The sequence below is a fragment of the Akebia trifoliata genome, chromosome 13, assembly GCF_017979445.1.
Source record: "Akebia trifoliata isolate Shusen 1 chromosome 13, ASM1797944v1, whole genome shotgun sequence".
NCBI classification, from domain to species: domain Eukaryota; kingdom Viridiplantae; phylum Streptophyta; class Magnoliopsida; order Ranunculales; family Lardizabalaceae; genus Akebia; species Akebia trifoliata.
The window spans coordinates 16,394,812-16,466,900 of NC_141387.1; the positions used below are offsets into that span (position 1 = coordinate 16,394,812).

The 72,089-nt window shown below is 36.1% G+C and overlaps 1 pseudogene; it reads right to left on the bottom strand.

Annotated features, from left to right (window-relative positions):
- Positions 1–12,206: 12,206 nt before the first annotated feature.
- LOC147388023 (protein CDI pseudogene) lies at positions 12,207–12,895 on the bottom strand (annotated as a pseudogene).
- Between the last annotated feature and the right edge of the window lie 59,194 nt (positions 12,896–72,089).

The following is a 72,089-nucleotide window of genomic DNA, read 5'->3' on the forward strand; positions in this document are numbered from 1 at the left end:
GCATGTTTATTGTCAAACTAGGGGCATTTTATTTTTGAGCAATGTTAATCCTAAAAGACAATGGGAACCCCAAACTTAAGGTTACCCTCTTGATAACAGTTTTTTGAAAAACCCTTGAGGTTCAAAAGAAATAAAAACTCAGGTTTTTAATTCATAAAACTTTTGGATAAAACCTTGAGGTTCAAACAAAAGCATTTCGGATCTCACATTTGACTGTCCCCAGAGATTAACTAATAACTCATTTACCTAGAGTAGGAGATATGGCATTCTTTCGTTCCCAGATTTTTTTTCAGATCCATTCATTCTTGGATTCGATCATTATCTTCCAGATTTATTCGTTCCCCGATTCATTTTAATCAGTTTTCTCCAAATTCATTCATTGATTCCCAAAATTCATTCATTCCTCTGCCAGTTTTGCTCAATTACCGCCAATGATTATCTTGGATTTTGCTCAGATGTCGTCAAGGGTTATCTTGGATTTTGCTCAGTTGCCGCTAAGGGTTAACTTGGATTTTGCTCAGATGCCGCCAAGGGTTATCTTGGATTTTGCTCAGATGCCGCCAAGGGTTATCTTAGATTTTGCTCAGTTGCTGTTAAGGGTTATCTTGAATTTTACTCAGTTGCCGCCAAGGGTTATCTTGAATTTTGCTCAGTTGTCGTCCAGGGTTATCTTGGATTTTGCTCAGTTGCCGTCGAGGGTTATCGTGGATTTTGCTCAGATACCGCCAAGGGTTAACTTGGATTTTGCTCAGTTGCCGTCAAGGGTTATATTGGATTTTGCTCAGTTACCGTCGAGGGTTTTCTTGGAATTATGCTCAGTCTATGCTCAGTTTATTCTCAGATTATGCTCAAATTATGCTCATTTTATGCTCAGATTTTACTCAGTTCCAACTTAAACTCTTTGAAATTTATCTCAGATTTTAAGTGCACACACTTGCACAGTTGTTACATCAGTCAAGGAGAATTTTCTAAAATTCAAGGATCTAACACTGTTAGTGAGTGCTCGCGCTCAAGGACCTAACAATTTTTTTTTAGTTCGGGGAGAGCTTTACCCTCAAGGATCTGAACACGCCGACGAATTGCTAAATCAGGTTGCAAAATGAACTGTCACTAGCTTTGGCATTCAGATATCATACTATCTACTAAAATAGATTTGCTATCTAATTTGCTTCAACCCGCTACCAAAGAGGGGCATCTGTAGACACCCCATTTTTGCATTCGCCTGATTAATCAACTCGTCAACCCGATTGCAATGGTTCCAAATGATGGATGATTATTCCAATACTTTATTTTGTCACTAGATATGTTTTAAAAATCTGGATGAGATATCTCGAATTGAAAAAATTGTAGAAACCACACTACACTAGGAAAATATAACCCCAAAAACATAGAAATCATCATTTTTCAAACTAAAAGAAGCTTCACGATAAAAATCACTAAAAATGACCTAATTACCAAAATACCCCTAACATCAAAATAACCTTAGAGCCTACATTACGCTTAGGAAAATCTTTCCAAATACATAAAACAACAAATCAAAATCAAATAAATCATTTCGTCAATTTTCACAAAATTTGACAAAATTATGAAAATGCCCCTCATAAAGTTCACAACCATTCCACACAAAAAATTTCATAAATGATACAAACCAATATTTCCATTGAATTCCTTACGAAAAATCGATTCTAAAACATCCTAGAACATAAAAAATCGACTTGAAACACAAAAAGTCCTTTGCGAGGGTAAAACGATAATTTTATAATTTTTATAATTAAAAATTTTGAAATTAATAAATAAAATATTAAATAGTTAAAGTGAAACATTAATAAAATTAATTTAAAAATTAAAAAAAAAATCAATCAATCAGGCTCTCAGGCAAAATTTATTGATGGTCGCCAAGATATTTATTCAAGGACCCCTCCATTTGGGGGTGCAAAGAATTAAAGATATAATAGAGAGGGGTTCTCCAAAAAATTAAAGTCAATCAAGTAAGACTAAAGTCAAAATATTAAAGACAATCAAGTAAGACTAAAGTCAAAATTAAAGTCAATCAAGTAAGACTAAAGTCAAGATATTAAAAGTCAACCAAGAAAGACTAAAGTCAAAATCTTAAAGTCAATCAAATAAGACCAAAAGTCAAAACCCTAATAGAGTTCTAATTAAATAATAATTCTATTTAACAATCCTAATTAAATAATGACTCTATTTAATAGAATTCTAACTAAAATATAACTATACCTAAAACAATTCTAATTAAAATATAACTCTAACTAAAAGAATTGTAATTAAACACTAATTCTATCTAAACAAACACTTAAAAAATCTATAAATAGGAGCCTCCACACCCTATTTTCGTATAAAATAATAAATCCTAAGAGAAGTAGGTCAAAAAGCTTCCCTAGTCTCCCATAAACCCTAATTTTGAAGTTCTAACTCCTTACCTAACACCCATACTTCGCTTTTAGCTTAAAAAATACCTAGAAGCCCTTAAAAAATACCCAGAAATCCGTAAACAAATTTGAAGAATCCAGATCTACGAAAGAGATACCTTGCCTCGGAGATCAAAAATCAGATCTGGAGACAGAACGAAGCGAGGCGTACTGTACAAGGTACGGTTTTATCAGATCTGAGTGAATAGAATCGTTGCGTTCGAAAGTAAAATTCTTTTCTTTTTTTTTATCTAGGTCTTTTTGTTAGCAATGTAGTTTTATTTGGGATAGGTAGAGACCGGCATTGGCCGGGTGGGGTTGGTGTCTAACACCTTCCAACCCCGTAACGTGATCCCCGGACCCATATTTTTTGTAGTAGATTAGTTGATTTATCCGTTTCGAGTCTCTATTAGGTTCCTAGACCGTAATAACTAGGTGGCGACTCCCAAACCTCAAAGGTCAAAAGTGAATCCGCGCACGCCGCGGATCGAGAGCGCTTTTAGTATTTTGACTTTTTGAACTCGAAAAATGGCAAATGAGTACTTCATTTTTTATAATTTTTTATTGCAGACCTAATGGTATGATCAGATTTTATAAATTCTTGCTTTAAATTTTTTTTTACCTTTTTATATCTCGCCTAACATGGAAATCGAGAATTTTGTAACTTTTCCGTTCTAACTCAAATTTGAGTGTGCTTACAGGCTAAAATATGTTTTTCAGTCATTTTGAATTCAATGTCAAAATTAGTTTTCATTAAAAGTAAACAGATCAAAATCAGAGAAATCTTACCCTAAGTTCCACTTTTAGAAGTTTATCAAAATTTCACTATTTAAAATTTCTTGAGATACGAATTAAAAACTCAGGATATTACATAAATAATTTAAAGCATGGCATTCATGCAAGGCATTCATATCATTCATGGCATTCAAGTGCAATTCAAAGTAAGAGCGTTAATCAAATAATTGAGACATAAAATTTATAGTAGTTTGACAAATTATCTACATACACTCCCAAGAGTACATACACTAGGTTCTTAGTGTTAACTATCCAAAAGAGGTTTTTGGTTCACCTCAAACCTTGAGTTTTTTCCTAGGCTAAACTCTAAAACCTTATACTCTCGAGATATGCTACACTTGACTGAATGAGTTGAGTTTTTTCCTTAGGTACTGATAACCTTGACACTTGACAAGAGCCTTAGACGCAAGCAAATGTTTTATTTTTGAAAAATGAAAATCAATAAACACTTTTGAAATTTTTTTTGAAAGTGCCCTTAATCGGCGGGGTGTGCGGATTCACTTTTGACTTTGAGGTTTGGGAGTTGGCACCTAGTTATTACGGTCTAAGAATCGAACATCGACTCAAAACGGATAAAAATAACTAATCTACTAAAAAAATCGAGTCCAAGGATCACGTTACGGGATTGGAAAGTGCTAGGCACCAACCCCGCCCGACAAACGTCGGTCTCTACTAATTCCCAAGAATATTACATTGCTAAAGACCTAAAATAAATAAAAAAGACAAAGAAATTATACTTGTGATGATACGACTTGTTTTCTCAGATATGGTAAAATAATTTCTCGTATAAATTCTTCTCACTTTGTTCTATCACTGGATCTGTATTAGATTTCTAAAACGAAGTATTTCCTCCTTAGATATGAGTTTTTCCTAGTATTGTGATGGGTTTCTAAGTGGCTTTTGGAAAGTTTTGAGAGTTTTTTTTATATAAAAGTTAGGGTTTGGATAATAGGTAAGGGGTTAGGACTTCAAAATCAGGATTTTTGGAAGGATAGGGTGGCTTTTTGATCTACTTTTTCTAGGATTTTCTTTGACTTACAAAATTCGATTGTAGGGACTCTCGATTTATAGAGTTTTTTGGGTAGAGTTAGTGTTTGATTATGTTTCTTTTAGGATTTTGACTTTAGTTTTATGAGATTGACTTGGTCTTTTTAGATTAGGGTTTTGACTTAAGTCTTATGAGATTGACTTGGTTCCTTTAGATTAGGGTTTTAATTAGGATTTCGACTTAGGTCTTATGAGATTGACGTGGTTCCTTTAGATTAGGGTTTTAATTAGGGTTTTCACTTAAGTCTTATGAATTGAATTGGTTTAGATTTTTAATTTTATTAAGATTTTACTTTACGTTAATTAATATTTTATTTATTAATTTCGAAATTAAAAATTTTAAAAATTGAAAAATTATCGTTTTGCCTTCGAAGATAATTTTTGCATTTCAAGTCGATTTTCGATATTCCGGGATGTTTTGAAATCAATTTTTCGTAAGGAATTCAATGGACTATTGGTTTGTGTCATTTATGAAATTTTTTTGACGTGAAATGATTGTCAACCCTTATGAAGGGCATTTTCGTAATTTTATTAAATTTGGTTAAAATTAACGAAATGGTTTATTTGATTTCATTTTGTTGTTTTATGTGTTCGAATGGGTTTTCTAAGCGTATGGGGGCCCTAAGGATGTTTTGATATTAGGGGTATTTTGATAATTTGATCATTTTTTAGTGATTTTTATCGTAAAACTTCTTTTTGTTTGCAAGATGATGATTTCTATGTTTTTGGGGTTATATTTTCCTAGCGTAGCGTGGTTTTTATAGTTTTGTTAGTTTGAGATACTTCATCTGAATTTCTGAAACATATCTAGTAACAAATAAAGCATTGAAACAATCATCCATCGTTGGGAATCGTCGCGATCAGGTTGACGAGTTAATTAATCTGGCGAGTACAAAAATGGGGTGTCTACAGATGCCCCTCTTTGGCAGAGGGTTGAAGCAAACTAGATAGCAAATCTATTTCGGTAGATAGTGCGATATCCGAATGTCAAAGCTAGTGACAGTTCATTTTACAGCCTGATTTAGCAATTCGTTGGGGCGTTCGGATCCTTGAGCATAAAACTCTCCTCGAACTAAAAGTTGTCAAGTCCTCGAGCGCGAGTTCTCACTGGCAGTGTCAGATATTTAAATTTTAAAAAATTGTTCTTGACTGAAAATATGCAAGTGTGTGTACTCGAAATCTGAGATAAATCTCAAAGATGGTCTGAGCTAGATCTTAATATAAATAAAGTAAAATCTGAGCATAAAATTGAGCATAATCTGGGCATAAACTGAGCATAATCTGAGCATAAACTAAGCATAATCGGAGTAAAAGTTGAATGTCTTACTCTACCTACCCTAGGTGAAAGAGTAATGAACAATTTTTTTTAAGGAGTCCTACTCTACCAACTCGGGGTGAAAGAGTAATGAACTAATTTTCTGGGAGTCCTACTCTACCTACTCAGGTGAAAGAGTAATGAACTAATTTTCTGGGAGTTCTACTCTACCTATTCGAGGTGAAAAAGTAGTAAACTAATTTTCTGGGAGTCTTATCTACCTATTCAGGGTAAAAGAGTAATGAACTAATTTTCTGGGGAGTCTTACTCTACCTACTCGGGGTGAAAGAGTAAGGAACTAATTTTCTGGGAGTCCTACTCTACCTACTCAGGGTGAAAGAGTAATGAACTAATTTTATAGGAGTTCTACTCTACCTACTCGGGTGAAAGAGTAATGAACTAATTTTCTGGAAGTCTTACTCTAACTACTCGGGGTGAAATAGTAATAAACTAATTTTCTGGAAGCTTTACTCTACTTACTCGGGGTGAAAGAGTAATGAACTATTTTTCTGGAAGTTCTACTCTACTTACTCGGGGTGAAAGAGTAATGAACTAATTTTCTGGAAGTTCTACTCTACCTACTCAGGGTGAAAGAGTAATGAACTAGTTTTCTAGAGTTCTATTCTTCCTACTCGGGGTGAAAGAGTAATGAACTATCTGAGTAAAATCTGAGCAAAATCCAAGAAAACCCTCGGCGGTATCTAACTGAGCATAATCTGAGAAAACCATCGGTGGTAATTGGCTGAGCATAATCTGAGAAAACCCTCGGTGGCAACTGAGAAAAATTCGAGATAACCCTCGACGGCATCTGAGCAAAATCCGAGATAGCCCTTTGCGGCAACATCTGAGCAAAATCTAAAAAAATCCTTGACGACAACTGAGCAAAATCTGAGATAACCTTCGGCTGCATCTAAGCAAAATCTGAGATTACCCTCGGCGGCAACTGAGCCAAATCTGAGATAACCTTCGACGGCATCTGAGCAACATCCGAGATAACCCTCGGTGGTAATTGAGTAAAATCCAAGATAATCCTTGGTGGCATCTGAGCATAATTCCGAGAAAACCCTCGGCGGCATATGACTTAGTAAAACTGGGATGAAATGAATGAATCTAGGAAAGAATGATTGAAAATGAATCTAGAAAAAAATGATTGAATCTGAGAATGAATAGATCTGGAAAAGAATGATTGAAAATAAATCTGAAAAAGAATAATTGAATCTGGGAATGAATAGATCTGGGAAAGAATGACTGAATATGAATCTGAAAAAAACTGATTGAATCTAAGAATGAATAGATCTGGGAAAAAATGATTGAATCTGGGAAAGAAAAAATACCCTATCTCCTATTCTAGGTGAAAAGATAATGAGTTAATCTCTAGGCAAAACCAAATATGATATCAGAAATTCTTTTGTTTGAACCTTAAAGTCTTTCAAAATTTTATGAATTTTTACTTCTTTTGAACCTCAAGGGTTTTCAAAAAAAATTACTATCAAGAGGGTAACCTTAAATTTAGGGTTCCCATTATTCTTTAAGATTAACATTTATCAAGTTTGATAATAAAATGCACCTAGTTTGACAGGAAACATTGTATTGAACACATCTCGTAAAAAATGCCCCTACTCTAAGGGGGAAACTACATATCAAAGAAGAAAGAAAGTGCCCCTTGTATGAAGGCCTGAAATATGTGATTATCACAAGCGCAATAAAGATTCAACTTTTAATTTTGACTTTTTATATTAAAGATTTTGAGTCAGGCTCAAGAAAAAAAAAAAATTTCCTTTCGAGATTCATTGTAGAATCCTCCATTTTCCCTCTTGGTTCACTTGGAGAAGTAAAAAATTTTCAGATCAATCGTAGACGATGCTCGTAACTTCTGAGTCTTTGCTTCGTTTAAGCTGGGTACTGAAACTTGGTTATTTTGGCTTCTGATGTTTTGGCTTGAACCATCTTTTAACTTTTCAAATCTATAGAGATTTTCTTCTATTTTTCTTTGTTGCTCTAACTTTTACCTAGATTGCCCTTTCAGATTTTCAAACTAGCAAGCATGCTCTAACTTTTGCCTAAATCACCTTTTTAGGTTTTTTATCTAACAAGCATTTTTTTTTTTTGCTCTGATTGTTATTAAGACCGTCCTTTCAGATTTTTAACCTTACGAGCTTGTCTTAATTTTTGCGTAAGTCACCCTTTCGGATTTTCAATCTAGTAGGTCCTATTTCTTTTTCTTCCCTTTTGAACTTCTAGAGTTACTACCTGATCATGATTTGCTACGTTCCATGACTTTTTCACACGGTACTTAGGAGGACTTTCATGGGTAAGTTTAGGACTGGACATATAAAAAAATGAATTTTGAGGCTCAAAAATCCGAATGCCCCTTGTGTGGTATTTTCTTAAAATTTTTTTTTTCCATTTTGATAATATTTCTTTTTTGAATTTTATTTGTGGGTGAATTTTTTTTTTTTTGACGTGATTGGGCAAAAAGTAACTTCTCAGGTTACCTACATACCCCAGAATTTTGGGATTAGACCAAAACGTAGTTCAAAATTTTCCCTCCCCTAGGTTAAGTAATCGGACTGAGAAAGAAAAAGGTATTATTTTTTTTAAAAAGGTTGCAAAGGGCTGAGAAATGAGATATTGAACTGGGTAACAAGAGAATTGATTCAGCCAAAGATGGCCTCTTTAAATATAGTACCATTTGATTTGGTTAAGGTTGGTTGGTTCTTGTAATTCAATTCCATCATGGTTTTGAAGTTTGATAGCTTTTCTCGATAATATTTCTTTGATGATGAACGGATCTCCCCAATTTGGTTTGAACTTCCTTCTAGGGTCAAAGATAGGTGCCCTATTCTCCTTGAGTACTAAATCCCCGACTTGTAAGTGACGGGCCTTGATCTTTTTGTCAAATGCACGGGTGACTCTTCTTTAATAAGCCTGCACGTGGTACAAAGCTCTTAGTCATTTTTATTCAATTAGATTTAATTCTTCATATCTTTGACGAACCCTATTTACTTTTGACAATTGAATTTCCAACAAGACCCTGAGAGACGAGATTTCCATTTCAACTGACAAGACTACTTCCATGCCATACATTAAGGAGTAGAGACTAGCTCCAGTAGAGGATCGAATTGAAGTTCGATATGCCCATAGTGAAATTGATAATTTTTCTGACTAATCTTGGTGCGATTGATACATTTTCACGATGATTATCTTGAGACTCTTACTAGCTGCTTCAACCGCTCCATTAATCTGTGGATGGTAGATGGATCATTTATGGTGTGAGATTTTTAACTTTGAACATAGAGTGATAACCTTGACTTTGAAGTAAGACCCACTATCATAGACTAATTCTAAAGGTACCCTATATCGACTTATGACATCTGCTTTGATGAACTTTGCAACTTGAGATGCAGTGAGGACGACATCGATACGTTTTGTAACCTCTTCTATTATCTCATTGGTATTTCCCTTCCATCGAGCGAGTATCTATTCAATGTATTGAACAACACCCAAGCTTACACCAAACATATCCTCATTAGAATACGCGAATAAGTCTTTCGAAATTTCTGAGTTAATTCATTATCCCCTCATGTTCTTCTAGGGATAGGATAGTTTCTATTTGAATCTTTTTAGGAATTATTTTCTGTCTCGAGGTCAATGACCTTTGCTTTTTCAATTAAAAGTTGAGCTCGACTTTTATCTTCCTATCCTCAGAGCTTGATTATTAGTTAATTTGTTAATGCGCTCGAGGTATTCAAAAATTTCCTTTATCCAATCAATTTCTGATGGGGTGACAGACACCTCTATAAACTCGATAAACTAACTTGACTCAATAAGAAAAGAGTAGACTCAATCTAAAGAAGACATGACCTTGCTGAGAAAAAAAGACTCGAGTTAATCTAAATAACTCATGAAAACTCAAGACAACTACCCACAACGAGCTTGATTAGGACAGAGGACTGAGACATTGCCTACAATCAACAGGATTGAGGCACGATGATCTTCAGGGAATAACTGGGTGATATTGAGAAATTCTGAGGCTATTTCTAACTGTTGACTTCGTACTGACGTTTTTTCTAACTGATTGGACTTACAACCCTAGCTAGACGATGGACGATTGAGCTTAGGTACAATGATAACCCTTAAACCTCATCGAAGGTGAATTTAACCAGTTTCAGTGTTACCCCATTGATAACATTTTAATGAATCCTGAGATTTTATTGAATTCTGTGCACCAATCCATTAAACAATTCATCCATTCAATGGTTATTCAGAAGGAAAATAATTTTATTGTACTCTTGAAAATTATTGAAAAATAACTTTTTTATTAAATAATAATTTTCACAAATCTGATTATTTTTTGCAATCATTTTCTTTTTAGAAAAACATATTTTGGTAATTTTCCAAGGTTCATGCAAAAAATAGATTTTTGATAAAAAATATATTTCAAAAATTTTCCATGCAAAAATAGATCTTTTGTAAATCATTTTTCCTTCATTTTCTTTTCTTTTGGAAAATATTTTTTCTGAAAAATATTTTTCTTCTTTTAAAATAGGTTGAAACCCGAATTAGAAAAGAATTTGAATTCCATTTTGATTTAAATGGTCTGGCTCATCATGATCGTTGGATTGAGATGGACTGGATCATTATGAACCATTGCCAAGTTTTATAAAATGGATTCTTTATTGGGTTGGTGCACCCAGTAATACAATAATTTCAAAAAAATTGATCCTTGAGGACAAAACCGTACATTCCCGATCTCATCATTTGTAAGGTCCATTTTCAACAAAAAACCTGAGAACACCCACGCTAAGTTCGAGTCGTGACTTGTAGGGAGGTTTATTAACTCTAGGTTTACTATGTGCAATGCAATTTATCTGGTCACGCTTGCCCAAGTGCACCTATATACTTTTCGATACGTAGTGATGACTTGGTTTGATATATTGTATAGGTGAGAATCTAAGACTCCAACTCAAATCTCTGAAATAAAAAAAAAACAGCTAGTTTAATCCCCAGTTGAGAGGTGGCGCACGATGCTGAGAAAGGGCCCACTTAAATACCTCTTGTCTAGAATAGACGTTTTCTATCCCCCTCATACAATAGGGTACAACATGGCAGGATCTCGCTTAGGCACTAATTTTGACCAAGAAGTGCAATTGGTGAACTTGGATTACCTTTGATATATCGTATAGGTACGAGTCTAGGGTTGTAGCTTTCATAAATGGTTTAGCATCTTATGAGGAGACCGACCACGTACTAGTACTACGTTGGCAATCGGGACATGTGATTGTGCGGTTTACAATAGGTCAAAGGCTCAGGCTGCTTTAGCCTGGGTCCATCGATATACCTTTCAGAGTCACCTGATCAAACAGTACTGATGCCTCAATTTTATATACCCTAAGGTACGTGACTGGAGTTGTGGTTCTTATAAATGATTCGCATCTTCAAAGAGACCGGGCCACGCACTAGTACCATATTGGCTATATGGGACATGCAAACATGCAAAGCGATAAACGTGCTAGTGGTGTGTGCAAAACAGGGTGGGGTGTGCTCGGGGCCCTTTTTCAAGCAAATGGGCCCGTGGGTCAGATCAAACCATCACAACATGAATATCATATGAATATTACCCACATAATTCATCACATCAAGATTAAGATCAAAGCATGCACATCAAAATATATCTATCAAGATCATGGTATGTTAGATAGACATTCAACAAGGATAGCACAACCATAGCTAATCATCGACCAATCACAAAAACAAATCTTTTTTTTTCTTTTGTTTATGGTCCAATCAATGATGCTTTGGGCGACCCTAAATAAATCGAGGTTCTCAAAGAATATTTAATTGATAATAGATTGATAGTTGTAGAGATAAGGAGCGATGAACAATTTTTTTTTTGTTGAAAGACATGCATATCAAATCTTTGGAGAACATTGGCTAACTTGAATAACTCATAAGGTTTCAAATTTTACTAAAAGTCATTAAGCCAACGTGGCCATCTCACCGATAATCCGATACCATAACCTTCTAGATTTGATAGAAAAATTTGGATCCAAAAGTGAAATTCATATTTTTTACTTTGGTCCAATGTTTTGAAAATAAGCGGCTATAAAATGAAATTGAAAACCAAAATTCGAAATGAAAATTAATTTTTAAAGATTTTTTTGAATTCTTTTTATAGAATTTCATCCGCCATATACACATGGCACTGGATCATTTTTCAGGTGCCACGTGGCAAGGTTAATGATTGTTAGTAAGAAAAGAACCTTACTAAGCTAGTAAGACTAGTCCATTCCCCTTTCTTGTTTTTTTTTTTTTTGTTTTTTTAAATTTATAAACGAAAAACAAAATTAAAAGAAAAAGAAAAAATAAAAAAAATCATATTGCTGCCAGCAACATTAACAACCCAAAACTCTACTTTTTTGTTTTTTAATGTGCTGCCACAAAAAAATTTAACATTGCTGACAACAAATACACTTCACCTCATCTTCGTTCACTTTTTTTTTTATTTTATCATCATGTTGCAGTCACAACATGCTGCCAAAACCTCAACCTTTTTTTTCCATATGTGTCGCTACTAGAAACACACAACTTGGAAACTTTTTTTGTATTTTTTTCCATTTTTATGTATGTTGCTGCAGCACACACAGCTCACAACACTCACAATTTTTATCTTTTTTTTTCTTTTGGTTCCCAAGCAAATTCCAAACAAATGGAATAGACCCAATTTCCACATCATCCAGCAAAATCAATCTATGAAGAAAAGCACTTGTTTCAGAATTTACAGCCTTATGTGTCAAAATCTTGTTCTTTGGATGACTACAATTATATAAAATCATCGAAGACCAATTCTTCTTTTGATATACAATCTGCACCACTCCACCCATCTTAGTACTTTCCTTTGGCGTGTAATCAGATGAACATGCATTAATGCAAATTTCTCATCAATTAGTTCTGTTAATTCCTTGATGTCTACAAGATAAAGAAAATCACAATCCACAAACATTTACCAGCCTTCATAATTAGCTAGATATGGAGTCAAGAATCAAGTAAACGAGAATTCTATACTCTCTGTTGCTCCCTTCTTTCTCCAATAGAAGTCATTGTTCCTCATATCAGATTGTTTGATTGGTATCACTTGGATTGGAATCGAGGAATGCTTCAAGATCAAATGACGACAACCTTCATAAGCAAGATCTTCTCAAGTACCGTATCCTACAAAGATCTTAAATGCCTTTGATTTAACTTTAGTTCCATTACTCAAATGCGTCTCTCTTCCGTTCAAATTCACATAATTTGGCAGGAAAGACATTTTAGATGCTTGTAGAATAGATTTGAATTGAGTTCATGACTCGATAGAAGAAGAGAGACAGAAAATAACAAAACCAGAAACAGAATGCTATTTCAAAATGAGTTTTAGGGGGGGAGAAGATATGGGTTTTGGAGAGGTCACGATCGAAGGGGCAAAGAGAGAACGGGGTGTAGTTCATGTAGCGATGGAGGAGGTCTGGGTGGTCTCTACAAGCTGAGGCTATTGGGGAGATGTGAGAGTAGAGAGATGGTGAAGGGATTGTGGAGCTGGAGAGATGGTAGAGAGAGAGAGAGAAAGGAAAGAGACGTTTCTCTCTCTTTCTCTTGGCTGTCCATTCTTTTCTACATGGAGAAGAACATAGAGAAATGTAACACCCCGGATTTTCCACTCATATCTCGAGGAAATTAAATGGTGAGATTTGGAAGAAAATATCGAAGGAGAGACTTAGAGTAAAATACTCGGATCTTGTTATGATTAATTTCGAGAAAAATCAACTTCGCCATTAGATTCAAAAGATCGAAATATATACATTAGCCTGTAAGCAAGTTCGAATTCGAATTCGGCTAGAGAAGTTATAGAATCCTCGAATTTCGTGTTAAGTGGGACCCAAAATAGTAGAATTTCGTTAGAGCGAGAATCGAAAAGATTTGATGACACCATTAGATCCGAATCGAAAAATTATTCGAAATGGTATATTCGTTTGTCGTTTTCCGAGTCCGAATAGTTAAGTTACGATCGAAACTAGATATAAGAGGGAAATTACAAGTATGCCCCTCAACTTTATTATAAAAAGGGATCTGATTTCTTTTATTTCATTCTTTCCTCTTCTTCTCTAAGAAAACCCCAAACGACAGCCACTTCTCCACCCTAGGGTTTCGACCCATTTCTGTCAAGTTTGTGAGCGAACGAGTCCGAGTTGAACCTCGACGAAGAAGGCAAAGTTGTCGGCCACGACGAGGGCTACAACTTCACCACCTTTGGTTGTTCATTCTTGTTCGTTTTCTCCATCCTCCATCAAAACCAGTCGGGTAGCTCGAGTAAACCTCCACACATTCCATCCGAGGGCTTCATCGAGTTAGGAGCTAGGTATATACTTTATTGTAGAAGCGAAGGAGAACGTCATTGTCGGATACCTTGCAAACCCTCGCTCGTTTCGCATCCAAGTCAGTCCAACCTCGACTCTTGAGCCATCCAACCTTGAGTTGTAGTGCTAGCTTGTACCCTTGGCGTTCACAACCAAGTAAGGGACTTCCAATTCTTATTGGTAGCTTTAGATTTCCGAAATGTGCATTTAGGGTTTTGAAACAAAACTTATTGTTTGCATTTAAATCGTAGAAATTGGTGTTTGATTTCAAATTCATGGTAGAAGTAGGTGTTTTGTTTATGCTTTATCGAATTTTGATAACAAAATCGTGGGTGGGTCGAATGGTTCGAAGAATGGAAGAAGAATTCAAAAAAGGGATCGAAAAACCCAAAAATCGCGAGTGAGGTTCAGGCTGTAGGTGGGAAAGGTCAGTGCCACCGGCACCTACCGAAGGCATCCTGTCGGTCCCACCGACAGAATGAGGTTTCTGCCATCGACGAAACCAAATAACGCGAGAAAATTTTGTTCTGGCGGCAGGACCGTCGGTCCCACCGACATCTGCCGATGACCAATCTGTCGGTTCCACCGACAGCATATTGATTCTGCCACCGACAGACACAGTTTTGACCAGAACAGTGTTATGACTCTTTGCTTGACCTCCTCACACCTTATACACTATTTCTCACCCTTTATTTCATTAAAAACATTTAAGTAAATGTCCTCTTTAATTTTTACTTTCCATTTACTTTAATTTCTTTAATGAAATTAAGGTTTTACCCACCATTTTGGAACAATGGGAATGGTTTCAAGATCCAAATCTCAAAGGATCAAAATCTGAATTTTGGTTTCAAGAACAAAACGTAATTTTTGACGTTTTCGGCAAGTTTTCAAAATGAAATAACTTTCGCGTTCCTTTGAATTAGATTACAAAAACTATATGGTGTCGAATCTCATGATAAAGACTTTCATTTCGAAAAACCCATTTTTAATTTCGAGAACTTTGAAAAATTGAGTTTCTGACACTTAGCCAAATTTTCACCAGCTTTCTCTATTTTTAACAGCCTTAGTCCCGAGCATCGCTGGGACTTTATTTTTATAAACTTTGATGGTTGTCAATGGAAAGACCAAAAGAATGACTTTGAAAGATTGAAAATGAATGGTTGATTTGAAAGGATGAAAAATGAGAATGTTGAGAGAATTGGAAAAGGGAATGAACGGTAAAATGTCAGAATCACACCCGAGGGATGATGTCTGCATTTTACATTATATGTTGTGTGTAGGTTGGTGAAAGGATATCCAGGTTATTAATGAAAGGGTTGCATGTTTATTTCCGATTATGTTAGCGCATGCGCTGAGTACTGTTGTTTATTTTAGGCCGGGGGGGCCACGGTTGCATGGTAGGAACTGGATATCCGTTCTCAACCCTGTTCTGTTAATTTCTCTTTTGTTTTAAATGAAAAATCATATATGTACGTAGCTATTTTGTGAGCTGTTAAAGGGTTTGTGAATGCCTGAAGGGATAGTGTGTCACATCATCCGGAGGGGTACACTATCCTGGGATGTACGGTAGGGACCACCAAACTCATACGTGGTATGGGATGCGTATGAGAGTGGAGTCACAACTGGAATCCGGGTCCATTCCTTTCTTATCTTTACCAGTGAACGTGTATTGTAAAGGTGGTCGTATACGAGTGGAGTGTCATTTGGGAATCACATGCACGCCTGATAGGCATAGACGAAGATGATTAGTCAGTGATCACTAACAATCTAGTAGTAGTCGAACGTTCTGACACATCGAAAAGAGACCCATTGCTTACGGTCACGTCAAACGGCCAGCCTGAGCCGGATAAATGGTTCCGCAAGCGTGGTAGACACGACCAGCCACAAAATTAGGAACTACGATGTTATTGGGGAATATCATGTCCTGACTGGGAGCGATCCAGTCGTGAATCCCAACTCTTTAATTCCAATACTCCACCACTTGTATTATGTATCTGTTGTTATATTTCGAATTACAAACTGAGAAGCATGTCTATTATTTTAATGTTGTCAACATTATTTGCATAAAATGGAAAATGTATAATGAGTATGGATGATTGATGTTATGTGTAATTTTTAAACAATTTAGTTGCTCATCCCTGGCTATATGTACCAGTTGATCGTACTTCATCTTGTAAAACCTTGCATGTATTAAAATGTTCAGTATGCTTTATTCGATCATGCTTAGGAAGGGTTATTAGTAGGAATTGGCTGTGGACTTACTGGGTAACCATTGTTACTCACCCTTTCCTTCCTATTTTTTTTAGTTTCAGCACTTGCAGCCACTGAGACAGGCGTAGAGTCAGTAATTGAAGAGTATCCGGTCGATCAGATCGACGATCAGAGTTTATTGCCTGGTGAGCACTAGGGCCACATCCCTTAGTGTTGTCAGTTTATCCAAGATATATGTAGTTTTGGATTTGAGAGTTTAGGCCTATGTTAGAGTGAGAGTGTTTTGGTAAGCTTGTATATTGATAAATCTTCTGCACTCTGATCTACTTACATGTTAGATGTAATTTGTCTTCCGCTGTTATTTTCCTGTATCTACATTTTTATATACAGGTTTTATTATAAATTGGTTTATCAGGTTTGAGTTCCGTGAAACGTTAACATAAACAGGGGAGACCATGCCGAAATTTCGAGGTGCCACCTAGTACCTTGGGATTTGGCCTTGGGATTTGTGTTAGCGTTTGGCGGGGCGCTACAAGAAAGGAAAAAAATCATGTTTTACTAATGGCACACTAGTCCTGTGTGCTGTTTTTTTTTTTGATTTTTTTTCTTAGAATCCCCTCTTCATCACGAACAACTTAAAAAAAAACAATTTTTCTTGTTTCTTAGCACATTAGTTACAAATAATTTATCTTCATAACTCGCCACACATGCATAGTAACGTGCCAAAAAAATTGCATCCAAATTTTTTCTAAAAAGTCCATAACTCTCATCCCAACCACCATCATTCCATCTTCAATGAAACCAAACATTTGAATTATTTAGGGTCTCCCAAGTGATCCCGATTGAACCATAGCAAAACCAAATATTTAAAGTCCACACAAATGATCACTAATTGAGCCAACAAGAATAATGAAAATAAAATAAACATATAAATAAACAGCTAAAAATAAAAAAACAAACTAAAAATAACTAGGTCATCTTGGCAATGTTCCCATACTTGGGTCTTTTCAAGTTTGATCCTCAATAATCCCCAGTGGAGTCGCCACTGAAAGCATCTACGATCTGCAGGGTGTGCAGATCCGCTTTTGACTTTGAGGTTTGGGAGTCGCCACCTAGTTATTACTGTTTAGGAACCGAACATCGACTCAAAATGGATAAAATAACTAATCTACTAAAAAAAATCGAGTCCGAGGATCACGTTACGGGGTTAGAAGGTGCTAGGAACCAACCCCGCCCGACAAACGCCGGTCTCTACTAATTTCCAAGAATATTACATTGCTAAAGACCTAAAATAAATAAAAAAGACACAGAAATTATACCTGTGACGATCGCAACGACTTGTTTCCTCAGATATGGTAGAACAGTTTCTTGTATAAATTCTTCTCACTTTGTTCTATCACTGGATCTGCATCAGATCTCCAAAACGAAGTATCTCCTCCTTAGATTTGAGTTTTTTCTAGTATTGTGATGGGTTTCTAGGTGGCTTTCAGAAAGTTTTGAGAGATTTTTTAATAAAAGTTAGGGTTTGGATAATAGGTAAGGGGTTAGGACTTCAAATCAGGGTTTTGGGAAGGATAGGGTGGCTTTTTGACCTACTTTTTCTAAAATTTTCTTTGACCTACGAAATTAGGTTGTGGAGGCTCTCTATTTATAGAGTTTTTTGGGTACAGTTAGTGTTTGATTAGGTTTCTTTTAGGGTTTTAATTAGGATTTTGACTTTAATTTTATGAGATTGACTTGGTCTTTTTAGATTAGGGTTTTGACTTAAGTCTTATGAGATTGACTTGGTTCCTTTAGATTAGGATTTTGACTTAAGTCTTATGAGATTGACTTGGTTAGGATTTTAATTAGGGTTTTGATTTAAGTCTTATGAGATTGACTTGGTTCCTTTAGATTAGGGTTTTAATTAGGGTTTTGACTTAAGTCTTATGAGATTGAATTAGTTTAGATTTTTAATTTTATTAAGGTTTTACTTTACGTTAATTAATATTTTATTTATTAATTTTGAAATTAAAAATTTTAAAAATTGAAAAATTATCGTTTTGCCCTTGAAGAGAACTTTTGCGTTTCAAGTCGATTTTCGATGTTCCAATATGTTTTGGAATCAATTTTTCGTAAGGAATTTAATGGGATTATTGATTTGTATCACTTATGAAATTTTTTGGCGTGAAATGATTGTCAACCCTTATGAGGGGCATTTTCGTATTTTTATCGAATTTGGTGAAAATTGGTGAAATGATTTATTTGATTTCATTTTGTTGTTTAATGTATTCGAAAGGGTTTTTCTAAGCGTAAGGGGGCTCTAAGGATGTTTTAATATTAGGGATATTTTGATAATTTGATAATTTTTTAGTGATTTTTATCGTAAAACTTCTTTTTGTCTACAAGATGATGATTTTTATGTTTTTGAGATTATATTTTCCTAGCGTAACGTGATTTTTACAGTTTTGTTAGTTTGAGATACTTCATCTGAATTTCTGAAACATATCTAGTAACACATAAAGCATTGAAATAATCATCCATCATTGGGATGAGGGTTTGGAATACTCAAATAGTCAAGCATTTTGAGTTTTTTGGGATGAGGGTTTGGAATACTCAAGGGATTCAAATTATTTTGACAAATTAAAGATGATGTGTTGGGCTCCAAAACTAGGCGTGGGAAAGTCTAGGTGGTCCAATTTCTTGGTTGGGCTATGCACAAACTTGGTCAGTTTGTCGATGTGTCTAAGCTCGCGTGTTGATGCCAATGTCTTCACATGTCTTTCAATTCAAATCTACTTGACACACAAGTTAGTCCAGGGATTGAAAAAAAGTGGAACTAACAAAACTTTGAAGTAGGGCTTCAAATTTTATATGATTATCATGCGAGAGAAAGTACCATGTGGTCGTAATCTGGACTTTCTTGGGTCTCTAAAATTGCATTTGATGCGAGAGAATGTTCCCCTTCCTTTGGTTTTGATCAAATTTGGATTATATTTGAGGCAACAATTTGATTTTGGGACATCTCGAGATAATCATATAGGGAGACATTGGAGAAAAGACTAGAGATCTGATATCATAGGTGGTGAGGTGGTTAGATCTAATTTGGATTCAATTGTATTAATTTGATTCAAAAGAAAATCAAATTGGACTCTCAATTAAAGTGATTTACACTACAATTAAACATATAGAACTTAAAATTAAATAAATATACAAAAGTTTAGAGACTTACCATGTTAGATCTGATTTAGAACACTTGAAACAAAGCAAATTGCAAAAAATATTTCAACTTTTTTCTTCAAAGATATTCTAGAGCAAAAAATATTCATAGAATTTCTTTTTTGAATTCTCAAAAAGTAGGTCCCTTAAACAAAAGTAGGACCCTTTATTTATAGAAACATAAAGGGGGTCTTTGCAATTTAAAAAGAATTCAAAATATTAAAAATTACAAAACGCCCCTCTATTCCTATTTATACCGAATATGATTTGCTATATAGTGAATTTCAGAACTGTTGTCCTTTTTTTTTCTTGTTGTTCTAACACTCTAATTTTTTATTAAATTCTTCTCTTAACGAAATATTAAGGCCTAAAAATGTTCAAATATTCCTAAAAAGTTATTGACTCCTCCAATGAATGCTTATGTAATCTTGATTGGCCAAAATAGTTTCGAATTTTCAGACAAAGGTATTGTGGACCTGTAGGCCCAAGGTAATGTATAACAAGCACATAATTTACAAACTTGATTTGTAAGCTCCTTTGGTCTCATGGACATGAACCCATTTGTTTACACACAATCCCAATCGTGTAAATGTGAAATCCATTAATTGGGATATATCTTAGAGATTTTTTACATAGAGCCCTCAACTCCTAACACGAATCCCATGATTTTGTGCTAGAATCCCAAGGCACTAGATAACATTCCCCATAGATGATAACAATATAAATGCACAACATAGGTTTAAATCGTGATGATAGCAGCGAAAATAATATAAACTAATAATAATGTATGACCATAATCCACAAAAAACATCAAAGTATTAAGGTGTACTAAACGATGAAAATCAACATAATAGTAACAGAAGGAAAATTGCATAAACATCACTAATATACAAACTTCCTCTCACTAACATCAGATCCTACCCTCTTACTCAAAAAGAAAAAATAAAAGACCATAAACCTACACAATAGTTGAACTAGTAAAAATATTCCCAATGCTCGCCTGGGAGTGGACTCTGATTGTCAATGTGTCTTACAATGGATTATAACTTCTTTGGAGGCTCCTCAACTAAAAGGAGATTTGCAATTGAAATGGTAAGGTAAGTAATTGAAGAGTTACCCAACACATAATAACTATTTCAAACCAACAGTCCCCTAAATATGAATTGATAATCATTCTAAAGCATTTCAAACAAATACAAGTTTTTCAGTGTAAACCAGAGTAAAGTTGTACAAATATGCTAAAAATATAAAGAGATCATTTTAAAACGATTCTTAATTAATCAAATTAAAATGAACATAACATGTCTCACAAATTTAAATACGAGCAGCATTAGTGTAGTTGACATGATCAGTGGTCACTGTACTTATTGTTCCCCTCTCCAAATGGACTGTCGGGAAATTCTTCTCTTCTTTTATTTTGTAAACTGAATGTGGACATTTTAAAGAGTTCTTGATTGATCACGCCCTCACTACAATGAGAAAAAGATTAAGGATCCAATCTCGCAAGTAGTGAAGTGATTCATTCCATTTTGGATTTTATTTGTTCAAATTCTGAGATTTGAGTCAAAGTAGAGAAATCCATCTCAATTGAATCTAAAACTTCGTTTTAGATTTAGTTAAGGAGTTTTCTAATGGCGAAAGATCAGAATTCATGGTTAGAAGTCAAGATTAATGACACAGAAACTAGAATAGATGGTTAAAAGTCAAGATTAATGGTGAAAAACCAAAAACAACGGTTGAAAACTAAGATTAATGGTGAAAACCATAAATAATGGATTTATCAAAGATTTAAAACAAAAGACATCACGAACCTTAATCTTAACTTTTCCAATTTAGTAGAATCCCAAATGATTTGAACAAATTCCTTTCTTTAATTCCTTCCTTGATTGAAAATGATTTAACCTTTACAAAAAACATTCACGTTTATTGGGGAGAAATCTCTCAAGATCCGAGAATTAATCAAGATCTGAAGCTTTCTATTTTTTTCTCTCTAAAACTTCAAATTCTAAATTTTTCAGAGCTAAATTATAATTTATTTATTTTTCATCCTTTTGAATGGAAACCCCCCTTATATTTATTGAGTCATGGAGGAGAGGTTTTATAAAAAAAATTCAGAAACATGCAAAAAATGATTAAGGAACCAAAAAATGAAACTACAGGCCACAATATAGTGATCTTGTGGTCGCTATAATTATGACAACCTCTAATTGTTTTTTTTTGGAGAATTTTACTATGATCACTATGTAGACACCCAAATTTGATCGGGCCCTCGATGCAAAGTACCCCCAAATAGTAAAAATTGGAATGGACCCAAGGCCCAAACCTACAAAAGTCCAATGTATTTTGTCATTATTTTTCAATAAACAGCCCAAGGCTTCCCAACTGGCCCACGGACCAAAAACCCCTTACCACATAAGCCCACTAATTTTTAACTGAACCACAACCCAATTCAACTCAACCCATCCCTATTCAACCTACCACCTAAGCCCATGCAACTCAATTCTATCCATTACTCTACCCAAGCCCAATTATTCCTCAACCCAACACTATACCCACCCAATCCATTACCCAACCCCAACTCTCAACCCAACCCAACATTATACCTACCCAGTCCATTACCCAAGCCCAACTCAACACTGTACCTACCCAATCCATTACCCAAGCCCAACTCTCAACCCAACCCAACATCACAACCAATCAACATGATAATCAAGGTGGGACACATGTCACCACCTCAATACACCTCCCTGATCCCACTACCTATCCCATCACCTTTTCTATAAACATCATCTACCTACACCTTCCCCTAACATATCCTCTTCATTCCCTATAAACACGTATTCTCTCAAATCAAACACCTCTAACTCATACCTCCCTCTAACCTACCCTCATCATTCTTTATAAATAGCTATTCTCTCAAATCAAACACTTCTAACCCATACCTCCCCCTAACCTACATTCATCATTCTCTATAAACACCTATTCGCTCAAATCAAACACCCCTAACCCATACCTCCCCTTAACCTACCTTTATCATTCCCTATAAATCCATATTCTCTCAAACTAAACACCTCCAACCCATACCTCCCCCTAACCTACCCTTATCATTCCCTATAAACTCTTATTCTCTCAAATTAAATACCTCCAACCCATACCTCCCCTAACTTACTCTCATCATTCCCTATGAACTCCCATTTTCTCAAATCAAACACTTCATCCCCTCTCATCACCTCATCTAAATCTCTAATCTCCACACATTTAGACACATGTCACCATCTCCCTCACCCTCCCAAAACCTAATCAACCACCCTCTTACACCACCTATCCTTTTAATTAAAACTCACTCCCTTTTTACCTCACCAATCAATCACCCTCTTAATCAAACACCATTTATTCCTTATCACTTAATATACCCTAATGGGTTGAGAGATCCAATTCATTTGAATTACAAATAACCCATATGACCCCCCTTCCCTAAATACCCTTCCATCCCCTCCAATTTACATATACCCCTATATCAAATCCCTAACCATTTTACTCATTCTCATCAATCCATCCCATTTTACCCTTAAAAATACTCTTCAAATCCTATAAAACCCCCCTCATTCTCAACCCAGAAAAACTTAATGAAAAATTAAGAAAAATTCACTCTCAACTCACCTCTCTACTCTCAACTCACCTTTCTACTCTCAACTACGTTCTACTCTACTCTCATACTCTCACATTATTTTAAAATACATCATCATATTATACTAAGGACTTGAAGAAGAAGAAGAAGAAGGAAGAAAATAAAAGAAGATCTTAAAGCTTCAAGGTAGGGTCAAAAGAACACCCCCTCTCTCTCTATCCTTTCCATATCCCTATTCTATTACCCCTTTCACCTCTCTTTAATTTCTATTTTAGAAAACTACTAAGATGTGATGTTCTCCCTCCCCTATCTTTGATAGATCAGACTTCGGTTCAGTTGAAAGTATAGGAGTTGTAACCCTTTTCAAAATAAAAATCGATTTTTGAATCTCTTAAATCATTTTGAGGCTACCAATTTTTGTGTCATTCTCAACTCATGAGAATGGATCCATAACCATCGCTAACACTTTTCAAAAGCACATGTAGTTCATAAGGCTAAGTGTTTATAAGGATCATCTCCTTCAATAAGATGATCCTATAATTGAGTCAAAAATAAATCCCTACTTAGGGTACAAGTTATTGACATGTGGCACTTTATTTTGTTTTACATTTTCTATTAAAAAATGATCGAGTTGAGTTGAGTTTACCACTACTTGGTGGGGAGAAAATGATGCCTAACACCTTCCCTTTTCTCCGATTGAACTGCTTACCCCCGATCTTGGGTTAGATCAATATTTTATCCATTTAGAGTCACTAAACGCCAAAATGACACATTTTCTAAAAAATGTACATTGGGTGACCATTCACATCCCCTTACAATATGAATGGTGGCGAATCCAAACCTTCGTAGAAGTGACACTCATAATCGAGAATCACGCATCTACACACTATATAGGGATTATAGGCCATTCATTTGACTTTTTTTACTTTAATTCCTTTAGTAGCTTTTCATCTTCAATTCCTTCGACCTTAAAATTTTGATTTCTTCAAATATGGAGTTCTGCTCATAAGATTTTTATCATTCAAGATAGTGATTGATTTTCAGACAAAAAACCTGCATTATGGACCCAACTTGATGTATAAAAATAAATCTCCTTGATTTTTTCTACTAGAGGGGGACCTCAAATGTGAGCGTCACACCCAAAATGAGATCGATGCGTATGATTGGTGATGTTAAAAAGTACTCGAGGAAGCCAATCTAAAACCAAAAACCCAATGATTCAATAAGCCCAGTGTAATGAGAACGATTAAAAAGGGCCCATAATCACATGATGAGTATCCTGAGGAAATTTCAAATAGATATAAAGGGGAAAAATAGGACGTAAACTCTCACTTTGTATTTGGCGTCATTCCATATTTAGAGATAAAAAAATTATTTTTGTTAGAAAGGAAGCAACATAGCAAGCCATACCGTCCAAGAAAGACATCAAAGAGTTTTGACAATAAGTAACAATTTGTTCATATGGAGTATCTTTGGAAGGTCCAGCGCTTGGTTACTATGGTGTATACTATGTTTTTGCATTTATTATTTTTTGTGATTTTCGTGATTTGTTGTAGTAGATCGGTCATGGTTGTAGGATGTGTGGTAGGAAAGTAGTAGGTTGTGCAAACTAATGTGATGGGGTCAAAAAACCAAGATAGTAGGGTAGAACATGGTGAAACCGGAAATAAACTAAAGATAGGGTTCTAAAATGGAACCTTAGGACCAACAAAAGAAACAAAATGGATGTAAGAAGACAAAACATATCAAAATGACAAGAAATGACAAAAAACTTTGGGTAGAAAATGTAAGGAAGATGAAAGAAAGTGACTGGAAACACCCTTGAAAAATAGCGATTGTAAGCATTATAAGTTAAAAAGTTTCACCCCCGAATAACAATTTTGAGATCGCTGTATAGTGATCATGAAGTCACTATAAATATTGATATCAAAGGTCACTGTAACATTTAGCAAAAATTATGGAAAATAACGATCGAAAAAAAAAGATTAAGAGATAGCGATCAAGTAGGCTAGATAGCAATCAAACATTTGGACCTAGAAAGATGTGAGAGAGAAACATAGCGAGCATAATAAGAAAAATAATTAAAAGAGAGTGATCAGAGCTTACAGAGTTTGAAAAATTCAAGTTAGATAATAGCGATCAAGGATTCCAAAAAATAGCCATTTTGAGGATAACGACCAAGAGGATAGCGATCAGAGCTTCCAAAATTAGAAAACTTTTAGGATTTTTGGAAAATTTCAACTAGAAGGCATTAGACTAAGAAATTTTGAGCGAAATGTTATCATTCACTCACAGATTTAGAGTTCCCATTAAAGACAATAGTTCCCTTACATGTTTAAAATATTCTAACAATTATATCAATCTTGTTCACTGATATATCTTGTTATATTCTACAGATCTAAAATGGCAACTCGAACCAAAAAGACCACCACTACTAGACCATATGGGAAGGTCTCACAAGAAGCTATTCAAAGTGCTTCAAAAACTCAAAAAGCAAATTTGCCACCAAGGAAGGCAAAACCACAATACAGGGATGTGGAATCGACATAGTAGTGCTAGACAGTATAGAAAGAACTAGTGAAAAGTTTGGCAATTCAATGCGACCTAGGATTTTTATAGGATTACAACCATCAATTCAATTTCAAGGGGTTGCAATTGACAAAATCGAGAAGAGGCTCATTAGTTTCCCAAGGGAAGATGAAGACAATGACTTATTCCTCAGATGTACAATACTACCATTGTTGGGAGTCCGCCCAATGGGTCTCTTGAGTAAATAAGGTATTTCATGATGAAAAAAAATGAAAGAGGCTGATGGAGCTAGGATTGTTGGTAGCAGTAGAGATATCTATACATGAGTCTAGCCTAACAAAGCTCTTATGATTCACCTAATAGAGCTATGGATGACAGTCACACCTTCATCATAACAGGTATTGAGTACACATTCTTGGTAAAAGACATGGTAGGATTGGCAAGACTACTAGTTGAGAATGAAGTGGCTTATGTGCCAAAGGGTAAGATGGATGGCGTAGAAACCGTACAATCCTTCGAATGGAAGGCACAAGGTGACTGACCCAAGTTATTAAAGTTATGCATGATAAACTTTACTTGAAGAATTGGCAAAGGAAGTTCAACCTGGACTACTTTGAAAAAACCCATTTTGTGACCTTCCTGATATATTTCTACTCGATCTACATTGTACCAACATGATGTATTAGTTGACTATTTTCAATGTTTTGGCTAGGATTTTAGCTGGTAAAGACATCCGTTTGGCCAATCTGCTTGTGGCTCAAGTTTATTAGGGACTTGATAGCTACCATAAAGAGATGACCAATCAAGGTCCCAAGAGAATTGTCAAAGAAAAGCTGAAGGCTAAAATGGACATGTATGGGTCGTTTTGGGTTCTACAATTGTGGACGTATCAAGGATTTGAATCAATTGCCACAGAGAAATCGTTGTCACCAGACCTAACAACAATATACAGAGCATGTTGCTATATGAGCGAACAATTTAGGACCAAGAATACTATTTTATTTAGAAGAGCTCTACACAAAACCATAGCTAATATGGATGCCATACCAACAAAACAAGTATCCCTCTAGTTTCCTTTTTGAAGACATAGCCAAAGTCGAAGGCGAGTCAACTACCTGGCTATAAGACGACCACACTTGGCTATTTGATTGGGATGCCAACATATCCACTGAAGCTACAAAAAAAGGATGTAGACCCAACTACGTTATCCCACTACTTTGAGTATGATTAGGATGTGCCTTATTAGTGGGAGCATGCCAAATATAACTCAATTGAGGTAGTCATCAATTACTTTTTCACCGTGTCATTATGCAAATCTCATTATATGGTTGAGAATGATAGAAAAGGCAGGGTCACTGAAGAGTACAAGTTATACTACAAGAATTATGTACGGGTTTGATGTGCAATAATAACCTAGCTAACAAATGACATTAAGAAGACTGCATGAAACTGTATTTGTACGAACCCAAAAGCCCAATCATTCAGTATGGCTAGACTGGGTAGAATATAGTAGATATACCTTTCTTGAGAATCTACAAGATAGAGGTTTTGATGTGGAGGAGGTCGAAAAGCCAAAAAAAAATTACAATTTACGTAAACCCACTAGATACAAATTTGACAAAGATTGTAGAGGAAGAAGAAACAAAAAGAAAGCAAACATTGAATCAACAAGGAAATGATAAACCAATAGAGGAAGAGGAAGAAAAAAAAATAGAAACTAAACAAAACAAGAAGAAAAAGATCGCATCACAATTATATTCTCAAAAGAAAAGAAGAGAAGAAAAAACTCTAATATTGTAATAATCATCGGTATCCCCAACTGAGCAAAAGAGAATAACAAAAACAAAAAAAAAAGACCACAACATGTTGATGAAGATACCAATGTAGGTAACAACATGAGAAAATAGGTAACAAGAATCCTATGTTAGGTTTAGAAAGGAAAATCTTAGTTTGAAATTTGTTAAGGTTAATTACGTTCTAATGTCTTGTTCCCCGTGAAACCAAATTAGATAGGAAAATCACAACTCTAGTTGGTGTATATTTAGGAATACATTGATCAAAAGGAAAAAACAATCAATGTCCCGTAATCATAATGAATCGAATAATAGGTAGAATAATCTCTTTTTGAATAAAAAATTGAAAAATTGGAAAAACAAATGAGGCGTTTATTCTATACAAAAAAGAAAGGGAGAATTTAATAAGAACTCGATCATTGTATCAACACCATAGACTCTATGATATATTTAAAGAGGGTTGAAGTAAAAAAATAATGTAAATAGTACAGGCTATCGCACACATAGAAGTTACAATATTGAGAATCTTAGAAAAGAGTAAGTAAAAGAAACGTGCAAGATTCTCAATATGGTCAAGTTAAGTAAAATAAAGTTTCAAAACTCGTATTTTATCAATTTCGGAGTAATTATATTTTTCATGATGTTTCAGAGAATGAAGAAAATATTCCAATGGAACAAAAGAATGAAGTATTAAAAGAAGAGTGTGTGAATGAACAAGAAGAACGTGCATCACCCTCAAAAGTTGAAGAACAAGATAAATCATTTTCCAAAGAAAAAATAATGGATAGTGAAGAAGAAGCTAATGAAGAAAAAATTGATGAAAATCAGGGCTCAGAGAGCCAAAATGAAGAAGTTGTAGTAATTTAAAAAACAAGAAGAAAAAATGAAAGAAAATGGTAGGTATAAGAGCATATATACAGTTGTATAAAATATGCATGTATAAACTTGACTAACAGAGTTACTTTTTCATGCTCAGAACCAATTGAACCAACAAATACACGGAAAACTCCTACTTCATAAGTGTAACTAAGGGTGAAATTCGATTTCGAAGACTTCTTTGGTATGATGCCATTGATTAAGAAATTTGGGAATAAGAAGGATAAAGGAGCAGAGCGAATAGAAGAAATGAATCAACAAATTTCATCGCAAGGTGATTAAATCAATATTGCATCTCAAGAGACCATCTATGTAAGTATTAGGATAAATGCATAATCATGAAAGGACAAGACACGATATGATTATTAACTTATGACTCATTTATTTATTTATTTTTTGAAACAAGGCCTAACCCAATCCCAAGAGTGGATAAAACATGAAATGTGATATCATTTTGATGGGAATTACGAGCATGTGTTTCTTGAGGCATCTCAAAAAGTCCAGGATGCATATCAAAATAGGGGGATTTAACTGACACCAATTAAGTCGACGAGGAGTGAGGAAATAGGTAAACATATCATGTCGTAAGTTTGTATACACCATTACTTGAGTTGTTTATTCATGTGTCATTCTAACTTAAAAAACTAATTTTTTGTAGCGGAGACATTATTTGGGATGGACTTATTAATAAAGACGGCAAAATTGTCTAATGCGAACGAGTCCTAGGATAGTCTCAATGAATCTACACCAGTAACTCCTCAAATCCCAACTAGGGTTGAGGTATCTCCGCTTTCTCCTAATAGGGTGGCGATAATTGTTCACACCCCTATATTGGTAAGGATTCAAGAACCAAATAACACACAAGTTGTAAGTTTTTTCTCACTCAATAAAGAAGAAAACATAATCCCTTTTAAATAAACGTGGAAGAATAGAATTTGACTAAGAAAATTGTGTGTCTATTTTAACATGCAGGATGAGCATGTGCCCAATGAAGTACTGCTATGCCTCCATTTCTTCATCCACTCACTGTTTTCTTCGGATCCTAGTCATAAATCTCTCTGAAATGTTGCTCGAGACTTTAAAGAACTTGTCAAGAACAACATGTTTGATGATCTCCTGACCTTCAATTTAGGCAAAGTCCCATCTTTTAGGCAAAAATTGATTATTTACATTCATGATGGCCCGTGAAGAAGATCACGAAGCAAGGCCTGTGATTTTTACCTTGCCTTCCCACAAGAGCCAAAGTTGCTCGAAGACTTGTTAAAGTATTCTCAAGACGTGTAAGACAAGGTAATGTATTTCCAACTATAGAAATTTTTGAAGATGTATTGCAAAGTCTTCTAATTTCAACGGTTGACGAATCCAAAGATCAAATCATTGTATTAAAAAATATTAGAGATGGAGAACTACTAACTGCAAGGCCACATATTTTATGTCATTTTGAGTTATTAAATGACTTCATTTGTTTCCATAAGGGATTGGGATGAGAGCATGAAATAATTGGGCATACTTTTGGCTTCACTATCATTCTTGATGGAAGAGTAGAAGAAAACAAAAATGAAAGTGGATCAAGAATTGGAATATCTACGTGAGACGAAATCAAAGCCACCCAATAATTTTTCATCTGCTGAAGTAACTATGATGGATATTTGGGAGTAGAAGCTACGTCTAGTCTTTAAATTTGAGCGTATCAAAGACGAAATAAAAAAAAAAAAAACAAAACAATAAACTCAATAAGATTCATAAAAAATAGTTGATTGCGACACTAAGATTTATTATCTGGTAACTAAAGAAATATATACAAAAGAAGAAATAAAATGGATCTAGAGGAAAATGGTCGAGGAAAGAGAATCTATTGAAGAAGGTAGGTGTGAAATTAAAGTTGACTGAGAAAGTTTGACATCTTGAGAGTATAGTGGAGCCAATCAGTGGGTAGCTACATGATCTTCTCAATTTGGATTTCTTTTTATATTGTGAATATTTTGTATGTTGTAAACTATATATTTTTTTGAAATAATTAAATTTATCGATATTCAAATATTGATATTCCTAATAATTCCATGTTGTGATTATTTCTATTATATCCTACAAATATTGTAAAACCCCGAGTTTTTTATTTGTATCTCAAAAAAAATAAAATAAATATAGTGAAATTTCGAGAAAATCCTGAAAGTGGGACTTAGGGTAAAACTGTAGGATTTTGTTATAATCATTTTTAATAAAATTTGATCTTACCTTTGAATTCAAAATGATCGAAAAACATACTTTAGCCTGTAAGTACGCTCAAATACGACTTCGAACAGAAAAATCCTCGATTACCGAGTCGGACCAAACTAAAATAATGACTTTTTACTAGAGAAAAAATTGTAAAGATTCAATTACACCATTGGGTTTGTAACGAAAAATTATTGATCATGGACTATTTACTTATCATTTTTGGAGTCCAAAAAGTCGAACTATCGTCAAAAATGAAAACGACGTCAATTTTAGGGTCCCATTGGGCCAAAAATGTAAATTTTTGTTAGAGATAGAATTTGTATAAATTGACCATACCATTAGATCTAGAATGAAAAATTAGAAAAAATAGAGTATTTATTCATCACTTTTGAAGTTCGGACAGTCAAGTTAACGTCGATCGAAACAATAGGCAAAATACTGATTTCGTTTTAAGACTTTATATAAATAAAATTTTTAATTTTTTTATATTTATCATCATCCTCTAGCGTCCAAAAACCATTTATTTTTTAAACTTTATTTTTCTCCCGATTTTTCAACTCTAATTCATCGCAAATGATCCGTCTTCGACCTTCAACGTAGAAGAGAAAATTGTCTGCAACCTCGTTCTCTACAAAATCCACCCAAGTTCCTTCTGTTTTCTCGCCTTTTTCACCTCTTATCGTCAAAAATCAGCCGTATATATATATATATATATATATATATATATATATATGGGGGTTTCGCAACTTCGACATCTGATTTCATCCATTTCGAGATCAAACTGTCCTCCGTCGTAGAAGGGAGAAAGGACGACGGTGTCGAGATCTTTAAAACTACTGGGTTAGATTCAAAAATCAGTCATCTCGAAGTTTGAACTACCTCGATTTTTGTGCACGTGCTTCAATTCCGCTGCCTAGAGATTGTAAGGAACTCTCAATTTCTATTAGTAATCGTATATTGTGAAAATTGCATTTAGGATTTTATTAAAAATTTGTGATGTGTTTCCAAAAATATAGAATTTAATTGGTTATTTCAAATTCATACCAGAACTTGCATATTTGATATGTTTAATTGGATTTTATAACAAATAATACGTGGGTAGGATATTTCACCGGGTTATGTCTATTAGTTGAGTCCTATGTACTGCTCGAACCCCATTTTGATTTAAGTTTTGTACTTTTTCAATGTTATTGATTAAAATGAATTTCATAGTTGAAAAAATGATTTAATATTCAATGAAATCATACTGAGTTGATGAATATCAGAAAGTGAATATTTTTTTAAGAGATAGAAAACTATAAAAATTGAAAAAAGGGAAAAAGGATATGAAATGGTAAAATGTCATAGTCACACCCGAGGGTGATGTCTGCATTTTATATTGTTGTGTTGTGTGTAGGTTGGTGAACGGATATCCAGGGATAATGTTACTGGTTGCATGTTTATTTACTTTCTATTAGCGCGAGGAGCTTTTTACTTTTTCGTTCCGTTATTTAATTTAGGCCGAGTGGCCACAGTTGCATTGTAAGTGTAGACACCCCAATTTGAACGGACCCCCACTCGAAAGGGCCCAAAAATAACAAATTTTCAATAAAATTGGCCAACAGGCCTCAAAAGTCCGAATCACTCAAATATGGCATTATGATCGAATCGAGGCCCCTGAGACCTCTTAGTGGTCTAGTGAGCCCACCAAAAGGACTTGACCTACCCTACACCTTTCCAACTTCCACCAGCTCCACTCCCAAAACAAAAATACTCGATTTTTCAATAAATTCACTAACGGGCCTAAAAAGTCCGATTTGCCAACACGTGGCATTTTAATCAATCCAATGATCCCCAAAATCCCTAAAAGAATAAATTATACAAAATGAGACTTGGGATACTTATCACTTTCCACAACCTTCATCGCTCATGAAAGCGCCCTCGATCCGCGGAGTGCGCGGATCCGCTTTTGACCCTTGAGGTTTGGGAGTCGCCACCTAGTTATTACGGTCTAGGAATCTAACTTTGACTCTAAAAGGTAAATAAACTAATCTACGAAAGAAAAATACGGGTTCGGGTATCACGTTACGGGGTTGGAAGGTGTTAGGCACCAACCCCGTCCGGCAAACGTCAGTCTCTACTTATCCCAAATAAGACTACATTGCTAACAAAAAAAGAAATTTTACCTTCGAACGCAACGATTATATTTCCTCAGATCTGATAAAATCGCTCATTGTACTGTACTCCTTGTTTCGTTCTGTATCCGGATCTGATTTCTAATCTCCGAGACAAGGTATCTCTTTCTTAGATCTGGATTCTTCGAATTTTTTTATGGATTTTGGGATGTTTTTGAAGGGCTTCTAGGTATTTTTTAAGCTGAAATCGAAGTATGGGTATTAGGTAAGGAGTTGGGGCTTCAAAATTAGGATTTATGGGAGGCTAGGGAAGCTTTTTCACCTACTTCTCTTAGGGTTTATTATTTGATCCAAAAATAGGTTGTGAGGACCCCTATTTATAAATTTTTTTAAGTGTTTGTTTAGATAGAATTAGTGTTTAATTATAATTCTTTTAGTTAGAGTTATATTTTAATTATAATTATTTTAGGTAGAGTTATATTTTAGTTAGAATTCTATTAAATAGAGTTATTATTTAATTATGATTGTTAAATAGAATTATTATTTAATTAGAACTCTATAAGGGTTTTGACTTTTGGTTTTATTTGATTGACTTTAAGATTTTGACTTTAGTCTTACTTGATTGACTTTAATTCTTGACTTTAGTCTTACTTGATTGACTTTAATTTTTTGGAGAACCCCCCTCTATTATATCTTTAATTCTTTGGACCTCCAAATAGAGGGGTCCTTGAATAAATATCTTTGCAACCATCAACAATTTTACCTGAGAGCCTGATTGATCGATTTTTTTTTGTTCAAATTTTTAAATTAATTTTATTAATGTTTCAATTTAATTATTTAATGTTTTATTTATTAATTTCGAAAATTTTAATTATAAAAATTATAAAAATTATAAAATTATCGTTTTGCCCTCGGAGAGGACTTTTGCGTTTCAAGTCGATTTTTGATGTTCTAGGATGTTTTAGAATCGATTTTTCGTAAGGAATTCAATAAGAATATTAATTTGTGTCATGTATGAAATGGTTGTGAACTTTATGAGGGGTATTTTCATAATTTTGTCAAATTCTATGAAAATTAACAAAATGATTTATTTAGTTTCAATTTGTTGTTTTATGTGTTTGAATAGGTTTTCCTAAGTGTAACGTAGGCTATAGGAAAGTTTTGATGTTAGGGGTATTTTGGTAATTTGATCATTTTTTAGTGATTTTTATCGTGAAACTTCTTTTTTCTAAAAAATGATGATTTCTAAGTTTCTGAGGTCATATTTTCCTTGCGTAGCGTGGTTTCTAAGGTTTTGTCAGTTCGAGATACCTCATCCAGATTTCTGAAACATATCTAGTAATAAAACAAAGCATTGGAATAACATCCATCATTGGGAACCATTGCGATCGCGATGACGAGTTGATTAATCAGGTGAGTGGAAAAATGGGGTGTCTACAGCTCCGCTTCCTAATCAAATTATCCAAATCCCATCTAAAGCCCACGAACCCTCAACACATACAAAATGCGTTTCTCACCTTTACCCCTAACCTAAATTTAATCCCACATCACCTAAAACATACCCACCCTTGAAAACCTAATCCAAAATGACCCCAACCAATTCCTAAAATCCAAAACCCTTCCTAGAACCCAAGCCCTTATCCATATCCAACCCATTAACCCTAACCCACATCAAACCAATCATCACTTTTTCATAAAAAATGACACATGCCATCACCTCATCTCACTTCCCTTTTCAAACCACCAACTCCCATCTCCTTCTCTAAAAAAATCACATCAACTCATACCCCCTAACCTACTATCATCACTTCCTACTAACCAACCATCACCTTCTCCTAATATACCCTTATCATTGAAAGCGCCCTCGATCCGCGGGGTGCGCGGATCCACTTTTGACCCTTGAGGTTTGGGAGTCGCCACCTAGTTGTTAAGGTCTAGGAACCAAACTGACTCTAAAAAAGGTAAACTAATCTACGAAAGAGAAAAAGAGTCCGGGGATCACATTACGGGGTTGGAAGGTGTTAGGCACCAACCCCGCCAGGCCAAAGCCGATCTCTACTAACTTCCCAAATAAATCACATTGCTAAAAACCTAGATAAAAATAAAAATAAAAAAATTTCATACCTTTCTGATAGCAAGGATTTTGTTTCCTCAGATCTGACAAAAAATAGCTCCTTGTACTATACTCCCTTGCTTCGTTCTGTCTCCGGATTTGATTTTGGATCTCCGAGGTAAGGTATCTCCTTATTTTTGTATCTGAACTCTTCAAGTTTATTGCGGATTTTGGGATGTTTTTGGAAGGCTTTTAGGCGTTTCTTATGCTAAAATCGAAGGAGGGATGTTAGGTAAGGAGTTGGGACTCCAAAACTAGGGTTTATGGGAAGTTAGGGGGCTTTTAGACCTACTTCTCTTAGGGTTTATGATTTGATACGAAAATAGGGTGTGAGCACCTCTATTTATAGATATTTTTAGGGGTTGATTTGGATAGAGTTAGTATTTAATTAGAGTTCTTTTAATTAGAGTTGTGTTTTAGTTAGACTTATTTTAGGTAGAATTGTGTTTTAATTAGAATTGTTTTAGGTAGAATTATTTTTAAGTTAGAACTTTATTAGATTGAATTATTATTTAATTAGAACTCTATTATGACTTTTGGTCTTATTTGATTGACTTTTTATGTTTTGACTTTAGTCTTAATTGATTGACTTTTAATATCTTGACTTCAGTCTTGCTTAATTGACTTTAATTTTGACTTTAGTCTCACGTGATTGAATTTAATACCTTGACCTTAGTCTTTCTTGATTGACTTTTAATTTTTGGAGAACCCCCCTCTAAAATATCTTTAATTCTTTGGACCCCCAAATGGAGGGGTCCTTAAAGAAATATCTCACGAACCCTCAACAATTTTACTTGAAAACCCGGTTGATCGATTTCTTCGGTTCAAAATTTTAAATTAATTTCATTAATATTTCACTATAATTATTTAATGTTTTATTTATTAATTTCGAATTTTTTAATTATAAAAATTGTGAAATTATCATTTTGCCCCCGGAGAGGACTTTTCACGTTTTAAGTCGGTTTTTAATGTTCTAGGATGTTTTAGAATCGATTTTCCGTAGGGAATTCAATGGAAATATTAGTTTGTGTCATTTATGAAATTTTTTGTGTGAAATGATCATGAACTTTATGAGGGGCATTTTCGTAATTTTGTCAAATTCTGTTAAAATTGGTGAAATGATTTATTTGGCTCCGATTTGTTATTTTATGTGTTCGAGAGAGTTTTCCTAAGCGTAACGTAGGCTCTAGGGTTGTTTTGAGGTTAGGGGTATTTTGGTAATTTGGTCAATTTTTAGTGATTTTTATCGTGAAACTTCTTTTTGGTCTGCAAGATGATGATTTCTATGTTTCTGGGGTCGTATTTTCCTAGCGTAGCGTGGTTTCTAAGGTTTTGTCAATTCGAGATACCTCATCCAAATTTCTGAAATACATCTGGTAATAAAGCAATTGAATACACATCCATCATTGGGAATCATTGCAATCGGGTTGAGGAGTTGATTAATCAGGCGGATGCAAAAATAGGGTGTCTACAGATGCCCCTCTTTGGCAGAGGGTTGAAGCAAACTAGATAGCAAATCTATTTCGGTAGATAGTACGATATCCGAATGCCAAAGCTAGTGACAGTTCATTTTGCAGCCTGATTTAGCAATTCGTCAGGGTGTTCGGACCCTTGAGCGTAAAACTCTCCCCGAACTAAAAGGTTGTCAGGTCCTCGAGCTTGAACTCTCACTGACGATGTCAGATCCTCGAATTTTAGAAAATTCTCCCTGACTAATGCAAAAGTGCATATGTGTGCAATGGTGTGATGCTTACTGAGTAAAAATGTGTCAGGTCCTAGAGATCTTCTTTCACTGACAATAATGATTCAAAATTGAAATGCACTTATGCAACGAAAACATTCATGGCAAGATTTAACAATGTGGTAATCGGAGTCATAACATTGTAGGTACTTCGTTAAATCCTATTTGAAATTCTTTTTTAAAGTTCGAAAAAGTATGAGTCTGTTTATCAGACTTGAGCCTATTGTAACCAAGCTTCTCGGGCTAAAGAACTTAAACAACCCTGTTAATTCAATATGATTCAAACAAGGCTGGAGTGTCGTTTCTCGGACTCTGGCTAAGGTTTATAGGAACTTAAACAATCCTATTAAACATGGAGTCTCGTTTCTCAGACTCGAGCTAAGGTTTGTTGGCACTTCAAAAAGCCTATTCATTCTATGATTCAAAAAGTTGGAGTCTACCTTCTTGGACTCGAACCTAGGTTTGTAGGCACTTCAAAAAACCTACTCCTTCTATGATTAAAAAAGTTGGAGTCTCGTTTCTCGGACTCGAACTTAAGTTTGTAGGCACTTCAAAAAGCCTATTCATTCTATGATTCAAGAAGTTGGAGTCTCGTTTCTCGGACTCGAACTTAGGTTTATGGGCACTTCAAAAAGCCTATTCATTATACGATTCAAAAAGTTGGAGTCTCGTTTCTCGGACTCGAACTTAGGTTTATAGGCACTTCAAAAAGCATATTCATTCTATGATTCAAAAAGTTGGAGTCTCGTTTCTCGGACTCAAACTTAGGTTTGTAAGCACTTCAAAAAGCCTATTCATTCTATGATTCAAAAAGTTGGAGTCTCGTTTCTCGGACTCGAACTTACTAAGCCACGTTTCTCGGGCTTAGATTTATAGGAATTTAAATAATCCTATTAATTCATTCTATGATTCAAAATCGAGCTTAAAGTTTGAAAGATCAGGCCTTTATTGGCTTATCATGCATCTGGATTCATAATTATCATTGGACTTCGCCGGACTTTTAAGCTTTTGTAAGATTTTTTTTTATCATGTGATTAAGAACAAAAACTTTGGAATTAAATGACTTTCAAAAATGCCCCTAGTTTCAAGATTGACTTTAACTAGGACTTGACGAGACTGATGGAATGGATTACGCTTGAAAAATATGGATTCTGATGTATGATAGATAGAAGAACTGACATTCTTTTAAATTTAAGACTCTTAAGGTTATCATATGTGCAATAAGGGATTGATTATTATTTTTGAGAAATGCTTGAGCTGGACTTAAAAAATCTTGATAAATATTAGAATAGAAGATCTTTCTCTTCAAAGTGGTTGATGATTCTACATCTTCCAGTAGCGAACACTTGAACAAGTAAACATACTCTTGAAGATCCTACAATGTTCAAGATGACTTCTGATTTTTTTCGACTTCAATATTGTCTTCGTCGGATGTGAGCTCTTGGCTGAAAGACAAATATCGTGGCTTGAATGGTTCTGCAATTTCTACACAAGCTTCCTTCTGAATTTTTCTTCTTGATGAGACTTTTCCTCCCATTTGATGATGCCCTAATTTTTGCCTAGATCGCCTCTTCAGGTTTTCAATCTAGCGGACTTCGTTTTTCTTTTTCTAATGATGCATTGATTTTTGCCTAGGTCACCTTTTCAGGTTTTCAACCTAGCAAGCTTTCTTTTTATAGTTATGCCCTAAATTTTGCCTAAATCGCCTATTCAGGTTTTCGACTTAGCGGGCTTTTCTTTTTTTTCTTGATGATCTTGAATAACTAACTCGACAACTTCTTGGTTCCCGCACCTTAACCGAGTCAATAAGCATTCAGGAGGACTTAATAGGTGGGCTTAGGACATGGTTTAAAAAGAAAAGGTAAAAGGCTCGACTTCCCAAAATGCCCCTAGTCTAATATTCTCTTTTTTTGTCATTATTTTCTGTAAATTCTTTTGACTCTTTTTTTTCTAATGCCCCTAGTTTGGCATTCTTTTTTTTTTATCAATTCTTTTGATTTTTTTTCTAGTACCCCTAGTTTGGCATTGTTTTCTTTTAAACCTTTCAATATGGGATTTTCCTTTTGGATAACATTTTTCTTAAGAGAATAGCTTTTTTGTATGACCGGGCCTGAAGTAACTTCTCAGGTTGCCTACGTACCCCAAATATTTCTTTTTCTTTTGGGATCAGGTCAAAACGTAGTTCATACTAAGATTTCCTCCCAAGGTTGGTCGGTATAGTTTAGAAAGAAGAGGCTATTACTTTTATTTTTCTTTTAAAAGGCTGCGAGGGGCTAAATAAGGTTTTTTTTTTCTTTTTTGGTAAGATAGGATAATTGTTCGACCAAAGAAGGCCTCCTTTGGTGAATGCTGCTTGACTTAGTCAAAGTTTCAAGAATTCGATATTTGGATTGCTCTGTCGAGTAAGGTTTCCTTTTGAAGAATGAATATTCTTTAGTCTTCTTTTGTGAAATCGAGTATGATCGAGTTTTCTGATTATTCAACTCTTCTAGAACTTCAAGAAAATCTTTTATTCTTTTGTGAAAGAGAACTCTCTTCTTTTGAGTGAGAAACATGGTAGATCCACTTGTAAGTCTTAGCATCTTTGTTGATGCTTTCAACTATATCATCTTTGACCGATAATCTTTGACTTTGAAATCACACTTGACTTGATCTATGTTTTTGTGTAATTCATCCATATATCCTTATGAGATCATGCAAGAAATATTGTTGAATTTCTCAAGTAAGTTTACTATTCTCTCATGTTCTCTTGAGGATAATGTATCACCAATTTGCACTTCTTGAGTGTACTCTTTAATTCCAATATTTATTAAGTTCAGTTAGTGAGCTTTAAGTCATTTCTCATGTTAGATTTTATATTCACATCATTATTGCACACATGATAATCAAAAGCTTCTTTATTTATTGGAATTGAAAAGAACATAGACTGACAAACCTTACTAAAACCCAAAAATAAAAATGAAGAACTGAATTCAAAGACTGACGCAACTAAAGTTAAAAGAAACTAAAAAGGCTTAAAAGACAACATCATTCTGAATGGAGGGACACAATTCTAGAGTCTATGCCACTTCGATTATCTTCGATTGATGACTTGAACTTGCCTGCTTTTACTATCTCTTCATATTCTGATTCAAATCTGTCAGATGGGGGACAACCCGTTGCTTTAATAATTTCTCTGTTCTTCAGTTTTGCCACTGCCTTAGGGTAGTTGAGCTCATTCTGGCATGGAGCGAATGCACTGTTAAGACCGATTGGGTGAATGAAGGAAACTGGGTCAACTGATTCGGGTTTGGATATTGATATTAGGTTTAGAGTAGGAGGGGGTTGATTTTGAAAAGTAGGCAAAGGGTTAGTCTTAACATTGGGAGTAGTAGGAGTGGGTATGGTGACTTTTCCTTGCTCAATAAGGTCTTGGATAGCATGTCGGAGAGTAATACACCTGTCAAGAACATGACCAGGCATCTGATGGAATTCACAGAATTGCCCATTATCCATGTTTGGAGGAAGAGAATTAGGCAAATGCTTAGGTTGTAAAGGCGTCAACAATCCCTTTTTCATCAATTTTTGATAAGCAACACTAAGGGACATTCCACGATTGGCAAACTGTCTCCTAGGCTTAGTTTGTGAAGGCTGAGTAGCTTGAGGAGATAGTGTGAAGGAGGTGTTGGCCACTTGTAAGGAATTGACATTAGGTTTGAAATGTTTGGGTTTTGACTCAGACGAGTTACCAAAAAGTCCCGAAGAATATGCATCCTCAACTTGATTTCCAGCCTCAAGGAGGGATTGAAAAGTGGGAAGATACTGAGGCATCAAGTACTTGGCATAATTTGGAGTGAGATTCCTAAGGATAATCTTAACTTGTTCCTTCTCTTGAGGTCGGTCCCACAATTGAGCGGCTTTAGCTCTCCATCGAGCAATGAACTCAGTGAAAGTTTCCCCGGGTTTCTGTTTAGTAGTTTCTAGGTCTCTTCTTGTAAGTTCAATATCTGTGTTGAATGAGTACCGACCAATAAACTCCTTCATCAATTCATGCCACGTTCTTACCCGAGATGAGTCCAATGACATTAACCAGCGTAGGGCAGGTCCTGTAAGGGTTCTTTGAAAAAGTTGAGCCATCTGTTCTTCACTCAGACCCTGAGATTGCATTATGCCGACATAAACTTTTAAATGAGTCCTAGGGCATCCAATACCATCAAATTTCTCCATATCTGGCATTGTGAACTTCTCTGGCAGACGGACCGTGGGAAACAAGGTCATTGCCCCTAATCCAAGAGTAAGATCATCGGGGTCTTTAATATTCTTCAAAGCAGTTTCAACCTGAGTTATTCGATGAGCTAGGACAGGGTCGACGTGTAACTGATCATCTTCTTGATTTTCAACGAGGTCAAACACATCCTGAGGTTCTATAGCTTTATCTTTTCGCTTTTCAATTTTCAGAGATTCAATTTGTGTTTGGACAGAAGCAATAATCTGTGCTTGAAAAGATTCTAAAATATGACGGAATGCAGCTTCATCCATGATACTCGTTTCTTCTTGTGGCAAAGACTGACTACTTGACAATGGTACTCTAGAAAGACGATTTTTTTCACAGACCCAAAGTGGTACAGATGGAGGTTTAGAACGTTTGGGACCAATTATTACCTGATTGGAAGTAAACCAAGGTTAACCATTGACTCTAAAGATTTGACTCTTAACCACATGATTAAAGTTTCAATATAGAATAGCCCAAATCCGATGGAAAATATCGAATTCAAATGCACTATAAGTCTATGGTGACCAAGAAAGTGAGAAAATGTTAGACGCGGGTCTACCCCTGATTGGGATTGAACCTTTGATTAGACAAATTAATTTGATCCTAAGATCGAATCTTTCTATGCAAAGTGGTCTGGATTTTTAAAAGTGAAACCAATTAGTCCAACTGATTTGGTATTGATCAGTTTGATCCATTTGTCAATTGGGCCAACTGGTTTAAGTGGTTCAAATTAATCGGTACATTTCACCAATTGGGTCGGACCGATATTGTGGGTATAGTTTGAACGGTCTGGATCGGTCTGCCCACTTACCTGTTGGTTGGATTGATTAAAGCAACCCGGGAACACCCATAGTCGGTTCGAGTCGTGACCTATAGGAAAGCTTCTAAGCTCTAGGTTCACTACGTGCAATGCAATTTATCTGGCCACCCTTGCCCAAGTACACCTATATACCTCTCGATACGTGGTGACTTGGTTTGATATACCGTATAGGTGATAATCTAAAATCTCAACTCACTTCTCTGAAGTCAAAAACAGCCAGTTTGATCTCTAGTTGAGAGGTGGCGCACGATGCTGAGCAAAGGCCCACTTAAATACCTCTCGTCTAGAATAGACATAGTCTATCCCCCTCGTACAGTAGGGTACAGCAAGGCAAGATCTTGCTTAGGCACCGGTTTTGACCAAGAAGTGCAATAGATATACTTAGATTATCTTTTACATACCTATGGGTACGAGTCAAGAGTTATAGCTTTCATAAATGGTTTGACATCCCACGAGGGGACCGACCACGTACTAGTACTACGTTGGCAATCAGGTCATGTGACTGTGTGGCTCACAATAGGTAAAAGGCTCAGGTCGCTTCAGCCTGGGTGCATCAATACATCTCTCAAAATCACATGATCAGACAGTATTGATGCCCCAGTTTGATATACCCTAAGGTACGTGACTGAAGTTGTGATTTTCATGAATGACGTCGCATCTCCGAAGGGATCGGGCCACGCACTAGTGTCACGTTGGCTATTGTAGACACCCCATTTTTGCATCCGCCTGATTAATCAAGTCGTCAACCCGATCGCAAAGGTTCCCAATGATTGATGTCTATTCCAATGCTTTATTTTGTTACCAGATATGTTTCAGAAATCCGGATGAGGTATTTCGAACTGACAAAACTTAGAAACCACGCTACGCTAGGAAAATACTACCCCAGAAACATAGAAATCATCATCCTGCAAACCAAAAAGAAGCTTCACGATAAAAATCACTAAAAATGACCAAATTACCAAAATACCCCTAACATCAAAACAACCCTAGAGCCTACATTACGCTTAGGAAAACCCATTCAAACACATAAAACAACAAATCAAAATCAAATAAATCATTTCACCAATTTTCACAAAATTCGACAAAATTACGAAAATACCCCTCATAAAATTCACGATCATCTCACACAAAAATTTTTATAAATGATAAAAATTAACTTTTTCATTGAATTCCTTACGAGAAACTGATTCCAAAACATCCTGGAACATTGAAAAACGACTTAAAACGTAAAAAATCCTCTCCGAGGGCAAAACGGTAATTTCACAATTTTAATAATTAAAAATTTCGAAATTAATAAATAAATCATTAAATAATGTAAAGTGAAACATTAATAAAATTAATTATAAAATTTAAACCAAAAAATTGATCAATCAGGTTTTCAAGAAAAATTGTTGATGGTTCGCAAGATATTTCTTTAAGGACCCCTCCATTTGGGGGTCCAAAGAATCAAATATATAATAGAGGGGGGTTCTCCAAAAATTTAAAGTCAACCAAGCAAGACTAAAGTCAAGATACTAAAGTCAATCAAATAAGACCAAAGTCAAAATTAAAGTCAATTAAGTAAGACTAGAGTCAAATATTAAAGTCAATCTCATAAGACTAAAGTCAAAACCCTAAATCAAAACCCTAATCTAATCAAGTCAATCTCATAAGACCAAGGTCAAAACCCTAAATCAAAACCCTAATCTAAACTAATCAAGTCAATCTCATAAGACTAAAGTCAAAACCCTAAAACCCTAAAGACTAAGTCAAAACCCTAATTGAAACCCTAAAAGAAACCTTAATCAAACCCTAATGCTTCTAAAAACTTTATAAATAGGAGCCTCCATACCCTATTTTCGTATCAAAGAAAAAATCCTAGGAAAAGTAGGTAAAGAAGCCTTCATAGCCTCCCCAAAACCCTAATTTTAGAGCCCCAACTCTTTCCCTAACACCCCTACTCCGATTTTAGCCTCAAAAACACCCAAAAACCTCTCAAAAATCCACAACAAATTCGAAGCACCCAGATCCAAGAAGGAGATACCTTACCTCGGAGATCAGGAATCAGATCCGGAGATAGAACGAAGTAAGGAATACGGTACAAGGAGCCATTCTCACCAGATCTGAGGGAATAGCACTTTTGCAGATCGAAGGTAAGTTTTTTTATATTATTTTTTTAATCTAGGTTTGTCATTAGCGATGTAACTTTATTTGGGATAAGTAGAGACCGGCAATGGCCGGGCGGGGTTGGTGCCTAACACCTTCCAACCCCGTAACATGATCCCCGGATTTGGATTTTCTGTAGTAGATTAGTTTTTATCCATTTTAAAGTCAGTTTGGTTCCTAGACCACAATAACTAGGTGGCGACTCCCAAACCTCAAGGGTCAAAAGTGGATCCGCGCACCCCACGGATCGAGGGCGCTTTCAGCTATATAGGATATGTAAGTGTGCAAAACAGTAAACGTGCATGTGGTGTGTGCAAAACAGGGTAGGGTGTGCCAGGGGCCTTTTTCAAACACATGGGCCCATGGGCTAGATTATGTCATCACATATGGATATCAAATGAATATTGATCAAGAAATAATACAAAACCCATCACATCGAAATTAAGATGAAAGTAAACACATCACAAATATATCTGTCAAGATCATGGCAAATCAATTAATGAGCATGGCGTATAATAATTGATCAAACAAACATTGCAATAGGCATAATTTTTATAATTTTTAAGGTCCAATCAATGATCACTTTTGGGTGATCCAAAATAAATCGAGATTCCAATAGATGTTACATTGATGATAGAATGACAATGGTTGAGATGAGCTCACTCTCAGGAACATTAATTGTGCCAACATTAGATAAATTCGGATTTTCTGTGAATTAGGAAAATACAATCTGAACTTGCATCGATGATATCTAAGGCTCCCGATAACGAAATCGAGTGAACTCAAGTTGTAAATTAATCTACTCGATGAGATCTACATTTTATTAATAGGTGCCCAGACTTAGTTCTCATTAGAATATTCTGTAAAAACGTTTTAACATTGCTGTCCCAACCTTCATTTAGAAACAATTCCAGATTTACAAATTGAACTTGCATCGATGATATCTAAGGCTTCTGATAACGAAATTGAGTGAACTCAGATTCTAAATTAATCTACTCGATGAGATCTACATTTTATTAATAGGTTCTCAGACTTAGTTCTCATTAGAATATTCTATAAAAACTTTTTAACATTGCTGTCCCAACCTTCATTTAGAAATAATTTCAGATTTACAGATTGAACTTGCATCGATGATATCTAAGGCTTCCAATAACGAAATGGAGTGAACTCAGATTCTAAATTAATCTACTCGATGAGATCTATATTTTATTAATAGATGCCCAGACTTAATGCTCACTAGAATGTTCTATAAAAACGTTTTAACATTGCTGTCCTAAGCTTCATTCAGCAACAATTCCAGATTTACAGATTGAACTTGCATCGATGATATCTAAGGCTTCCGATAACGAAATTGAGTGAACTCAGGTTCTAAATTAATCTACTCGAGAAGATCTAAGTTTTATTAAAGGTTCCCAGACTTAATTCTTATTAGAATATTCTGTAAAAACGTTTTAATATTTCTGTCCAACCTTCATCATTCCATCATTTTCATAGGTCAATTTGAATCTTTCATTATTTAGGGGTCATCAAAAGTGATCCTTAATTGGGAAAAAAATGCAATACTCAAAATCATCCACAATCAAGTCACAAAAATAAATAAACAGAAAAAAATAAATAACATAAATCGAACTAAATAATTAAAAAAAAACTAGATCATCTTGGCAATGCTCCCATACTTGGGGTTTTTCAAGTTTGATCCTCAATAGTCCCCAGTGGAGTCGCCACTGAAAGCGCCCTCGATCCGCGGGGTGCGCGGATCCACTTTTGACCCTTGAGGTTTGGGAGTCGCCACCTAGTTGTTAAGGTCTAGGAACCAAACTGACTCTAAAAAAGGTAAACTAATCTACGAAAGAGAAAAAGAGTCCGGGGATCACATTACGGGGTTGGAAGGTGTTAGGCACCAACCCCGCCCGGCCAAAGCCGGTCTCTACTAACTTCCCAAATAAATCACATTGCTAAAAATCTAGATAAAAATAAAAATAAAAAAATTTCATACCTTTCCGATAGCAAGGATTTTGTTCACTCAGATCTGACAAAAAATAGCTCCTTGTACTGTACTCCCTTGCTTCGTTCTGTCTCCGGATTTGATTTTGGATCTCCGAGGTAAGGTATCTCCTTATTTTTGTATCTGAACTCTTCAAGTTTGTTGCGGATTTTAGGATGTTTTTGGAAGGCTTTTAGGCGTTTCTTATGCTAAAATCGAAGGAGGGATGTTAGGTAAGGAGTTGGGACTCCAAAACTAGGGTTTATGGGAGGCTAGGGGGGCTTTTAAACCTACTTCTCTTAGGGTTTATGATTTGATACGAAAATAGGGTGTGAGCACCTCTATTTATAGATGTTTTTAGGGGTTGATTTGGATAGAGTTAGTATTTAATTAGAGTTCTTTTAATTAGAGTTGTGTTTTAGTTAGACTTATTTTAGGTAGAATTGTGTTTTAATTAGAATTGTTTTAGGTAGAATTGTTTTTAAGTTAGAACTCTATTAGATTGAATTATTATTTAATTAGAACTCTATTATGACTTTTGGTCTTATTTGATTGGCTTTTCATATTTTGACTTTAGTCTTAATTGATTGACTTTTAATATCTTGACTTCAGTCTTGCTTAATTGACTTTAATTTTGACTTTAGTCTCACTTGATTGAATTTAATACCTTGACCTTAGTCTTGCTTGATTGACTTTTAATTTTTGGAGAACCCCCCTCTAAAATATCTTTAATTCTTTGGACCCCCAAATGGAGGGGTCCTTAAAGAAATATCTCACGAACCCTCAATAATTTTACTTGAAAACCCGATTGATCGATTTCTTCGGTTCAAAATTTTAAATTAATTTCATTAATGTTTCACTTTAATTATTTAATGTTTTATTTATTAATTTCGAATTTTTTAATTATGAAAATTGTGAAATTACCATTTTGCCCCCGGAGAGGACTTTTCACGTTTTAAGTCGGTTTTTAATGTTCTAGGATGTTTTAGAATCGATTTTCCGTAAGGAATTCAATGGAAATATTAGTTTGTGTCATTTATGAAATTTTTTATGTGAAATGATCATGAACTTTATGAGGGGCATTTTCGTAATTTTGTCAAATTCTGTTAAAATTGGTGAAATGATTTATTTGGCTCCGATTTGTTATTTTATGTGTTCGAGAGAGTTTTTCTAAGCGTAACGTAGGCTCTATGGTTGTTTTGAGGTTAGGGGTATTTTGGTCAATTTTTAGTGATTTTTATCGTGAAACTTCTTTTTGGTCTGCAAGATGATGATTTCTATGTTTCTGGGGTCGTATTTACCTAGCGTAGCGTGGTTTCTAAGGTTTTGTCAATTCGAGATACCTCATCCGGATTTCTGAAATAGATCTGGTAATAAAGCAATTGAATACACATCCATCATTGGGAATCATTGCGATCGGGTTGACGAGTTGATTAATCAGGCGGATGCAAAAATGGGGTGTCTACAATCATTACCTACAAACTCATCTCTAAAACCTAAACCTACACCCCTCCTCTCAAATCAAAAAATCATTCGCTCCCATCAATTAAATTTAAATTTCTAATCTCCACACACCTTGCCACATGTCACCATCTCCCTCACCCTCCCAACAACCTCTTACACCCTCCATTCTTTTATACCAAACACCACTCAATTACAACCACCCTCTTAAACACCTATCATCTCACCTCATCAAACACTCCACCCAAATGGTTTGGGTAAGATCCAAACCACTTGGATCAAAACACAACCCATTTACCTCCATTACATAATTACCCCTCTCTCAACTCTTAATTTCATACCTCCCACCCTCAAAATTCATGTCATTCTCTACTCTCCCAACATTTCACCCCATCTTACTCCTAAAAATAATTCCCAAACTCTATAAAACCCCCCTCATTCTCAACTCTTACTACCTAATGAAAATTTGAAAAAAAGTTTCATCTAAAAAAATCCTTTACTCTCAACTCACCTCAACTCTCAACCCTCAATATTCAACTTTTAATTTTCTCTTAACTTCAACTCTCTCAAGCAAGTCAGGGAAAGTCACAGAAGGTCAAGAAGAACAAGGTGGACTTTGGACAAGAATCACCCCCCTTCTCTCCTCCCCAATTCCCTCTTCTACTTCCCCCTTTTCTACACCTACACATACACCACCAATGGCTTGAACCATCAAAAGGGCCCCTTTTTCAATAAGGGTGCCCTCAATGGTTTGAATCAATATCAAAGTCTCTCATACTTGAGGGCACATATCGGATTTTTTGATTTTCTTTCATTTTATTTTTATTTTAAAAAAATGATCGAATCTGAGGTTACCACTATGGTAGATGGAGTAGGGTGCCTAACACCTTCCCTACTCCATAAAATGAGCCCCCTTACCTAAAATCAAAAGTTGAACAAAATGAGTCATATCCGTACGAGAGTCACCAAAATGTCAAAATTGATATATTTTTCAAAAAAATGTAATCCGGGTAACCATTCACACCCATTTCAAATATGAATGGTGGCGACTCCAAAATCTCCCAAATTGGATGATATATTCAAAATTGAATAAATCACGTGTCCACAGCTTAGCGACTCCACAGGGAAAGGAAGGCTCTACCCTTGTGTCAACTCGATAATTTAAAAATATACATAAAATATTCTTACTTGCAAGCTAACATTATTTGTTGTATTTGTTGTGTTTGTTGTTTAGGTGAGTTTTTTTTTTCTTTATTTACTCGCTCGAGTTAAAAAAAATGATTTTTTTCTTTAGTTATCTGATTATATTTCTTTTAAGCATGTATATCTCAAAAAAAAAAAAAAAATTGTTTTTTTGCCCAAGTCAAAAATCAGAGGCAATGTGCCTCAAAATGAGTATAAAAAAAAATAAACGTTTTTTTTTTTTTGCCAAATGGACAGTCGAACTTAAATTGATTGTAACTTTCTCGTCCAATTTTCGATTAACTATTATAGCATATTGATTTGGGGTAGAATGAAATTTTCTTTCAAATGTGATAAAGTCATCAAGATTTTGATAAGTCGGAATCGATTTTTGAGTTTGTTTACTATCGTTTCTGTTAACATTTTTGTTTGACTTCTTGTAAGGATACAAAATGAGCAAAAAGAAAAAACATAAGAAAATTTTTGGCCCAAGCCAAAAACTAGAGGTAATGTGCCTCAAAATGAGCACAAAAAAATTTAAATTTTCTTTTGCTCAATTTGTTCCTTACGTCAGTCTTGGCAACTTTCCTCTTGGACTCCATTTTTGTTTTAAGTTTTAAAACTTCAAAAGATCAAACGGATCACTTTTCGTTAAACTTAAGGCGTACCGTTCGCCACTTTTTTATTGATCAAAATGAAAATTCAAAGCGATCATCGGTTAGACCATAAAAAAATAAAAATAAAAAGAGAAGTCCTTTTATGATTAGTTCATTCGTAAAAAAAAAAAAGAAAAAAAAATTGATAGGTCGATGCTTAACTATGAATGTGCTATCCTTGTGGACTAATTATCTAAAAAGCCATGGGCTTACATGATCTTATTGCGGATGTAATGAATTTTGTATTCTTTGAGCTATGTGACATCCATGTAGGAATGGTTTGATTTGGCCCACGGGCCCACTCATCTGAAAAATGCTCCAGGCACACCCTATCCTATTTGCACACACCACTAGCACATTTACTTTACTGCATTGCATGCTTGCATGTCCCTGATAGCGAACGTGGCATTAGTATGTGGTCCGGTCTCCTCGGAGATGTGACGTCATTCATGAAAATCACAACTCCAATCACGTACCGTAAAGTATATAAAATTGGGGCATCAGTACCGTTTGATCGGGTGATTATTAAAGATATATCGATGCACCCATATTGGAACGACCTGAGTCTTTGTCCTGTTGTAAGTCACACGATCACATGTCCCGATTGTCAATGTAGTACTAGTACGTGGTTGGTTCTCTCGCGGGATGCGAAAATCATTTATGAAAGCTACAACCCTAGACTCGTACCTATACGATATATCAAAGTAATCTAATTGCCCTTCTTGGTCAAAATTAATGCCTAAGCGAGATCCTGCCCCGCTGTATTACGGTACTAGGGGGATAGACGACGTCTATTCTAGATAAGAGGTGACTTAAGAGTACCCTTGCTCAGCATTGTGCGCCACCTCTCAACTGGGGATTAAACTGGTTGTTTTTGACATCAGAGATTTGAGTTGGAGTCTTAGATTATCACCTATATGGTATATCAAATCAAGTCACCACGTACCGTCTGATTAAGCACGCTCGAGAGGTATATAGGTGCACTTGGGCAATGGTGGCTAGATAAATTGCATTGCACGTAGTAAACCTAGAGTTTAAACCTTCCCATAGATTACTACTTGAACTTATCGTGGGTGTTCCCGGGTTGCTTTTCGGAAATGGACATTACAAATTATTAAGATCAGGAAGTTACAATGTTGTCTTCAAGATAATAAAACTATGGGTGCACCAACTCAATAAAGAATCCATTTTAAATATGGCAGCGATTCATAAATGACCCAGTTCATCTCGATTTGAACGATTACGATAGGCCGGACCATTTAAGTCGAAATGGCATTCAAGTTTTTTTTTCTTCGGGTCTAAACCCATTTCCAAAGAAGAAAAATATTTTCCAAAAGAAAAGAAAAGAAAAAATGATTTACAAAAAAAAATTTGAGTTACAAAGATATGTTTTGCATGGACCTTGGAAATGTACTGAAATATTCTTTTGTGTCAACTTAGGATGCTAGCTGCAGACAATAACCCAATCGACCAATTGGTCAAAAAAATCATCACGAGGATGCACACCGTAGAGAAATTCAATTTTGGAAAATTCATATTGAGGTGTGTTTTGTACTTCCACGAGTTTGAAATAGATTGGAACCTTTTGCGCGTTATGGCTAATCGTTGGAACCTTTATCTTCACATCTTCCACATTAGGCATATGCACTTGTGTCCTACTCATGAAGATTATTGTGGCATCATGGGGATATCTACTTCAGGTCCTCTAGTCAGGCCTTCAATGAAGACATGATATTTTGGTGACCTCACCACAGGCCTAAACATTTCAAAAGAATAAGTCAAGGCCATAGTTAGTAACGGAAGATTGGATTTAGTACCCTTATTGAGTCCATACCACTCTCGCAGTCATCCCATCAATATAAAATCAGAAGCCTGGCGAGCCACTAGAGACTATCGGTTATGTTTAGGGATCTTAGCCCAGTACATATTGACCCCCAAAAGTGAGGGTTAAACTGTCCCTTAGTCCTTCATAGACATAGCTTCCCAACTCTCCAGAAAAGCCAATCCTGTACCTCTCATTTTAGCTAAAACCTTCTCAAGTTTGGATGCCATAAAAAATGGTGAGGGAAGGGGTTTCAAAGGAAGCCCTCGCCTACTTTATATGTGACTTTGCGACTGTCTTAAAATTGTGGACATTCCTTTAACTGTTAAGTATAGGCCAGAGCACTTTTCCAAAAGAAACATGTTAGTACGTCACAACTCAGTCAAGGCTTGAAATAAATGGTTGGATTCTTACTTTGCCCGTCATATTGGTTTGAGATGCCCTTGGTGGATAGCTGACTACCCTGGTTTAGGTACCAAAGGATCCTATTATGTCCGTTTGATCGGGCTGGAGGAGACATCTTTTTACCAACCTGCCTTGATCCTAGAACAGTACAGAGTGCCTATAAAATTTTTGCTGCTTCAACACAAAGAATTCTTTCCTCCCGAACCATTGACTGAAAAGTTAGTACATCTCATTGAGAAGACTTGGAACAAACGCACCATAGGATATCCAGATGGACCAGTAGAGTTTAAAGAGCCAGTCGTTAGAACCAAAAGAAGCAAGCTTAATTGTCCTAACAATCCTGATGACGATCAAAACAAAGTCAAGCATCCTTGTACAAAAATCTAAGTCAGAGTTATAAAAATTTATTTTGAAAATCTTATCTGTCAAATAATTTTCAATAGTTCAATAAAATTTTCTTTAGTTTCTTTGAGAATAATTAGTGCATAAATGAATTATTTAATGGGTTGGTGTACAATAAAATCTCAAAATTCACTAAAGTGTTATCAAGGTGGTAACACTGAAATTGATAATCCACTTTGAAATAAGTCCACAACCTATATCCATCTCAGATTGGGTCCACGACCCATATCCGATTTCGAATCAAGTCCATGATCCATCAGGGATTTAACAATGATGAAAACCAATCAAACAACTAAAAAGAATTCAATCTTGTTTCAAAAAATATTATTTAAAAAAAAAAGTTTTTTTTTCAACTTGTTTAAGCTAATCTACTTTTATAAAATGTCATACCGACTTCGTGTCGATGCTAGCTCCGTGCTGATGAATTCATTTTTCAAAATGTTTTACCGACTCTGTGTCAATGCTAACTCCGTACTGATGTAATTTCTTTTTAAAAATGTTTTACCGACTCCGTGTCGATGCCAACTCTATACTGATGTAATCATTTTTAATTTTATCGACTCCGTGTCGATGCCAGCTCCGTGTTGATGAAATCGTTTTTAAATTTTACCGCTCCGTGTCGATGCCAGCTTCGTGTTGATGTAATCATTTTAATTTTTACCGATTCCGTGTCGATGCCAACTCCGTGCTGATGAAATCTTTTTTAATTTTATCGACTCCATGTCGATGCCAGTCCCGTGCAGATGGAATTCGTTTTATCGACTCCGTGTCGATGCCAGCTCCGTGCTGATGAAATCATTTTTAAATTTTACCGACTCCGTGTCGATGCGAGCTCCGTGCTGATGTAATCGTTTTAATTTTTATCGGTTCCATGTTGATGCCAGCTCCGTGCTGATGAAATTTTTTTTTATTTTATCAACTCCGTGTCAATGCCAGTTCCGTGCTGATGGAATGCATTTTTAATTTTACCGACTCTGTGTCGATGCCAGCTATGTGCTGATGAAATCATTTTTAAATTTTACCAATTCCTTGTCGATGCCAGCCCTGTGCGGATGTAATTCGTTTACCGATTCCGTGTCGATACCGGCTCCGGCTGATGTAATTCTTTTTTAAAAATGTTTTGCCAGCCCCTTGCTAATGCCAACTTCACGTTAATGTCAGCTTCGTGCCGAAGAACTCTTTTCTTTAAAACTCGTTTACTCTACCCGACCTAATAAAACGTCATGTATTTTCCTTTTTGTAAACAAGATAGTAACGCTTGGTCTTCTGTACCCAAAGGTGGCCAAACGAAAGAAATATAAGCAGCCAGAGGAACCTCCGTATTTTCTCAGATCTTCCACCGTCACCATGAGTTCTTCCTAATCGAAATAGCCCACAGTAGCTGAAACATCAGAGGTTGATCCCAGAATAGCAGCGCTACTAAAAATGATTAAGAGGCAAGAAAAGATGGCAAGTGTCGTATTAGCTAACGCCAGCATCATACAAGCCCAAACAATGTAGCACCATACGTCGGGGTCAAATCAGGATATACCTGAGCAACCTCCGTAGGGACCCTAAACCACTATGCCTCCTACACTACCAGAATACCAAGGACCCCCACTTTATATTCCACAGAATAGACCACCCCCTGTGGTCATTCCTGGTGACGAATGCGAGTATAGGACCACAGAGGCCAAAAGTACGATTGATGAAAAATTGGCTCAACAAATCGAGTCTCTACAGGAAGAGATGAAAAGAATGAAAGGTCTCAACACGATGAACGGGACTCGATTTAAAGACCTCTGCTTTTACCCTAATGCACAGTTGCCAGCCAAGTTCAAATGTCCGGAGTTTGAGATGTACAGTGGGGTGGGGTGTCCGTGTCACACTTGAAATTATACTATGGATCTATGTGCCAATATGGCGAAGATGACAGGCTACTGGTATAATTATTCCAAAGAAGCTTAACGGGACCGGCCCTCAAGTGATTTTCAGGACTGGATCACACGCTCATCAAGAACTGACAAGACTTGGCTGAAATGTTCTAGCACAATTACCGATTCAACACAGATGTAGGTCTAGACCGAAATGATATGTCTAGAATGACGAGGAAGTAGAGGGAAACAGTGCAGGATTACACCCAAAAGTGGCGAGAGTCAACTTCCCAGGTACGGTCCACTATGAGCGAACAAGAGATGAACACCACGTTTATCTCTACATTGGGACATTCGGTCTACACCCATCTAGTAGGGCATACCACGGGCACTTTCTCCAATCTTGTTCAAGTGGTAGACCGGGTCAAGGACAGGATCTGAATCGGTTTAATATTTGACTTCACAGCCCTGAGTACAGCAGCAAGGACATTGGAACAGAAGAAGTCAGTGCCTTTTGTCATAAAGAAAGAGGAAACTCAAGTCAACAATGTACAACCCAGCCAACCTATTTTCATTCAAACACCATTTCAGAAGCCACAGGCACCACAAGTCCTTTCAACGCCAGTACTTCGAGCTGCCTGGGCTCCAACACCGCAGAATCCCTTTCGAACAGTTCCTCCGCAAGCACAACCTGCACTACAGTATGGCCAAAATCAACAAGTTGGGCCCAACAGGGTAAACAGGGTATTCACCAGATTGCCTATGACGCTGACAGAATTACTTCCGATCTTGCTCAAGGGAGAGTACCTCACAAAACGACCACCAAATCCAGAGGCTGCGAAAGGACCAGGGTATAACCCCAACTTGTTTTGTGAATTTCATATGGGTGCACCAGGACACTCTACTGATCAGTGCTGACAACTTAAGCACCAGGTGCAAAATTTAATAGATAAAAAAACACTCATACTGGATGGACCAGTGAATCCCACTCAGCAGTAAAACATCAATCAAAACCCCCTACCTAACCCACAATGGAGAGGGAAGTGGGCACAGGGTAAATTTCATTCTTGGGGAATTCGATTTTAACCTATCAACTTTGATAGCTCCCATCGGATCAAAAATCAGGATCTATCTAGAAAAAAAATATAAACACCAACAGTTTACACCATTGACCAGTACACAACAAATCCACATCGAAACACGCAATCGCCCTTCAGAATGGCTGACCTCACCATCCATCCCACTTATCAATTTCCCAATACTACTACCCAACCACCTTTTATTATACCATATACATTGCCAAGTTCTCAATATACGACTCGACCACCCCTTCATATACCTTACACTACACGACTACCACTAATCATTCCTTACACTTTACCAGTCCCTCAAGTAGTTCCTCCCATCACCACAATAGCCAAAACACAACCACCACCCCTCATCCTCAATGTAAAACTTGATCCATCTCCAATAACCATACATTTACCAAAACCCTTTCCATATAACTCTAATCAAGTAGTCCCCTGGAGCTACGAGACGACTATCACCACATCAGCAGGGGTCAAGACGATGAAGAAGGCAATGGTAGTTGACATTGGCCACATAACCAAAATAGGAAGGTGTCAAAGAGTGCCAGTAAAAGGGATAAGCATCAGGGAAGAAACAATTGATGAGGAGAAAAGAAAGGAAAAGGGGAAGGGTAAGATAAACTAAGAAGACAAGGAAGAGAAAATGGTGAAAGTGACAAATAGCGAAGTAACAGATTTCATTAAGCTCATTCGTAAGAGTGAGCACAATATCGTGGATCAACTGAACAAACAGCCGGCTTAGATCAGCATTCTCGATTTGCTACAAAAGTCAGAAGAACATCAAGAAGTACTGCTAAGAATTATGAAAAAATCACATGTACCTTCGACCACTTCACCAGCACAATTAGAACAAACAGTGGGTCAGATCATGGCTCTCAACCCCATCGTTTTCACAGAAAGTGAATTCTTGCCAGAGGGAAGGGGGCATGTTGAACCGTTAAATATTATGGTCATGTGCAAGGACATGATGGTTGCAAGGGTGTTAATCGATAATGGTTCGGCCCTCAATGCTGACTGGTCACACGTCAAACCTAACAATAAGGTTGTCCGAGGTTTCGACAGTTTGAGAAGGGAATTTCTGGGAGAGATAGATTTATCAATCACTATAGGACCTTGTACCTTCGAAGTAACGTTTGAGGTCATGGATATACCAACGACATTCAATTTACTACTGGACAGGCCATGGATCCATATTGTTGGGGCACTGCCTTCCTCTTTGTACCAAAGAGTCAAATTCATCATAGGACAGAGAATGATATCCGTCTTGACAGAGAACCTAATCCTGGCTGGGAGAGCCCCGAACGTTCCCTTTATTGATATAGAAATGATAAAGGACAAGGCACTATACCACTCATGTCAGTTCGCTGCCGTTAACTATGTCGAAAAAGGGAAAGAGAGGGTAAAGACAGAATTATCAAGGGCAAACCTGATGATCGACCGGGTCTTAAAGAATACTGGTTACCCACCTAAGCAAGGGTTGGACCGAAAAAAAAAGGGAAAACCACGCCAGTCGAAGCAAAAAAGCACATTCCTCATTTCAGTTTGGGGTTCAGACCTACAAAAAAAGACATTGCTGACATGAACGACAAGAAGAGAGAACTTCGACTAGTAAGAAAACAAAATCGTGAACCAAACGTTTGGAATCTGGGCGAGGTTCCTATAACACCCCAAATTTTCAACTCATATCTCGAGGAAATTAAATGGTGAGATTTGGAGAAAAATATCGAAGGAGAGACTTAGAGTAAAATACTCGAATATTGTTATGATTAATTTCAAGAAAAATTGACTTCGCCATTAGATTCAAAAAGATCAGAATATATACATTAGCCTATAAGCAAGTTCGAATTCGAGTTTGGATGAAAAAGTTATAAAATCCTCAAATTTCGCATTAAGTGGAACTCAAAATAGTGGAATTTTGTTAGAGCGAAAATCGAAAAGATTTGATGAAACCGTTAGGTCCGCAACAAAAAATTATTCGAAATGGTATACTCACTTTTCAATTTTTGAGTCCGAATAGTTAAGTTACAATCGAAACTAGAAATGATGGGAAAATTACAAGTATGCCCTCAGTTTTGTTATAAAAGAAAATCTGATTTTCTTTTATTTCATTCATTTCTCTTCTTCTCCGAAGAACCAAACGACAGCCACTTTTCAACCCATTTCCATCAAGTTTTAGCGCGATCGAGGCCGAGTTGAACCTCGACGAAAAAGACAAAGTTGTCGGCAACGACGAGGGCTACAACTTCACTATCTTGGGTTGTCCATTCTCGTTCGTTTTTTCCTACCCTCCATCAATAACCAACCATATAATGCGAAGGAAACTCTACACCTTCCATCCAAAGGCTCCATCGAGTAGGAGTTAGAGTTACCCTTTTATTGTAGAAGCGAAGAAGAGCATCGTCGTCAAATGCTTTGCAAACCCTCGCCTATTTTGCATCCAAGTTAGCCCAACCTCGACTCTCGAGCCATCCAACCTTGATTTGTAGTGCTAGCGTATATCCTTGGTGTCCACAATGGTAGGGGACTTTCAATTCCTATTGGTAACTTTAGATTTCTGAAATTTGCATTTAGGGATTTTGTTAAAAATGTGTTGTTTGTTTTAAATAGTAGAAATCTTTGTTTGAATCGAAATTCATGCTAGAAATAAGGATTTGATGTGTTTTATCTATGTTTTAAGTGTTTAATTCGTGGGTAGGTTGAAGGGTTTGAAGAACGGAACAAAGATCCAAAGAATGGATCGAAAAACCCAAAATTCGCGAGGAGGTTCAGTGTTGTCGGCAGGACCGTCGGTCCCACCGCTACCCACTGATGACCATTCTGTCGGTTCCACCGACAGAATGAAGCTTCTTCCACCGATAGTTACCTTTTGTCCGCAGGAATCATCGGTTCCACCGACAGAACAAGCTTCTGCCGTCGATAGTACCTTTCTGAGTCAGAAATAGACTATGACTTTTGCTTTGCCCTCTTCATTGCCTATACTTGATTTCTCACCCTTCATTTCATCAAAAACATTTAAGTAAATTATATTTACTTTAAGTTCTTAAATAAAATTAAGGTTTTACCCCTCATTTCGGAATAATAAGAATGGTTTCAAGATCCAAATCTCAAAGGATCAAAAATCGAATTTTGGTTTCAAGAACAAAACGTAAATTTCGACGTTTTAGGTAAATTTTCAAAATGTAATAGCTTTCGCGTTACTTTGAATTAAACTATAAAATTTATATGATGTCAAATCTCGTGCTTGAGGCTTTTATTTCCAAAAACCCATTTTCAATTTCGAGAACTTTGAAAAATTGAGTTTCCAACACTTAGCCAAATTTTCACCAACTTTTACCATTTTGGCCAGCTTAGGTACGATGCATCACCGGACCTCATTTTGAAGAAACCTTGATGATTTTCAATTGAAAACTCAAAAATGACTTTGAAAGATTGAAAATGAATGATTTGATTCGAAAAGATGAAAAGTGAAAGTACCGAAAGAATGGGAAAAGTGAATGAACGGTAAAATGTCAGAATCACACCCGAGGGGTGATGTCTGCATTTTACATTGTATGTTGTATGTAGGTTGGTGAAAGGATATCCAGGTTATTAATGAAAGGGTTGCATGTTTACTTACGATTATGTTAGCGCGTACGCTGAGTAATGTTATTTATTTTTAGGCCGGGTGGCCATAGTTGCATGGTAGGAATTGGATATCCATTCTCAACCCTGTTCTGTTAATTTCTCTTTTGTTTTAAATGAAAAATCATATATATATATATATATGTAGCTATTTTGTGAGCTATTAAAGAGTCTGTGAATGCCTGAAGGGATAGTGCGTCACATCATCCGGAGGGGTGTACTATCCTGGGATGTACGGTAGGGACCACCAAGCTCATACGTGGTATGTGACACGTATGAGAGTGGAGTCACAACTGGAATCCAGGTCCATTCCTTTCTTATCTTTACCAGTGAATGTGTATTGTAAAGGTGGTCGTATACGAGTGGAGTGTTATTTTGGGAATCACATGCACGCCTGATAGGCATAGACGAAGATGATTGGTCAGTGATCACTAATACTCTAGTAGTAGTCGAACGTTCTGACACATCGAAAAGAGACCCATTGCATATGGTCACGTCAAACGGCCAGCCTGAGCCGGATAAATGGCCTCGCAAGCGTGGTAGACACGACTAGTCATAAAATCAGGAACTAAAAGACAGATTTACGTAGTAACATCATGTCCCGACTGGGAGCGATCTAGTCGTGAATCCCAATGCTCAAATTTCATTACTCCACTACTTGTATTATGTATCTGTTGTTATATTTCGAATTATAAACTGCAAAGCATGTCTATTATTTCAATGTTGTCAATTGTATTTGCATAAAAGGACAAATGTATAATAAGTATGAATGATTGATGTTATGTGTAACTTTTAAACTGTTTAGTTGCTTATCCCTAGCCGTATGTACCCGTTAATCATAGTTCAATGGTAAAACTTGCATATTTTGAAACGATGCAGTATGATTATTCAATCACGTTAGGTGAGGTTATTAGTAGGAATTGTTTGTGGACTTATTGGGTAATCATTGTTACTTACCCTTTCCTTCCATTTTTTTTAGTTGTAGAGCCAGTGCTTGGGGAGGCGAGTGTTGAGCCATCAGCCGAGGAACATCTGGTTGGTCAGATCGACGACTAGTGTCTATTACCCGGTGAGCATTGGGGTTACTTCCCTTAGGAGTTTGTTCGTCCTAGGAAGTGTACATAGTGTTTTGGGCAGAGTGCTAAGACTATGTTAGAGTGAGGATGGACTTTTGTAACCCTGTATATTGTTAAATCTTCCGCACTCTGATCTATTTACATGTTAGATGTATTTAGTTTTCCGCTGTTATCTCTATATTTACATATTATATACAGGTTTTGTTATAACTTTGATTATCAAGTTTTGTGTTCCGTTGAACGCTAACATATATAGAGGAGGCCATACCAAAATTTTGAGGTGACCTTGGGATTTGTGTTAGCGTTTGGCGGGGCATCATAGTTCCTCACATCAGCATCAACTTCCCGAAATCACAAGTCAGACCCGACAATCTATCGGAACCACTACCAACAAAACCAGCCAGAAAGAAGAAAATAGTAAGTTTCAAACCCTAACGCATTTAAGAAGACTTAGTTGTTGAGTCCCAACCATCCCTCGTGGAGGGCATTGATGTCTTATTCAATGGGGATTCCAACGAGAGTCTAACAGAAACAACAAGAGAGCCTGCAAAAGCGAAAATCACCGTGAACAAAGAGAAAAAATCACCCTTCCCCATCGACATCGACTGGGCATCAGTCATCATCCCCAAGCTTGGGACGGGCTATGCTTAACCCTGACAAAATTCAACCGAAAATCATGGTTATCTCCGAATCACCAAAAGAACCACCATCTCACCTCATCTACCTCATCAAGGAAAGAGAGATTTGAACAATTGGGAAGAATTCCCTCTAACCCTTGAGGCTGTTGAGACCTAAAAAAAAATGTCTCGAAGATCATAACGAGCCCTCATCTTCGGGTAAAGACTATTTTGAGGGCTCCTTATATTTACTAATGCATGATTGCTCTTCTTATTTCAGATGTCTAGAAAATAGTACTCAAAAATCAAAAAAATCAAAAATTCTTCAAAAATCAAAAAAATCAAATACATATCAAAAATCAAAAAACTTTCAAAATCTCAAAAAAATAGATATTTTCCAAAAAAAGAGTTTTTTTGGAATTTAAGGGATTTGTCTCAATCGAATGGACCTTTGGACAGAACAAAATATGAAAGGGATGAGTATGACTTTGATCTTGAACTCGACTTTGATCTCATGGGAATTGAGGAAGAGTCTGAGGACGAAGTGGAATACCCTCTTAAAGAAATCAAAGATCTTCTAGAGTGACATGAAAAAGGTGTTCAGCCAAACATTGAGGATGCAGACTCGGTTAATTTCGGCACTGAAGATGACCCACGCGTTGTAAAAATCGGAGCCTTGTTAACCCCTCAGGAGAAAGAAAAAATGATTGAACTATTGCATAACTATCAAGACATCTTTACCTGGTCTTGCAGAGATATGCCTGGTTTAGACACAGATTTTGTTATTTATAAGCTGTCGATCGCTCTTGAGAGCAAGCCGATCAAACAAAAGTTGAGAAGACTCAAGCCAGAATGGACACTCAAAGTCAAAGATGAAGTGATGAAACAGTTCTAAGCAGGATTTCTCGCAATCTCCGCGTACCCCGAATGATTGGCCAATGTCGTTCCGATACCAAAGAAGGATGTGAAAGTACGAATGTAAGTCGATTATCGAGATTTGAACAAAGTCGATAGATGATTTTCTATTACCCCACATCGACACTCTAATCGATAGCACAATTGGGCATGGTATGTTCTCATTCATAGATGGCTTCTCAGGCTATAATCAGATAAAAATGGTAGAAGAAGACCATGAAAAGATAGCATTCATCACACCCTGGGGCACTTTTCATTACAAAATCATGCCATTCGGACTCAAGAACGTTGGGGCAACCTATCAACACGCAATAATGACTTTATTCCATGATATGATAAACAAAGAAATTGAGGTTTATGTGGATGATATGATCGCTAAGTCTAGCTTAGAGGAAAACCATCTGATAAACTTGAGAAAGTTGTTCAATCAACTAAGGAAGTACAGTCTGAGGCTCAATCCAGCAAAATGCGTCTTCGGGGCAACATCAGGAAAATTGTTAGGCTTTATCGTCAGTAGAAGAGGCATCGAAATAGATCCAACAAAGACCAAGTACATTCTTGAGATGAAAGCACCAGTGTCAGAAAGGGACGTCAGAGCATTTTTGGGCAGAATATAATATATCAGCAGATTCACTACGCAACTCACTCCTATTTGCGAATCAATCTTCAAACTGCTAAGAAAAGATGTGCCAAAAGCGGGGAACGAGGACTGTCAGTAAGCCTTCGACAAGATAAAGAAATATCTGCTCAATCTGCCAGTCTTGGTTTCTCCTACACCAGGGCGACCCTTACTAATGTATATCTCAGTACAAGAAACATCTATGGGTTGTGTATTGGGACAACACGACGAGTCAGGTCGAAAAGAGCAAGCCATTTACTATCTCAGCAAGAAGTTCACCGATTATGAGGCAAAATACTCGGCGCTCGAGAAGACTTGTTGTGTACTGGTCTGGGCATCTCAACGATTGCGCCACTACCTCCTCAGCTACTCAACTATGCTTATTACTCGAATGGACCCTTTCAAGTATCTCTTCAAGAAGCCAGCACTGACAGGTCGCACCGCAAAATGGCAATTACTATTATCTGAGTTCGACATCACTTATGTCACTTAAAAGCCCATCAAGGGACAAGCCATTGCCGACCACTTAGCTGAGCATCCCTTACTTTACTATGAGCCATTAAAGACAAATTTCCTAGATAAGGCCATCTTGTTGATAGAAGTTGAAGATAGTGACGAAGAGCAAGGTTGGAAGATGTATTTTGATTGAGTTGCAAATCAGAAAAAAATGGAATAGGAGCAGTTTTAATCAAACCAGATGGATCTCATGTTTCGATCGCAATCCGATTGAAGTTCCAATGTTCCAATAACGAGGTAAAGTATGAAGCATGTATCGCAAGGTTAAAAGTAGCAATCGACTTGGAAGTGGACGAAATCGATGTATTCAGAGATTCAAGTCTAGTGGTTTATCGGACAATTGGAGAATAGAAGACTCGAGAACAAAGATTAGTCCCTTACCATGAGTACTTGGAAGAACTAAGCTCAAACTTCACTAGGATCTCATTTACTTACATGCCACGAGCCAAAAATCAGTTTGCAGATGCATTGGCCACGCTTGCTTCCATGATCAGTATTTCAAAGGACCTGGTCATCGATCCTATCAAAATTGACGTCCAAGACGAACCAACCTATTGTTTACCAGTGGATATAATAGAGCCCAAGGAGAAATCATGGTATTCAGACATCAAGGCATACTTAGAAGACCGAACCATCCATAAGATATAACAGTAAATGAATGAAGGACCATCCAGAGATTGGCAGGTCAATTCTTTCTAAGTAACGTAACTCTGTTCAAAAAATCACATCACGAGGTTCTTTTCCGTTGCATCACAGAAACATAGGCCAAACGATTGATCGAGACCGTACATGGTGGAGTCTGCGGACCTCACATGAATGGTCACATGCTAGCCAAGAAGATCATGAGAATGGGATGTTATTAGACACAATGGAAAGTGATTGCTATCAGCACGTTCGTAAATGCCATCTCTGCTAAATATATGCCAATAAGATTAACGTTTCACCTTCAGAATTGCACAGTATGACTACGCCATGGCCCTTCTTACTTTGGGGCATGGACGTTATAGTTTATCCCGGTCGCTACCGATTACTTCACAAAATGAGTAGAAGCTGCATCATATGCCAATGTCACCAAAAGCTATGTATTGAAGTTTGTAAAGAACAACATCATCTGTCGATATGGGCTTCCCAGCGGGTTAGTAACGGACAATGCCAAGAACTTCAAGAACAAGGATATGATCAAGATGTGCGAAGCCTTCTAAATCACTCATCACAACTCATTATCGTACAGACCCAAAATGAACGGAACCGTCGAGGCAGCCAACAAAAACATTAAAAGAATCATCGAGAAAATGGCTGTTACATACAAGGATTGGCACGACGTGTTGCCTTTCGCCCTTCATCCCTATCAGACTTCATTTCGAACCTCAACTAGGGCAATTCCGTACTCGCTGGTATACGGAATGGAAGCAGTCTTACCTATCCAGATCTTAAAAGAAGCAGAGTTAAACGAAACATAATGGGTTCAAGCTCAGTTCGATCAGTTGAACTTAATAGAAGAGAAACGGCTTACAACTATCTGTCATGGGCAAATTTACCAATGGCGAATAGCTCGTGCTTATAACAAAAAGGTAAAACCTAGAGATTTCTCGCGAGGAGACCTTGTTTTGAAGAAAATTTTGCCAATCCAAGAAAATGCTAGGGAAAAATTTCAACCAAACTATGAGGGACCATTTATTGTGAAAAAGGTAATGACGGGAAGAGCTCTGATTCTCACAAAAATGGACGGACAAGTCTTTTCGCAACCGATCAATGCTGACACTGTCAAGAAATATTTCGCCTGAGAACTGATCCTGAGATGACGAAAGGCCATGTTTGCTATCCTAAAAATAACTATCTAACCTTAGTCAGCCCTTTTGAGCCATCACATTCATTTCTTAACTTAAGATTATGGCAAGTCAACGTTATTAAAAAAAAAAAAAAAACATCAAAGTACTCCTTGCCTGCATGAGGATAAACTGTGAACGACTAAAAATACAAAAAAAATAAAAAAAAGTCAAACATCGAACACTTGACCTTGAGCTCGATCCAAATCTCCAGCCTAAACAAGTTCGAGAGACGCTGGGAGGAGACATAGATCATCTTTTCAAAATAAAAATAGACAAACCCCACATGTAATCTACTCTAGATAGATCCAGATCTTAAACTTTTTGTATCTTTTCTACTACCATTAACCTAAGCCAACGTTTTGTCCCACCAAAAGTCATTTTGGATCAGGGAATGTTCTAAGACTTCACAATGACAATGATAGCACCAATGATCTTGTAACTTGATCCAGATTTCAAGTCATATTGGTCATTGAAAGACTCGAGAGGGTAGTCCAGATCAGATATTCAAAAAAAAGGGAGTACTCGAAGTGTAGAGTAACCGATTTCACGGCTCAACTTGAGTTGCCAAACCATGAATAGTCATCAGCAAACTTGAGAGGAGAATCTAGATCGATCATTCAAAAAAGAGTGCCACTATAAGAATAGAGTCACTGATCTCACAGCTCAACTTGAGTCACCAAGCCACAAAGACAGAGAGGCTCCAAACGAGAAGTGTAATATAAAAATTCAAAAATGCAAGCATAGTCCGAAAAGGCATAGTGAAAACCCGAAAGGGCACTATGAGTAAAAGAATCAGACTATGGAAAGATCAAAGCCATCGGCACGATGAAAACCCAAAAGGACGTCGATGAGCAAAAATATGGAAATCGGGTCTGGTGAAAATCATAACTGACACCAAGGACAATAAAGAAAAAAAATATTAACTCCTGGCCGACATGAGTATAAACTGTGAATGGCAAAAATTTCCCAAAATTCCAAGTCCCACGCTCAATCGATATTCACCCAGTACTGGGACACTGGGGATGACTCAAAAAAGAGCCAAAGAGCTACTAACATCTATATCCTCAGTAATTGGAAAAAACACATAAATCATTGAAGTAACCAAGGTTTTTCAAAAATGTTCATATTCTGCATCTTCAATATTTATTCGACAAAGACAAATCACAAAAATTCAAACGTTTTCAAAATTACTATTCTGGCCGATGATGAAAAATCTAGGATTGATTCTAACTTCATGTTTCCAAAGAAATAGATACACCTGAGGCCAAATAAGTAAAAAACCTATTTTCTTTTCATTTCAAAAGTTTCACACTACAAAAAGAAAATACAAAAATATATGGAGCCAATCACACTTCTCGATCAAATCTCTCTTCTAAGGCATGAATTCAGGCAGCTTGCCCTATCATCACCACCTCAGCATCTGAAGCATCACGACTCACTAGGTAAGACGCGAAGGCATCAAAGCAGGGACCCTGAGCAAGTTCCTCCTGAGATCACTCTCTGGGCCTACTAAGGCAGATAACCCATTGATCATCGAACTTGTAGTTGGAGCACTAGAAGAGCTTATAAGAATGGCCCAACTAGGGGAACCGTTGTGGGTGCATAGCCTTGATCATGCTTATGAGATTCTAAGTGAAGATGAGTACATGCAAACATTCCCAAGAAGAATTGGACTGAAACCTTTTGGATTGAAAACAGAAGCTTTTCGAGAAACTACCGTTGTTATCATTAATCACATTAACCTTGTTGAGATCCTCATGGATGTGAATCAATGGTCGAATATATTTTCTAACATTATTTCAAGAGCCATGACTCTAGAAGTCCTATCAATTGGCATAGCAGGAAACTATAAAGGAGCTCTTCAAGTGATGACATCAGAATTTCAAGTCCCTTCACCTATGATTCCGACTCGAGAAAGTTTCTTGGTAAGGTATTGTAAACAACATGCTGTAGACACCTCATTTTTGCATCTGCCTAATTAATCAACTCGTCAACCCGATCGCAACGATTCCTAATGATGGATGTTATTTCCATTGCTTTATTTTGTTATCAGAAATGTTTCAGAAATCCGGATGAGGTATCTCGAACTGACAAACTATAGAAACCACGCTACGCTAGGAAAATATGACTTCAGAAAGATAGAAATCATCATTTTTCAGATAAAAAGAAGCTTCACGATAAAAATCACTAAAAATTGATCAAATTACCAAAATACCCCTAACATCAAAACAACCCTAGAGCCTACATTACGCTTAGGAAAACTCTTTCGAACACATAAAATAACAAATCGGAATTAAATAAATCATTCCATTAATTTTAACAGAATTCGACAAAATTACGAAAATGCCCCTCATAAAGTTCATGACCATTTCACATAAAAAATTTCATAAATGACACAAACTAATATTTCCATTGAATTCCTTATGAAAAATCGATTCTAAAACATCCTAGAACATTAAAAACCGACTTAAAATGTGAAAAGTCCTCTCCAGGGGCAAAACGGTAATTTCACAATTTTCATAATTAAAATTTTTGAAATTAATAAATAAAACATTAAATAATTAAAGTAAAACATTAATGAAATTAATTTAAAATTTTGAATTAAAAAAATCGATCAATCGGACTTTCACGTAAAATTGTTGAGGGTTCGTGAGATATTTCTTTAAACACCCCTGCATTTGGGGGTCCAAAGAATTAAAGATATTTTAGAGGGGGGTTCTCCAAAAATTTAAAGTCAATCAAGCAAGACTAAGGTCAAGGTATTAAAGTCAATCAAGTGAGACTAAAGTCAAAATTAAAGTCAATTAAGCAAGACTAAAGTCAAGATATTAAAAGTCAATCAATTAAGACTAAAGTCAAAATATTAAAAGTCAATCAAATAAGACCAAAAGTCAAAATCATAATAGAGTTCTAATTAAATAATAACTCTATCTAATAGAGTTCTAATTAAAACACAACTCCCCCTAAAACAATTCTAATTAAAACACAACTCTACCTAAAACAATTCTAACTAAAACACAACTCTAATTAAAAGAACTCTAATTAAACACTAACTCTATCAAAATCAACCCCTAAAAAAATCTATAAATAGAGGTGCTCACACTCTATTTTCGTATCAAATCATAAACCCTAAGAGAAGTAGGTCTAAAAGCCCCCTAGCCTCCCATAAACCCTAGTTTTGGAGCCCCAACTCCTTACCTAACATCCCTTCTTCGATCTTTGCCTAAAAAACACCTAAAAGCCCTCCAAAAATACCCCAAAATCCATTAACAAACTTGAAGAATTCAGATCCAAGAAAGAAGAGATACCTTGTCTCGGAGATCGAAAATCAAATCCGGAGACAGAACGAAGCAAGGAGTACGGTACAAGGAACAATTTTTGTCGGATCTGAGGGAACAAGGTATTTGCTATTGGAAAGGTATAATTTTTTTTTTATTATTATCTAGGTTTTTAGCAATGTAATTTATTTGGGAAGTTAGTAGAGACCAACTTTGACCGGGCGGGGTTGGTGCCTAACACCTTCCAACCCCGTAACATGATCCCCGAATTCATTTTTTTCTGTTCTAGATTAGTTTTTTATCTATTTAGAGTCATTGATCGGTTCCTAGTGAGAATTAAGTCTGGGAACCTATTAATAAAATGTAGATCTCATCGATTATATTAATTTAGAACCTAATTTCACTCAATTTCGTTATCGGAAGCCTTAGATATCATCGATACAAGTTCAATCTGTAAATCTGGAATTATTTCTGAATGAAGGTTGGGATAGCAATGTTAAAACGTTTTTACAGAACATTCTAGTGAGAACTAAGTCTGGGCACCTATTAATAAAATGTAGATCTCATCGAGTAGATTAATTTAGAACTTGAGTTCACTTGATTTCGTTATCAGGAGCTTTTGATATCATCGATGTAAGTTCGGATTGTATTTTCCTAATTCACAGAAAATCCGAATTTATCTAATGTTAGCACAATTAATGTTCCTGAGAGTGAGCTCATCTCAACCATTGTCATTCTATCATCAATGTAACATCTATTGGAATCTCGATTTATTTTGGATCACCCAAAAGTAACCTTTGATTAGACCATAGACAACAAATTTGTGGGCCTTTTTAATGTTGGATCAGATTAATTATTATTTGTGTTATATACCCATATAATGTGCCATGATCTCTACAGATATATTTGTGATGTGTTTGCTTTCATCTTAATTTCGATGTGATGGATTTTGTATTATTTTCTTAATCAATATTCATTTGATATCCATATGTGATGAAATAATTTGGCCTATGGGACCATGTGTTTGAAAAAGGCCCCGGTCACACCCCACCCTGTTTTGCACACACCACATGCACGTTTACTGTTTTGCACACTTACACGTCCTATATAGCCAACGTGGTACTAGTGCGTGGCCCGATCTCTTCGGAGATGTGACGTCATTCATGAAAACTACAACTTCAGTCACGTACCTTAGGGTATATCAAACTGGGGCATCAATACCGTCTGATTAGGTGATTCTGAGAGATGTATTGATGCACCCATGCTGGAGCGACCTGAGCCTTTTACCTATTGTGAGCGACATAGTCACATGTCCCGATTGCCAACGTAGTACTAATACATGGTCGGTCCCCTCGTGGGATGCTAAACCATTTATGAAAGCTACAACTCTTGACTCGTACCCATAGGTATGTAAAAGATAATCTAAGTATATCAATTGCACTTCTTGGTCAAAACCAATGCCTAAGCGAGATCTTGCCCCGCTGTACCCTACTGTACGAGGGGGATAGACTACGTCTATTCTAGACGAGAGGTATTTAAGTGGGCCCTTGCTCAGCATCGTACGCCACCTCTCAACTGGAGATCAAACTGGCTATTTTTGGCTTCAGAGAAGTGGGTTGAGGTTTTAGATTATCACCTATACTGTATATCAAACCAAGTTACCACGTATCGAAAGGTATATAGGTGTGCTTGGACAAGGGTGGCCAGATAAAAATGCATTGCACGTAAGCTTAGAGTCTAAAAACCTTTCCTGTAGGTCACGACTCGAACTTATCGTGGGTGTTCCCGGGTTGTTTATTGAATGAAACCTTTGGATTGATGAATGTATGTGAATGATGTGAATGATGAGATCAGAGTGTATGATTGTCCCCAAAAATCAAAAATGTTATTTTTGAAAATTAAAATAGGTGCACCAACCCAATAAAAAATCCATTTTAAACTTGACCCAGTCCATTTCAATCCAACGATCGTTATGGGCTGAGCCATTTGAATCAAAATGAAATTCAAACTTTTTTCTGATTCGGATTTTAAACCTATTTTAAAAGAAGAAAAATATTTTTCAGAAGAAAAATATTTTCCAGAAGAGAAATGCTTTTCAAAAGTAAAATATTTTCCGGAATAATAAGATTTCCCAAAAGGAAATGCTTTCCCAAAAAATTTTCTAAAAGAAAATATTTTCTAAAAAAAAAAGAAAAGGAATAAAAATATTTTTCAGAAAAAAATGGTTTACAAAAAATCTATTTTTGCATGAAAAATTATTGAAATATGTTTGTGGAAGTTGTTATTCAATGAAAACATTATTTGTCAATATTTTTCAAGAGTGCAATAAAATTATTTTTATGAATAATCATTACATTAATGAATTATTTAATGAATTGGTGCATAGAATTCAATAAAATCTCATGGTTCGTTTAAAATGTTATCAAAGGGGTAATCCTGGAATTGATTAAATTCACTTTCAATGAGGTTTAAGGGTTATCATTATATCTAAGCTCAATCGTCCATCGTCTAGCTAGGGTTGTAAATCCGGTCAGTTAGAGTAAACGTCAATATCAAGTCAACAGTGAGAAATGACCTCAAAATTTCTCAACATCGCCCAGTTGTTCTTTAAATATCACAGTGCCTCAATCATGCCGGTTGTAAGCAATGTCTCAGTCCTCAATCCTAATCAAGCCCGGTGTGGGTACTTGTCTTGAGTTTTCATGAGTCATTTGGGTTAACTTGAGTCTTTTTTTCCAGCAAGGTCATGCCTTCCTTAGATTGAGTCTACTCTTTCCTATTGAGTCAAGTTAGTTCATCGAGTCTATAGAGGTGTCTGTTGCCCCATCTGAAATTGATCGGATAAAGGAAATTTTTGAATACCTCGAGCGCATTAACGAATTAACTAATAATTTGATAGATTTCATTTTTGAACAAGAAGATAAGAGTCGGGCTCAACCTTTAATCGAGAAAGAAAAGGTCTTTGACCTCGAAACAAAAAATAATTCATAAAGAGATTCAAATAGAAACCATCTTATCCCTAGAGGAACACGAGGGGATAATGAATTTACTCAGAAATTTTAAAAGACTTGTTCGTGTGATCATATGAGAGTATGTTAGGTACAAGCTTGGGTGTTGTTCAACATGAAATAGATACTCGTCTTTATCAATGAAATCAAAGAAGATGTTATAAAATGTATCAGCGCTATCCTCACTACATCTTGAGTTGCAAATCACATATTATCAGTCGATATGGGGATACCTTTTGAACTGATCTCTGATAATGGGTCGTACTTCAAAGCATAAATCATTACTCTGTGTTTAAAGTTGAAGATCCGGAAGCATAAATCATCCCCCTACCGTCCTCCGATCAATGGAACGGTTGAAGTAGTTAGTAAGAGTCTCAAGACTATCATCAGGAAAATGTGTCTATCACATCGAGATTGGTCAGAAAAATTATCATTCACGCTATGGACATATCGAACTTCAATTCGATCCTCTACTGGAGCTACTCCCTACTCCTTAGTGTATGCTATGGAAGTAGTCTTGCCAGTTGAAATGGAAATTTCGTCTCCCAGGGTCTTGTTGAAAAATTATTTATTAGAAACAGATTGGGTTCGTCAACAGTATGAAGAATTAAACTTGATCGAAGAAAACGAGTTAAAATCCTGTACCACGTGCAAGCTTATCTAAGAAGAGTCACCCGTGCATTTGACAAGAATGTCAAAGCTCATCATTTACAAGTCAAGAATTTAACTATCAGACTTCAAAGAAAATTGAACACTACTCCTCGACTATAGGAGAAAGTCTGAACCCAATTGGAGAAATTCATTCATTAAGGAAATACTGTTTGAAAAAGTCGTCACACTTCAAGATAATGATGGAAGTGAACTACAAGAACCAACCTACCTTGACCAAATCAAATGGTACTACATTTAAGGAGGCCATTTTTGGCCGAATCAATTTTCCTACTACTAGTTCATTATCTCCTTTCTCAACCCCTTTGCAGCCTATTCAAAAAGAGAAAAAATACGCCTTTTATTTCTTAGCCTGATTACCTAACCCAGGGGAGGGAAAAATTTGAACTACGTCTTGGTCTGATCCCAAAATTCTGGGGTACGTAGGCAACCTGAGAAGTTACTTCAGGCCCGACCACATCAAAATAAAAAAAAATAGATTCCCCCAAAAAAAAATCTAAAAAGAAAAAAATTCAAAAGAAAAAGAAATATCATCTAAAATGGGGAAGAAAATTCAAGAAAAAAATCTTAAATGAAATGCCACACAAGGGGTATTTGGGTTTTTGAGCCTCGAAATTCCTTTCTTTTTATACCCAGTTCTAAGCCCACCTATAAAAGTCCTCCTAAGTACCGTACAAAAAGTCAAGGAAGATAGCAAAGCATAATCAGACAGTAACTCTAAAAGATCAAAAAAAAAATTACTAATAATAATGAAACCTGCTAAGTTGAAAACCCAAAAAGGGCGGCTTAGGCAAAAATTAAGGCAAGCTCGCAAAGTTGAAAATCTGGAAGGTCAACTTTGACAACAATCAGAGTCGAGAAAAAAAGAAGAAAAAGTTCGCTAGATCGAAAACTTGAAAAGGCGATCTAGGCAAAAGCTAGAGCAAGCTCGATAGATTGAAAACCTGAAAATGTGATCTAGGCAAAAGTTAGAGCAACAAAGAAAAATAGAAGAAAATCCCAAGCTGAGAGCGGTCCGAGCTGAAACATCAGAAGTCCGAATAATCAAGGTCAATACTTAGTTTAAACCAGGCATAGACTCGGAAGCCACAAGTATCTTGTCTACGATTGATCTGAAAATTCTTACTTCCCCAAGTGAACCAAGGGAGAGAAGAATGAATTCTATGATGAGTCTCAAAAGGAAAATAATTTTATTTTCTTGAGCCTGACTCAAAACCTTCAATAAAATTAATCAAAATTAAAAGTTGGATCTTTATTGCGCTTGTAATAATCAAAAATTTTAAACCTTCATACAATGGGCATTTTTCATTTTCCTCTAATATGTAGTTTCCCCTTATACTAGGGGTATTTTTTTTATTTTTGCATGATGTATTCAATTATTTTCAATGCCATGTTTATTGTCAAACTAGGGGCATTTTATTTTTGAGCAATGTTAATCCTAAAAGATAATGAGAACCCCAAACTTAAGGTTA